Source organism: Heliconius melpomene, chromosome 17 (genome assembly GCF_056956725.1).
Source record: "Heliconius melpomene rosina isolate 202511_hmr_F chromosome 17, ASM5695672v1, whole genome shotgun sequence".
In the NCBI taxonomy this organism is placed as follows: Eukaryota; Metazoa; Arthropoda; class Insecta; order Lepidoptera; family Nymphalidae; genus Heliconius; species Heliconius melpomene.
In genome coordinates, this window is record NC_140405.1 from 10710617 (window position 1) to 10782705 (window position 72089).

Sequence of the window (72089 nt, forward strand, 5' to 3'; positions counted from 1 at the left end):
TTTAATACAATTTTAACACTATTCGTTAAATTTCATGATTGATTCGTACACATTATATTAGACATGGACATTTCATTAATTTTAGGTAAAGTTATAAAATTAATTATACATTAAAGACTAAGGCTTCTACAATATAATTTAAAAAAAAAATAAGATATACTGTTAATATGGCTTTAGCGATTTTTACACAATATTATAAATGAAATTAATATCGAGACTAATCGCAATTAATGTGGTTAATATTGTATTAATTGTATTTAATTCGATTAATATTTAAAATTTGCATTTTTCGAATATGTACGAACAGAACTTTACGTTATAACTTTTTCAATTATAATTTTTAAAATTAATATAAAGAATCTTTGAAACGAATGACGCACGAATGATTTAAAAAGAATATTGGAATAGATTTTCTTAAGCAGGTATGTAGTTTAGTACACATGTCTATTTTTATTTTGTTGTTATTTCTCTTACCCAAAGATTTTTACTTCCATTGACTATCGAAAAAATGTTTTTTTCTGATTACAATGCTACAATAGGACTAGAAAATAATCAGGAACTTCATGTAGGTAGGTACACACTTCATATTACACTGTAGGCTCTAGGCTTATTTCACCGGAAAAAAAAGAAAAAATAATTAAAAAAGTAAAAATAAAAGAAATCATATGGTTATGAATTCCATGAAAATTATTTCTAAGGTAAAAACAATAAATAAAAAATATAAAATGAAAAGTGCAGCGGAAACCGCCACTTTGTTCTTTGATTACTTTGAAAAATTCGAAAAAAATATCAACCACTACTAGATTTTATTGTCTTAGAATGATCTCGATTTCATGCAGAAAGCGGAGAAAGGAGTGTCGTAACACTGGCTTACATAAATATACAAAAAAATATATAATTGACAGTTCTAACATAACGTGTACGAATCTCATTTCTTTTATTTTAATATTCTACATTACAGTAAATGGTCAGTACAATTCAGTTATTCTAAAAACTTCGATGATCACATGGTGATGAGCCCACACTCGCGCACCACCTGCTCTGTTGACACGGGGTTTAGAAACACTGAAAATAAAATATAAATATTGAAGATTTATTATTAGTAATATTAATATTTCTAATATGACAATTTAATGGAAGGCTACTGGTGCAAATCTTGTATAAGCGGCATGTATGATCCTGTTTTATATTTTGCTTTAACTGCCAGCTGTTTTTCGATCATATTAAAAATGATATTATAAATGACGTCACAATTGTAAAGATTTTAATTAGTTTATTCATTTAACTATTACTTATTATATTCTATTAATTTCATTCTCAATTTTACCAAAAACATCAGTTTTGAACTAAAATCTATTAAGCTTTTTGATAACCACGTAACTACATTCACACAATATACGTACTTGTGTGACCTGTAAATAAGTCCTGATCGGGCAAGATGCTGGCAGCGGCGATGGCGGCCTCGTCCAAAACAATTACCTGAAATATCAAAATCACTATGAATTGGTGATTATTTTTAAAGTTAAAAGCATATAGAAGGGCAGGTAGAGGAAGCCTAGTGTTAAGATACTCCGTTTTCCACTTTCCGCCGAAATTTTCGAGGCATTTCGTGTTGCGTGCACTACATTCGAATTTTTATACGTTTTCCTAAATGTCAAACTTTCAAAAAATATATATTTTACAGCAAAAAATAAAGACTATAGTAATAATAAAAATTGTAAAAAAAACACGGTACGCCAGTACAATGACAACAGTTGTTACAAGCCTGTCAAAACATCAGTTAAAGAAAATCCATAAATCGCGATCTAGAAATGTATTTAACTACAAAATCATTATTCTGGAGGCTGTCGTAGCACAGAGGGGCAGAGTGTGGCTATAAACGCCGTGGGTTCAATGCCAACTTAGGGGAATGTTAATATCTATTTTTTTTTTAGTTTTACTTTCTAGTAAACAAAGGGCGACGTTAAGTTCCGCCACTCGTCGGACCTAAAGCTGGGAACGGAGTGTCTTAATGCTACGTTCCCTCTACTCTACGATAAAAATATGAAGCTATAAATAAAAACTAATAATCTTCCACTATTTCACAAGGAAACAGAGAGAAAATCTATTTATTATATTTATTAAAGTTTCCAAAACAACTGTAGACAAAGTTCTTAATTGACCCGGTTCGGTTAACGAAATTGGGCCGCAGTACGTACAGTTAGTTAGTTAGTTAGCAGCTTTCTTAGAATAATACTTGTTAGTGTTTGTTTAGGTGACTTGTTTTACATTTCCGCTTGTAATTCTATGGGACACAAAGTAGTTGGATGCAAAGTGAGTAAAATAATTAGTCCTTTTTAAATATTAGCGGATATTATAAAAGATTCTCGGTGTTCGCCACATAACAGGATAGGCAGATGAAACTTAGTGTTAAAACACTCTTTTCCCTTCTCATCAGCTTGTTTTCGAGATATTGCATGTTGGGTGGCGGAGCAGTAGGGGACGGAGTGTCTTGGCACTATGTTCTCTCTGCTTACTCTACTATATACAGGATACAGCGTAAGCTTAGAACAAAAACATTGATTTCAATATTAACACTGATATCTTATATATAAAAAAAATCAACATTAACACATTGAATAAAATATACAAACAAACTCCATACAAAACAGCTTATCTACCCTTTTTTATACGGAACAGACCTCACTAATATCCTAAAGGATTCTAAATCAACTTCCTCGTTTCATTATTTATCCAACACAGTGCAACTGGCGAACCTTTTTATTTATTTGCGATATGACCCCCCGAAAGAGGGTTGCCGTACGATTCTCTGGAGGAAATTCTCACGTAATATTCATTATTTTAAATTGAAGTGTTATATTATTCATATACTACATTAGTCAGGCGCCTTTATACAGTAAAACTAAAAAAAAGTATAATTATTTATATACGCCGGCACCCTTATCTTCCAAAAAATTGGAACACGCAGCACTGTTCACATAAGAAATATTATAAATAATTCCGTTAAAAATCGTAGAAAAATTGTACTAGAAAAATGAATTACAAGAGCAAAGTGCACTCTGAGGCTAATGAAAAATATGGAAGCGATTTTCATTAAATTTATATGAGACCACACTGTGAGAGCAACTCTTTCCCGGTAATATAATGGTAGTGTACGCGCATCACGTACCAACGGGCACATTTTGATAAAATTTTATTATATATATTATACTAAAAGTTAAAATTTTATAAAATGTTTTAACCATATTAATAAAATAAAAGAAGTCGAATAGCGCCGGTCAATAGTTCTTGGCTGATATTATGTGACGATTTTTTTATAATAAAAAAAACAGTTTTACTTAAGACAAAAAATCTCACACATCAAGACAAACTATTCAACGTTTTCCACTCAAATACGAGATATTCATTTGTTAGTAGCGAAACTCAACGTCGCCCTCTATGTTGTCGTTTGGAACGGACGGACAAAGGGGCGGTTTTGGATTCAATTTCCATTCAGGAGATTGAATTATTTAATATTTTCACTTTTAATTTTTTTAATATTTTCATTGAGTGAGAACGGACTGTCTTAACCGTTATCGGGAAAGAGAAAGAGGCACAGACAGACAAACAGACAATAAAGTAAGGCTATAGATAAGGGTTCCTCATCCCTTAAAAGCTACGGAACATTATAGCATGTAAGTGGATAGTATTTTATATATAAATAAATTCTATCGATATGTATGATATTGAACAGAAGCTAATGCACATCCGTTACCAACTTACAACTGGGACTACGCTGAGCTCGCGATGATGTTAAAAGGCTTTTTTTCTATTTCCACACATATATTTATGTATCTCGCTTTAAAATTTCCTTCCGCTTATCCCAGAAACATTCTATAGCGTAACCCAACACAACATTTGTCTGTTGAAATGGAAGAAACTGTCCCGAGCAGTAATCGTACACACATCTAATGCATAGAGTGAAACAATTTTCTCTGTTCTATTTTTTGTAAGCAACATGGCAGAGTTATTATTATTTTTTTATATAGAAATATTCCCTCACAAACTTTCTGTTACCATTTAGACACTTCATAATTGGCAAAACTTATTTTACATATGACTAATGGTTTATAAATTCCATACTGCACCTTTGGACATTCAAGAATTTGGCTCTCCTGAACTTCTTCAGTCTTTTCTTCTACAAACGTCTGATTTCTCAAGGGCAGCAGATCTATGGCGTTAGCTGCGAGCGACCACAGATGACCTGCACCCTGGGAGGCTCTCGCTCCTTTACGGAAATGAGGATTGATTGACAGGTTGTGCCTGACAGAGTTCTTCCAGCGGTCATCGTTCGTTTTGTAGAAGGGGAAGCGATCGCTGAAAATTAGATTGAATATTGCTATTAATTACTTTTACAGTCTCCGAATTTCCAAAAATGCTTATTATATTGCATTTTGTCACTGACATATCTTAACGCTAACGTTATGTTAACCCGACGGTTGTGGGTTCGATTCCCGCGTGGACGATGAAAGATTTCTTTTTTCATTTGTTCGCCCTTACTACAAGAGAAAAATGGAATGTCTGGTCTGTTTACGCTGTTATATCTTGCTGTATGCGTAATGCATAATCCAAAAAACCCCATTTGATATAAGTACAGCAAATATATTTTTAATTATATGGACATTATCCTATGCGAGGCTCGCTGGGATAAAATGAGTTTTTTAGTCAAAAAAAACAAAATTGTTTGCCTCCACTAGTGAAATACAAAATCTATAAATCAGAAAACCATGATCATTTCACGAGTTAATGTGTCAAGACAGTTTGTACCAGGCACGAGCCACGAGTGGGGCAGGTCGATCGCGACCACCCCAAACTGAATGCATTAGCCATATCCGGTGTAGCAGAACGCACCTGCCTTCACCTGTATTATTTTAAATTCGTTGCGCTCGAATGGTTTCGTTAATAAAAAATCATATTATGAATTTAAAGATCTAAGCTTATTTATTATACCTACATATAGAATCGGAAAAAAAAATGTTGAACATGGTACGTCGTTACTTTGAGCCTTAGTAATTATATATTTTTTTCGAAACTGTCGTAGCGCAGGGGCACAAAGGTTTTACTGTAACGCGACGGTTGTAGGTTCGATCCCCACTCGGAGAAATGATTTATTATTTATTAATATTTTAATTACTTCGCTCTGACACCAAGGCAAAAAGCCCAGCGTTGAGTTCCGCCACTCAACACGCAATGCTCAAAAAATTGGTGGAAAGTGGGGAACGGACGAAGTGTCTTATCACTAGGTTCCATCTGTTTATCCTGCTGCATGCGGGATACAGCGTGAAGCAGACTTTTTTTAGCTTTACATTGTGCTTTATATTGTTGTAATTGGGCAGCCAGAGAAAACGGAACGCAAATCGTTACGTGCTTACGGTACACCTCGTCCACTGTCATCAATCTCTTTATACATGCCCTCCGGGGAGTCCTCATGCTTTTTATTTGATCTTTCTCCAGCATCATTTATACTCTATTTTTGAAGGTAGACCGAACCGGTGAAGTCTCTCCTACCTTTCTTATCGTTAACATTTCCTTTATAAATCTTTTTTTTATAAAAATTACTTAAAAATAACATCTAATCTATTAACATACACATATATTCATCACAATCGCCGCTATCACACCTATACTCTGTGGATATGGGCTCGTTTTTAGGGCTCCGCACCTTTTTTAATAAAAAAGGAACCCTTATAAGATCACATTGTCTTCCATTGGTTCTGTCTGTATGTCAATTAATATATTCATACTTTATAATATAAAAATAAACACACTATTTCACACCTCACTAACTATATATCTATATACCTACTAGACATACACAAAATCAATTAAACATCAAAATCCGAAAATCCCCTATAAAATATGTGTATGAAAATAACATAACATCAGTCACCAGTGTGTGTACACACATTGTACATATATTGGATACACAATAATAAAGTAATAAACATTATATGGAATCAGATTAAGCGAAACAATGGGCAATGTGCGGCCGTTATTTACACTTGATTACTGATAACTAGGCAATACAGGCTACAATGTTTCGCTTATGAGAGCTATAATAAAATATTGATTACTGGTGGTCGTCCGCGGCTTCGCCTGCGTGAAATATTAAACTTAACTAACTTATCTTTAGAGAAATCCTCACTTATTCCTCCCTAATACTTCCCAAGAAATCTAGGTTAAATTTAAAAGTTCTACGTCAATTATTTGAGGCTGTTCTGTGTCGGTCAGTTAATTCTGAACCCGAGTTTTACATATCGCTTATTTAGGGTAATAATGACTTTAAGAATCAATATAAAATAAGAATAATGTATGCGGAAAAAATATTTACAAATTTTAATTCCGTCTCTTGCAGATTAAAAAAGTTTTCACGCTATATCCCTCATGTAGCAGGTTAATGTTAAGACACTCCGCTCCCCACTTTCCGCTGAATTCTGGAGGTATTTTGTGATGAGTGGCGGAACTAAATTTCGTGCTTTACCTCAACACCAGAGCGAAGAAACCAAATTATTAAATATTTCATTTTCTCCTGAGGATTGGAACCCACCACCTATCGCGTTTACAATCACCCCCTTTGGACCCTGCGCCACAACTGGCTTCGATAATCAATTTTAATACATGTAAAGGATATCTTATTTGCTTTACGCTCTGATAAGCGCAATCCCGACGATAGTGTTGATACCGTTCTGATGACTTTGTAATTGGCGTGCGGGGAGATAATTGAATGGGGGATTTACCGTTTTGTCACTCGCTTACAAATTATGTATTTAATTATTAAAATCATTGTTTAAGGAATAAATTATTGAAATTGGAGAGAAATTGGAAAGAAACCACGTAGTGTCTTATCACTAGGTTCCCGTTGCCTACTCTGATATAAGCAAGATTCATCGTGAAGCTTAAAAAATATATATTCTAATCTTATTTCAATCTTCAAACGAAGCAATTTGAAGATAATGACAGTCGATTTTGACAAAACTCTTTGCTATTATTTGTTGACGTTAATAAAATCTAGTATTACGATATCTTACCAATTAGGTAAAAGGAATACTCCTTCACCTAATTGAGTAAGATAAAAAATAACGGAAATAATTTTTAATTATTTTTTTTTATATTCGCTTTAGAAAACTAAACAAAACGATTTTGAACAGCGGAACTCGAACCCACGCCTTGTAAACCTTCCAAGCCCTCTAACTATACGTTCTTATCAAGCTAAATAGAAGAACCTAAAAAAAACAAAATAGAAGTAAAACCATTACCAAGAAAAATAACACAAAAAAATACATACAACGTAAAAAGACTCACATATTATTATAACATAACAATTCTAAATAATACCCATTCCTTATATTATACACAGAGGTTCCTTACAAAATACCCGGGCACAACAAACGGGCAATTACTTACCATTAAAAAGGGAACCCAGTTCTATTAGAGGCAAGCTGATATTTCTTATTTCCGAGAGAAATTATTATGCATCAAAGTAAGATAGCGTGGAACGAGACAATACTACTTAGAGACGAGGCTTAGTTATTTTTCTTATATTGTTCTAAAAGTATGGCAGTTTTCATTTTATTTTAATATTTTATTCTTTGGCCTAATAGGTCGCGGTGCATAAGATGCGGATGATGCTTATCTGACAGTTAACAGGATCGGTCGTGGGTTCGATTTTTACTTGGGATAAAGATTAGCTTTCACCTGCGGCTTAGCGCTCCTGGTGAATTGGAAATAACTAAAGCCCGACTTTCACGGGGAAGAAGAAATGACCGGGTAATGGTTAGGTGGAACGAACACCTTTTAAATAAAATAGGTTTCTTGATATAACCATGCCATTGCCATGCGTGAAAAAGCGTGAAGCTAAAAAAATATGGATTTTTAACTTCATTAAGCATAATATGCTTACAATACAAGTATACGAGTATACTAGCAAAAACTCTATATCTATTGAAGTGCACACAAAAAAAAATATTTTCTTATTCTATGCTACTCTCAATGTCCTACAAAATCTTACTTCTCGCCTTCTCTATTGTTTTAATAGTTAATGACTACTATCACCTAAATTTACTAAACTATGGCACTATTGACAATACCCTTATACAGGAATCGAATATGCAATCTCACGCTACCCACCACCACTACCCTAACAGGCAAGACAAAAGAAACTAGAACAAAAACAGCCTATTTCCAGAACCGCATAATAACAAGAAAATGTACGAGTTTGAACACAAATTCTGTCACAAAAGGAACAAAGGCGGGGCCGAACAACGCGGCTAATGTAATATTACGATTCGCTTTGTAAATATAATTCGATATAAGCGATGACATGGTTACTTTTCTTCATGGAGAAAAGACTGCAAGAACTGGCAATAGGGGCTCAGGTGAGAGTTTTCTCATACAGTTTTGTTGCATTCGATTCCTACAAGGCGTAGTGTTTATATTTGTAATGAGCATATTAAATTAAAATTTAACGTAGAAATTTCTCTGCCTTCTAAATTATATGTTGGGAAAGCGTAAAGCCATAAAAAAATAGGTAAGATATAGTTATAAGTCTATAAGATATAGTTTGTTAGGTCCAACGCGCTCACATCAGGACCTGAAAGTTTAAATTTAAAATCTTTTTTTGCTCGAAAGTCCATACATTAGGGCGCTTAGTATGTATCAAATAATATACACAACTTTTAGCTATTTTCATTTGAAAAGACCAGTTACTCTGTATATATAAAAGGACTTGTCCTCACTGACTGAGGTAAGACGCACGCACAGCCGTAACCGCTGATAGTAGAAACGTGAAATTTGGACAGATGTTTACTTTCGTGATCTGAACATCCACTAAGAAGGGATTTTGAAAAATTTTAACCCTAAAGGGGTGAAATAGGGGTTCAAAGTTTGTATGGAAAAAAAATTAAATCGGCACCGATTTTTATAAAATTTGAAATTTAGATTTTTAAAAGTATTTAATTGAACACGTGTTTCATCGTTTTCTAGAATTCTTCCCCTAAGGGTGCAAATAAGGGGTTGAAAGTTTGTATGGAAAAATTCTTAAATCGCCACCGATTTTTATGAAATTTGAAATTTAGACTCTTAAAAATATTTCATTGAACACATGTTTCATGGGATATTAGAATTGACCCCTAAATACGCAAGCGAAGCTGCGCGCGTCCGCTAGTAAAATATAAAGAAAGAAATATTGCTTATATAATCTATTATAGTACAACATATATAATCTCAACTTGTTTCACCCACCAGCTGTGCTATATTTAAAATTATAGTAGGCTAATTTTTATCTCGATAAGTTATTCCGCCGGTACATTTCCCCGGGGCGAGGTAAAAGTGTCAACGTGAGCGCAACACAGTATGAAAACGAAATACAAATAATAAATCATTCCTATACAGTCGCGGCCAATGAATAGCTGGTAAATACATGTAGAGTTTTATATAAGCACTTTCCGCTTCACGTTGTATCCCTCATGTAGCAGGGTACGCAGAGGAAGTCTAATGTCAAGACACTTCGCTTTCTACTTCCCGCCTTCTGGAAGCACTGCGTGTTGAGTGGGAAAGCGAAAGAGAGAAAAAATAATAATATTAAATATTTCATTTCCACGACTAGACTTCATTCCCCATTTTTCGCCTAATTTTCGTCTGGAGTTACGAAACTCACCGTTGCGCTTTGTCTTATTAGTAGGGCGAGGAAAATTAATATAATTAATTCTCCCTAATGGGTATCAAACTCACAACCATCGCGATTAGAGCCAGACGCTGTGCCACTCCGCCACGACGGTGTTCAAAGGCTATAGTTATTCGATTTGAATATATAAAATTAAGTATGTTATAACATAACACAATATTAACTGCAATATGACAAATATAGCGGTACTTTGGTCATATTTTATTCTCTTTCCTTCACGAGATGCCATTCATCATGTTAAAGGCAACGTACAGTCGAGGCAAGTTGAAGCCGGCGAAGAATTTAAGTTACAAACCTATTTTATTAGCTGCACTCGCTCTACTATACTGCAATGCAGAAAAACTGACAAAAAACTGATTGCGCGATCTACCAAACGTCAATTGTCATCACAAGAATTTAGCAATACGCAATACGATTTTTATATAAATGTATGTAAATATATATAAAATTAATAAAAAAACTTACGATATCCACTGGTATATAGCAGAAACAGTCAATTCCCCATTTTCTCTTAATGCTCTTTCTATTAATTCTGGATATGTATACGGTGGTTTCTTTGGACAACCTTCATCTCTTGGTTTAAGTTCTTCTTTGATGTCTTCTGGCACTTTGACGTTGACGAAATCGTCCAACCTAAAATTGAGGAGCCAGGTTAAGCTGGCGCAATCGTTGTCTTCATAATTTTTTGATTTTCGTCTCCTTGATTTACTTTTGTCATGTACTGTCCTGGTTGCCATGTTTGACGGACTGAGCCGACTAAACTGGGGTTTGCTATTCGAACGCGATGGTGCCAGGCGCCGCTATCTCCGTACTGATATTAACATATACCACCTCTGTAGTTTGGTTCTTAGTGGAGAATTGTTTTTACTTTTGTTAGTGAAGAATATTTTTTAAATTCCTCTTTATAATTGTTTCTTATATGAAAAATTGTAATTTAATTCGTAATAAGTTAAATTTTTTGTCCTATTCCTTCAATACTGTGAAATTGACAATTATAAGTTTTTAATTTTTTGACATGTCATTATTTTGGTATTAGAACACATTGTTTAAAAAGTTTGCATAAGTAAAAAAAACTTAATTATTTCTTTATATATGAAGTTAAAAGAAGAATTTTTGGCAATTCACTTACAATCTTTAAATGTCTATATGTTTTAAGAAACCGGGTATAAAAATTTGGTTTTAGGGTTCCATATTTCAATAGGGAAAATAAGAAACTCGTATAGGATCACTTTTTGCCCGTCTGTCAAGTACATTTATCTCGAAATCGCATGGAGCTATCAAGCTGAAATTAATATCAAATATTTAAGTATACGATCCCTTGGAGTGCAGAACAAATTAAGCTTATAAGTAATTACAATCAAAACATACGTCAATGTATTTATGCATCGTTATTGCTTCATTTTGCATAAAATTCTCAACCTAATAAAAATCTATAAGGTACTTTCGTACACTACTTTTCTAAGGTACTACGATCACGAAATTTGGCATTAAATAAGTATTTATAATATAAATAGAGAAATAGATGCGAAAAGTAATAATTCGTCAGTACCGATTCAAAAAAGTGCGCCATAGGGAATCTTAAGTCTTTCAACTATATTCGCCTAAACGAAACCTATAGGATAATACCTGTACTTCCCGTCTTCCTGTTCACGTGAGTCAATTACCTGATATATTTGACATAATTATTATTCATTAATATTAAAATATTCGCCATGTTAGAAACTTAAACAAAAACCTTTTTAGAAAACATTAAAATAAGAATGTAATTTTCTAATTGCGCATCTTGGAAACAGTCCAAGTGTACAGACATACGTAAAGAATAAAATAAGAATTTCGACGAAACTAACTAACTTAATGGTCATAGCTAAGGGCTCAAAACCCGATACATAAAAAAAATATATGAACATATAAAAAAAACCATTTTTCTTTCCTCTACATAGAATAAAACTTTTTTAAAATATATATGAAAAAAAAAACAATTTTTCCACACAATATGAAAATTAAATCGATGCACATATCGATTAAACAGTATCGATATTACATATTTATGCAGTCATAAAATCATATTGCTATGAACGTGTTCGCGCGTCCCGCATAAAACAGCCATACAGTATTTATCGTGGAAATCCGCGGGATCCCTATCGGAGCTGCAAATTGAAAAAGTAATTGAATTTAACAGTACTCTAAATCCGCGGGCAAGGCCGTTGTGACCATTCGTTTTGGAGAGCTGATAGGTTTATTTAATAACTTGTGTTTGTTTATAATGCTTTTTGCTTTTTTGTTTTGCTTTAGGCTTTAAGCGGAGAGTTCTGTCACTCAACACAGAATATCTCGAAGAATGCTCGGAAATTGGAAAACTCAGGGTCTTCTAAATGGGTGCGCCCTGCCTACCGCCCTGCCTAAGCGAGAGAAGCGTGAAGTTTCTTTAGACTCTACTCTTGTGAACAGAAACTATAATAGCTCGACCAGTCGAGTTTGCCAAGAGATAGGCGTTTTGAAATTTCATTCGAGAAGAATATAATCAAAAATAATAAAAAAACTAAAATCGAATCTGTAGCCATCTACAGCTAATTTCAAGGTAGCCACGACTCGTTTATATTATAGCGAATTCTATATTCGGATTGCCATACTTTAGTTACCAGAGTTATTAATTAGATCGAGGGAATGATTTATTCATTGTTTTAAGCTTATTGTTTTAATTTTTAAGCCCAAAACACTGACAGAAAGACATTCTTCTTGACATATTTCGAACCCAAACATACAATCGTCATAAATATTATGTATGTAGATAGATATTTTTGCACTGTACCACACTGTCCATAAATAAATAACTTACTTATTTTTTCCGAATATTACAGAGTTCAATCAAAAAAAATTGATGAAAAAAAAATAGATTTACCCTTCAGCTTTCTAACATGACAGATTGATTTTAGTTTTGATTGAACTCGTCAGCTAAGTAGATTAAAAGTTAAATTTCATATGTACTATGTTTTAGACTTCATAGGCCTTGTCCTTTTTTGTCTAAAAGTTTCATATTAATCTGTATTAAATAATGTAAAAGCAAGTAATAAAATATGAAGAAACATTTTATTGTACCTATTCTTTTTTAGGCTTGCGCTTTATCCCGCTCAAAGCGAGCAAAGGCAAAGGGAACCTAGTGTTAAAACACTCTGTTTCTAGAAATCAATTGTATTGGTCTAAAATACTCCATTCTCAAAGCATTGAAGTGTTGAGTGGAGGAACTTAACGCCGCCATTTGTCTTTACAAGTTCTCTTTTAACTTGTAAGGAAATTTATATTTAAACTAGCTTTTACATGAGACTTCACTCCCTCCCACTCAATTAAGTTGAGTTGACACTTCCTTGATAAACGGACTATCCAACATAAAACACATGCTTAATTCAAACCAGTAGTTTCTGAGATTAGCGCGTACAAACAAACACACGAATCGGCTTTACTATATACTAGGTATAGCTCATATACTCAATAATCTCAGGTAAATCTCACAATAACACATATCTAAATACCACCACGTAACCAAAGTATCCAAAGCAAACACAATATATGTCTATAAGGACTATTCAAACGCATCGGCAGGAATCCAAACATCGGCTGTCGTTGTTTTCCTAAATAACCATTTCCACCCAAATATATTTGCCGAGCTCTCGTACCACTGGTTTGTGCCGTTTGATTTTCAATTGTACTTCCGATGTATGGTGCATGGATAGGAAAATAATAGCTTTCTATTATATTATTACATATATTTTTTTTCATATTTTTAGGGTTCCGTAGTTCAAACGGTAAAAATGAAAGCCTTATAGAATCGCTTTGTTGCCTGTTTATCTATCTTGTCTATCGGTCTGTCAAGACCATTTATTTAGCTTAAATTGATATGGTCCCTTGAAGTACAGAAAAATGAAGTTTCTAATTCAAAATTCAATGCAATCCAAAATATGAGCCGTATGTATCAATTTCGCTACAGTTTGTATGAAATTCGGCGCGTAATCAAAACCTATTTTTATGAAATTTGAAAGAGAAAAATGTTAGACATGCCATAGAAAATAAATTAAAAACATATATTTGTTCATTTCATACAAAATGAGTGCATATATCACATCTTGACGCGTTAGGAGAATTGAAGTATTTTTAATTCCTTTAAAAAAATAGTAACAGAGTGTTCTAACACTAGTTTTTCGCGTGATACAGCGTGAAATTAAAAAAGGTCAACAAATAGCTCTCTAGTAATAATTATGACATGCGTTGAACAAAAACGCTTACAAATGCAATAAAACTTCCGAACTGTTCCATTCATCGCGACGATGAATCCGCAAATTGTAAATAATTGAATGTAGTGTGAGAATAAATTGTCATTTTCAATTTAATTGGAAACTTTTAGAAATCAATTGCATTGGTGTGCTGTTTCAATGCGATGCTCGAATAAAATTGGATTTTGTATTATTTTGCTCGAGCCCAGGTTTCGTTAGATTGTGGCTAAATAACTCAAAGTTTTTTTATTTGATTCGTGCTGTAGGGTAGTAGTGATGTATTGTAGGGTAGTTAAAGATAACCTTTTTTAAGACATTCAGTTGTCCATCAAGTTTGACGACATGTTTCTAACTTTCTATTAATTGTTGGTTCAAATTGGGAGTGGGAGTAATATTGTCGCTATATTATCTCTAAGATATGGAGACATCTGACTGACAGATAACACACAGAAAAACCACTGTACTTTAAAAGTTGAAATTTACATCTTAAAGTCTACGCGAACTAAGGCAAAGGGAACCTAGTGTTAAGATACTCCGTTCTCCATTTTATGCGAATTTCGGAGGCATTTCGTGTCGAATGGTGGAATTCAATGCCGCGTTTTACCTCTACACCAGAGCGAAGAAATGGAAATATAAATTTTAAAAAATCATTTTCTCGAGTGAGTATCGAACCCACAACCAGTTGCTTTACAGTCGTGCCCCTGCGCTACAATTGGCCTCAAACTTCCTGACTGACTTCCTTCATAGATTTCCTAAACTAGCATAGGACTTAGTAATTTGACCTTTCTCTAGAAAAGTATAAATTATGATTCCGAAAACACAACTTCTATGTACAGTAGGAGTTTACGAGACATTAATCTATATATATAAAAGGACTTGTCCTCACTGACTGAGGTAAGACGCACGCACAGCCGTAACCGCTGATGGTAGAAACGTTAAATTTGGACAAAAGTTTACTTTCATAATCTGGACATCCACTAAGAAGGGATTTTGAAAAATTATAACCCTAAAGAGGTGAAATAGGGGTTCAAAGTTTGTATGGAAAAAAATTTAAATCGGCACCGATTTTTATAAAATTTGAATTTTAGATTTTTAAAAGTATTTAATTGAATACGTGTTTCATCGTTTTCTAGAATTCTCTCCCTAAGGGTGCAAATAAGGGGTTGAAAGTTTGTGTAGGTTTTTTTTAAATCGTCACTGATTTTTATAAAATTTGATATTTAGACTCTTAAAAATATTTCATTGAACACATGTTTCATGGGTTATTAGAATTCACCCTTAAATACGCAAGCGAAGCAGCGCGCGTCCGCTAGTAATATATAAACAGAATTTATTGCGTCCATAAAATACAATGAAATGTACTAACATTCACTTATATTAGATTTCGCAGACCAAAACCCAAATATAGAGTAGTCTAATTATGTAATTTAGCCTTACCTTAAGTATATATATTAGTGCCGAAGTGCGTTTGTTGATCTTCCTAAATATGGCATGGAGGACTAATATATGAATATGAATTTAAATTATAATTAAATTATTCTCATTGTCCTATTCTGGTTGATATACGGCGTTGAGTTTCGCCATTCAGGTCTCGAAAAGGAAAGGTTATAGAAAGAAACCTGTAACCCTAGAATTAAGACAATTCCGTTCACCACTTTTCGCTGGATTCTGAAGGCTTGCGTGTTGGTACAACCCCACGCTTTGCCTCTTTACCAGAACAATGAAAATATTAAATACTAGCGGCCCGGTCGCGGTTTCACCCGCGTGTACTATGTTATTATTAATTTCTGTCTCCATGGCTACGTCCTAGTGACGTCTATGCAAAATTTGAGACTCCTAGCATTTGTAGAAACGAAGTTTCATACAAACTTTCTACCCCAAAAACAACCCCTTAACAGTCGAATATTGCAAATTCCCGTCTTAGCGAGCACCTACGTCCTATAAGTAACTCCTATGCAAAATTTGAGATTCCTAGCACTCGTAGTTTCTGAGATTTCGTAATGAGTGAGTGACCTTTCGATTTTATATATATAGATAGATAGATTTAATTAATTTCTCTCGAGTTGGAATTGAACCTGTTGCATTTACAGTCTCAGTCTTTTGCCCCTGCGCCACGAGTTACCTGTAAATAATAATCATTTTACATATAAATAAATAGTATAAACTAAACTTATTTTCCACACCTACGATTGGTCTATACAAGAGGCGATGGGACGATTAGATTCAAGTGGCGGTAGATACCAGGCATCCATTAGAAACAGATAGCTGTGCATTAACCTAACAGTAACTGGTTTTCAGATTTAATAATTACATTTCAACTGAAAATTTCTTTAAATAGTTATTTCAGGCTAATTAGTGTATATAGGATCGTGGGTTCGAATCTAAATAGGGGGAATGCTCAGAATGCAGAACGGAGAGATAACTTACTAGGAATATTCGTAACATTATCTTAGCAAGTGATAAAGCTATTTTTAATAAATTTAGTACGGCCTGTTATAGTTTAATGATATTTTAAACCTCATAAAATAAAATATTGTTGTAATACCATAAGGCTTCACAAACTTAATCTTAAAAATAATATGAAGAATAATCTACTAATTCATCGTGCACATTTGAAAAAAATAAAATTAAAATACCTTAGACGGATTTAGAGATGGATTTAAAAAAAAAAAAAAAATATTAATAATTTCACTTATTATTTTTTAATTTTCTTTACTAATAATTAATATATTATTTTCTTCAATTTAATTTTCGATTAAATTTTTGCATATAATTTTTTATTTTTTATTATTTCATTTAGCATTAAGTTCTAACACTTAAAATCCAAAAAAATAAATTCATACATAAAAATAAGAAAAAATATGAACCTACGATATTGCATATACTCGTATAATTTACCATACGTCCCTTCCACACAAGCACAGACAGTTAAGTGCATTCTGCATCTTACATTAGATCGTAATTGAATCTCTGATAGCCGGGAACTGCTCACGCCTATTCCACAAATGAAATGACTAACGAATATGATATCGACAGCCACTATTGAATTAGAGAACACTCAGGGTATTCTAGCTGTGCTGGAATAGACCTGAGAACCGTAGTGTATAATAAATAGTATGAAAATTAAATTTCTGTTGTTATATTTTTTTTTAATAATAGAATTGTATATAATAGAATTCTGTATATGGAGAATATATGAGAAAAGCTATTATTAGAGGCTTTTGAAATATAATGAGACAAGGTGTGGCTCAGGGACACAAAGTGTGCTGCAAAATCGACTAGTTGTGAGTTCGATCCCCACTCAAACAAAGGAAATACTTATATTTTCATTTCTTCTTCTGCCTACCCTTCTATAGAAAAAAGTCTATAATGACCAAGAGTAATTAATTTATTTTACATAATAAGTACTCCGAATATAATTGTTCCCTAATATTATATCTATAAGGCCAAAGTTAATTAGATGACTTAACTTTATATTTCCTAAGAAAAATAAATCTTATTTTACAAATTAGACGAAGTGAACCTACAGACTTAAATTACACATACGAGTATAATGAAAAATCCGGTTAAAACCATTTTTAACTGCTATAAACCGGTTCCAACTGGAAACGTTTTCGATGTAAGAGTAACACATACGTACAAACATACATATAAGTCTTGTTTTATCCAAATCTCTTTGGATTCACACTTTTCAACCGAGTGGGAGCCGCCGTAGTCTACTTCCGGTGGAGGTTCCGGATTGAAACGTGAGTGCGGCTCTGGATGACGATACATATACAAGTATGTTTTACGGGAATTCTGTACTGTATTTTATATAGATTTGTGCACTGGTTGAATAAAATAGTATTCTTATATATATTTTATGGCAAAAATAAAATTTGTTGACGTCCTACAATATTAAGTTAGGGACGCACAAAAATAAAGTTTAATGACGCTTTCGAATAGCAAAATTTTGAACCACTCTATACGGGTTAAAAATAAGTAGTTGAAAATAATCTCTTAAATCACCTGTTCCTATCAGTAAGTCTATCGCCATGTATACCATCTTTCATCTGTAGTTTCCCCCCGTGGCTATATGGAAATAAGTAAATATTTTGTATAACACATGGCACATTTTAAATGTCCAATAGCCTCTGATACCTCCAGAACAAGCTGTCTTAACACTAGGTTCTCAGGCTTCCTGAAGCTACGAAAAAAAGCCAAATCTGACAGCAACAGCGGTTACAGTGGCTTACATCAAAACTATAAATGTGATGCTATATCCTTTATATGCTATATCCGTTAAAAAGATTTTTTCTGAAATTTTTCTTTGGCTAGCTGTAGGTACACAAACGGAGGAGAGGCGTGAGTGACGGCTGGACAGACTCGCCGATGCCATCCATCTTCCTAAAGGTGTTTAATAATACATTTTCGTTACTACTGTTTTTACTATTTTTTTTTGTATATATTTTGTTAACTTCTGACGTCTCTTGTATTTTATGGAGTTGACGGAGAGAGACGGATTTTTTACTTAGTAAAAAATATACGTTCAGTTATGAAAAATAAAAAAGGAATATGTGGCGGATGACTTATTCAAATTACATTTTGTTTAAGAATGGAAAATCTATATGTCGAATGGAAATTTGGTCCACTGAATATAAAATTAAGTCCCACTGGGGGAATAAAATATATAATATTTTAATTCTTCGCTCTGGTAAACAGGCAACGCCTCAAGAATTTGACTGAAAATGAGGAACGGAAGTGTATAGATGAGGAACTCAGTGACTTAACACTAGGTTCCCTCTACCTACTCTGCCATATGCCAGATACCAGAGTGAAAAAACGGATAAAATAATCAGGACATTGAGCTCCACCACTAAACAAACATTAGGTAACATAGAAGTGTTTTAACACTACTAGGATATCTTCAACTATCTTGCTATAGGAAAGAGCTTGAAGCTGCAAAGTCAACGTTTTATAATTAAACATAACATATAAGTCTTAAGAGCAATACTAATAATAATTTACATACAAAACCAAACGACACTGTCCCTATCATGTTAAACAAAATAACACTAAAACCGAAGTTATCTACCGTGTTGGAATATCACTGTGTAATGATCCAGAAATATGGGCTTCGGGCGTGCAGATTCAGCAGTTGGCTGACCTAAGCGGAATGCTCCACGTTCAGAAGGGTTCAAACGGTTATGGTGGAGGCCTGTATTAGTCCCTATAGTGAAGTAACTGGTTGTAAAACTATATGCTGTTTGTGTAGTTTTTTTTTTTTCACGCTGTATCCCGTATGTAAGCTTTGGAAAAGAGTGTTAAAATATTTTGCTTATCTATATATATAAAATCGAAAGGTCACTCACTCATCACGCAATCTCAGAAACTACATGTGCTAGGAAACTGAAATTTTGCATAGGAGTTACTTATAGGACGTAGGTGGTCGCTAAGACGGCAATTTGAAATATTCGACTTCTAAAGGGTTGTTTTTGGGGTTGAAAGTTGGTATGAAACTTCGTTACTACAAATGCTAGGAGTCTCAAATTTTGCATGGACGTCACTTATAGGACGTAGGTATTCATGGAGATAGAAATTAATAATAACATGGTTCACGCAGGCGAAAAACATACAAAAAAACTCTTCTCTTTACAACACTAGTGTAGACACTGCAATTGACATCGCAAAGTGTCCTTTGATGCTAGCGTTGTACTTCTGCAGGTCTTTTGTTTCATGAACAAATTCTTAAAACGGTCTCTTGAGGACTGTAAATAGTTTTAGTACGAAGTGATTTTAAAATTATGTTACGTTTATAAAATTGTCAACATTAAAATTAAAAATGTATTATATTGTATTGTATTGTAATTAAAATATAATATGTAATATTTGAATAATTTTGACATCAACATGGTACGAGTGTTTAAAAAGCTGTTCTCTGCCTTCTATATAAGTGATTAAGCGTGAAACTGAAAAACAATGATGGCCAATATTCCCAACAAGCATTTAGCTTCCAAACTATCACTTACTACCATAACCGGTACTAGGCAAACAACATAAAACAATTTGTGAGCATATTCCTTGTGTTGTTATTCAAAGCCCCTATAAAGTACGGGCGTATATATTTTTTTCATGAGATGTGTACTTAGGACGGCGGAGACGGTAAAATTAGGATTTATTGTTATTGCAACTGTATGTATGTGTGAAACGTATACCGTACCCTTTGAACTGTTCTATTATTTTTATAAAATACTTCATAGGATTAAGGGCATCGTGGAGGGGTACTGTAAACGGTCGTGGGTTCGATTCCCTCTCGATGGAATGAAATATTTAATATTTTGTTTTCTTTGCTCTGATAACGATGCAAGCGCAGTTGATGTCCGCTACTCTACACGGAATGTCTCAAGAATTGAGTGGAAAGTGGGAAACGATAGTGTTTCATAGGAACGGAGTGCCTTATCAGGTTCCCAGGTTCCCTCAGCGTAAACCTAAAAACAAAACATATACATTATCCGAAACAGAATCAGTATCTACACTACGAAGCCACTCTAGAATATATTAATTTAAAATTCATCGAATTTAAACACATGCTTCTAGATCAAACAACGCCACCGATGTAAATATTCATCTCAATTAACTTAAGTTAGTTTATTCGTGTTTAATTTACTTTCCATCTTTACAAAGCCTGGAACGAAACGTTCAATTTTCGGGCAAAAGTAAATTGAAAAGTTACATATGTATGGGATTGACATAAGCGAGGTCACGTGACGTTTCAAAGAGCTGTCGTTTTTATGTTTTAAAGGCCTTTCATTGTTTGGGTTTGGGAAGTTATTTCATTTTTTTTTCAGCTTTCCGTTCTATTCAAGGTAAATAGAGAAAAAACTATGTTTAAGCAGGCTCTATCCTCCTGTATTCAAAATCCATGGTGGTCCACTTTCCACCGATTTCTCTAAGCATTGCGTGTTGAGTGGCGGAACACAACGCCGCACTTTTGCTCGTTATCAGAAATGGAAATTAAAATATTAAATATTTCATTCCGCCGAAATCGTAATCGAACCGTGGGAATCGAACCCATAGCAACCAAATTTACAATCGCTACCTTGCGCCTTTGCGCGACGAAAACAAAATATAATACACGAAATTATTATTAATCGTTCAATTTATGCAAAACTTATAGAAAATTTAATAGTAGATATCTATTATAATATTATGACAATAACTAGAAATTTCAAACAAGATAGTACCCTTAAATTAGTCTGGATAGTTCATATAGGTATCTAAAACTATTAACCAGGTGCGGTTGACATTGTACTATGTATAATAAGGTCATGTCGAGTTCATTTTCTTTTTAAATTAATTTAATATATTTTTTATTTATATTCTTATGCGAAAAAGAGGTCGTTGTGGCGCAGGGGCACAAGAGTGTAACGGTAACGCAACAGTTGTGGGTTCGATGCCCACTCGGGGGTGGTCAATTCATGAATTCATTGAATTCATTTCTTCGCCCTGGTACCAAGCGGCTCCCTTCTCGGCAAACATGAAGAGCGTCACTCAATGTAGACTGGTAGTTCCTGAGATTTGTGCGTCTTCTCTCTGTATAAATAAATATTTCAGTCCGAAAAGTCTGAAAAGTAAATATTTCAGTATGAAAAGTCTGAAAAGTAAATATTTCAGTCTGAAAAGTCAAGTCGTGTGACGGAATCATACAAATTATGTACATATATTTCTTTATCTTTAGCTTCTTAATTTTCGATAATAAAAAAAATATTTGACCATTTTTAATTGATATGCAACAATATTATTCGTATTTATCCTTCGTATCGTTTTGTTACTAGGTACTTCTACCACCGAAGCGAGTGGTGGTAGACGAGCGAAGCGAACAAAGGCCAGTCCCCTCCTATTATAATAAAGTACAATACATAAAAGTAAAAATGTAATTTTAATGTAAATAATCTTATAAAATAGAATATAATATTCCCCTACTATAAATTTTGCAAATTATCATTAAAATTTCCAGCCACAACTATGCGTTGAGAAGCTCGAACAGCTTTATGAGCTTCTTTAGTTACAAGCTTAACACTTAAACACTAATTAGATGATACTTATAAATTATAACAGCATTTTTTATTATATTTTATTGTTATAACTATAAAAGTAGCTTTATGTCTCATAGCAGGGTAGATAGCGAAGGTTTACTATTAAGAAACTCCGCTTTCCGCCCAAATACAAGATATTATGTATTATGTAGCGTAACTCAACGCTGCGTACTGTCTCATTACTAGTTTTAATTTCTTTGCTTAAGCAAGCAAAACGCGTTTTCTATCTAATTAATTTGAAAAGTGGAGAACGAAGTGTCACGACCCAAATTTTCATCCTACCCCGCTATAATAGAAAAAAATACAAAGAAAAATAAACAACTTTGAAAACACCATAAAAGCCCATAACGCGTAATGGACGCCATAAAAACGTTTAAATAAATTCTCAATATAAATACACCATACATTAAGATGCAAACAAAATGTGAACTAAATTATTAATTTAGGGCAGTAAGCCCTAGATCCTATGTAATGAATGTCTGTTAACCAACTTTGGTGCCACCTGAACCGTTGTTATTAAATTAATTTGAGTGTATTTAACCTTTACTTTGTTACCTGTATACGTTACAAGTAATCAGCTTCACCCAGGGTGTACAGAGAAAGTTTAGTGTCAAAACACTCCGTTCCCATTCTTATTTTTAAAACATTAAGTGTTGAGCAGCGCAACCAAATTTTCACAATTTACTTATTCTATTCTTAGTGGAATAACGCTTTAAAAGGCAAAGTATAAGTAATACTAACGTTGATTCCTTAAAATATTGGAAAGAAAATAATAAAAACAAACTGAAATTCTCTGCCTCTTTACTTAATAGAGACTTACTCTACATTAATCCTATATCAGTAGTGAACCACTCCTTAGACTCCTTAGACTCTCTACACTCCTTATCCTATCTACTCGTATGTGTCAAATTTTAAATTTCTAAATAGAATAGTTTCATCTGTACGTTATATATCAATTTTCAACGATTTTTTTTATATATAGATAAAGATAACTATCAGCTTCACGCAGTATCCCAGTACACAGCAGGGTTCCTTATTTTCCGTCAATATCTGGAGGCATTGCATGATGAGCGGCGGAACTTAGAGCGAAGAAATGAAAATATAAATTTAAATAAAAATAAATTAATGTGGTGTCGTGGGACACCAGGTAGGAACCAAGTTCCTTCGGCTAATGTAGAATCAACACAAATTGCAAAAAAAGTCGTGCTCAATTTTATGTAGGTTTTCTCGATTTTTCTCTTAAATTTTGCTGATTAGTTTTTATTTAAGTACAAGAAAGTATTTAGGAAATTCAATATTTTAGGAAATAATAAATTACTTAAAATAAAAAAAACATCGTAATTCAAATTATCAACTAAAAAAAGAAAGAGGGAGAAAGAGAAAGGTATTATACACTACTCGTCTGTGTATGCTACTGTCGCGCCTGCGCACGTCTCATGTAACGGTTTTATTCCACGCATTTTTCTTACGGTTTTACTATCACATTTTTTTCAGTTCGGTCACGCAGCGAAATCCCTATCCCTTCCAAGCCTGCCGTAAGGAACTTCGTTCCAATATATAATTTCCCCGAGTGGGGTTCGAACTCACAACCAGGCGCACACTTGTGCCCTTGTGCAACTCAATTATATACATAATTCCTACAAACAAGTTTTAAACTTACAAATTAGAGATAGTTTCTCATAACTTCCAACTCATTTAGCTTAGAACTTGGTCTAGTTTAAAAGCACAGCATAACCGATAATTCTGTATAACAAAGCACTTCGGCGGTCTCACACGATAAACCTAAATATAAACTCGTTATCCTAACTTGCAGCTGACTTAAGAAAATTTCATTATATTCTTGTTCATTTAAAACTAAATTAATAAACTTTACTTAAGAGGCCTTCGTTTCTTAAACATTGTGACTATAAACGCGGCGGTTCTGGGTTCGATTCCCATTCGAGGGAATGTAATATTTTCATTTCTTCGCTTTGGTGCCAAGGTAAAGTGCAGCGTTCAGTTCCGCCACTCAACATGTAATACCCTGAGAATTCGGGGTAACGTGGGGAACGGAAGTGTCTTAATGGGAACGGAGTGTCTTAATACTAGGTCCAAGTTCCTTCTGCCTACCCTGCTTCGTATTGGATACAGCGTTGGGTTTAAATATTAATAATAAAATATGTTTTATTTTATAGATAATAGGGGAATGATCCATTTTCATTTCTTATCTCTAGAAAAAAAGCTAGATCAGCGTTGAGTTATGCCACTCAAGATGCAAGTTCACGAAAATTTCCTGTGCATATATGCGGGGTGCAGCCTGAAGCTAAAATAATCCAAACGTCCCGCTACCCTAAGAAAATTTCATTATATTCTTGTTCATTTAAAACAAAATTAATAAACTTTACGCTCATACGTTGTGATCTTCTTAGAACTATGTCAAGATACGTTTTAAGATCAATCTACTACGACGGCGTTTGCGTTTTTTTTTATTTATACGAGTTCTTGTATATTATGTAGATAATGGACCATCTGACTTGCATCGCGACTGTTGCGGGTTTGATTCTAGCACCGGGAAATACAAAAAAGGTATAAACTGTATCTATAGGTACAAATTTAAAAAAAAATAAAAAGAAGGAATTAATATTTTAAGGGGAATTAATTCAAGACAATATTATATCCTGCTTATTTTTGAAGTCGGTTAAATATAAGCAATCCGTACAACTAAAGTCGTAGTCATAGAATAAATATTCCTACGAATCGTACGTAATCGTTCCTACTAATTTAGGGACAAAATTCAATTCAAAATCCAATTTGAATCTCAAGAATTACTTAAAACCCTGAACTCTATTCATATATTAATAATAATAATAATTTCAGCGATGACAAGTAGATTAATGTATCCAATTATATGCGTGGGGCTGTCACCGTTTGTCAAGTGCACTTTGACCCTTGGATTTACACTAGTATTAAACTGACTGACACAATTTACGGACCTAATATAGCACTGGAGTATTTGGGTTATGAATAATAGCAACCAATGAGACTTTGATTGTTTTAGATAGATTTATTTGAAGATAGTTATATGGCTTCACGCTTTAACCCGCATTTAACAGAGTCTTACCGTAGCTAGTTTCCCGTCTACTTAAATAATTTAAAATTCTTAAGCTGTACTTTGGTTTATTATGCGTGTAGTATTTACAATAGCTTATGAAAGCATTTTAAAGATTTAAAGATAACGGTGTTATTTTTTTCATAAAAAGACACCAGAAGATGATATTAAGATATATAGAGAAAAATATATAACTAAAGTCTTCGAAGAACTAAACTTTTCAGTAAATGGATCCAAAGCTCATCCAAAGAAAATGCATAGAGGGTGTCTTATATATCTGTTAATTATAAGTATCAATTGAATTGAAGATAATACACGCCGTTACTACACTGTAAATTTCCAACCAGGTTGTGATTTTCCCGTCATTCATTACTCCCTGGAATATCGGTATATCGGTATGAATACAACGGTATAGCTAACAACTTTTGATTTAGTGCCATTAAATAAATATAATTAATTATCGCCTACCCAATGGAAATATTAAAAATAATAAAAATATATACCAGACAGCCTAAAATCCTCACCTAGTTATACAAATAATTAAAGATACTATTAGATATATTTTTTTATTGTTTCAACATGTATCATTCATTAAGCGGGGTACGCAGAAAAAACCTAGTGTTGAGACACTCCTGCCCAATTTTAGAAACACTTGAAACGTCACTCGTGTCTTTTTGACCAGAGAGAAGAAATGAGAATTATTTTTATGATTTCAAATGGGAAACGAACCCACAACCGTCATGCTTACAGAAAGACACTGTCCCACTGCACATCAGTTTCATAATTTATTAGAATTAGAAGTCATAATGATAAAAATAATTAAAAAATATAATGATAATAAAAAAAAAAGTTCATAAAAGTAAGCAATACATTACATCTCAAACAAAATTAACAATAATTAAACAAGAAACCCAAACATAACCTAAGTAAGTATTAATAATGAAAAATTATTATGCTCCAGTAATATTATGAAAATGAATCGCCTTATTTTTCTCGTTCCAAGCGAACTGATCCCCGACGATATTGTCACAGAGTAATGAAAATAGATCTTTTTCCTCTCCATTTTAATTACTCTATAGTTGAGCGAAAGGCAATTTTGAATCTTGTTGGAATAAATAGCGACGTTGAAGTAAAGCTAACTTATGACTATATCATTAAATTGTGATATGAATTTTAATTAACATTATTGAGGCCTTTATGGCACAGTGGTACAAGCTTGTGATTGTAAGCGCGATGGTTATAGGTTCCCCATGTTGTTACGTCCCTGTAGGTCATTCTCTGATAACAAATTCTCTGATGACAAATTGACGGATATTGGGGAATATACTGTCTTAACACTAGGCTACTTTTGCCTACCAAAAATAAAAATATTTTTTTTTTTATTCAAGGCCATCTTTGGGATAGCGTGAAGTATGTTTATGTCTGAGAATTTAGTGTTAAGATATTTCGTCTCCTTAAGGTACTTCAGCTCCTCACTTTCCGCTGAATTCTGGTGGTGGATTGCGTGATGAGTGGCGGAAGTCAACTGCTCGCCTTGCCTTGCCACAACAGCGAAGAAATGAAAATATGAAATATTTCATTTCCTCGAATGGGAATCGAACTCACAACCTGTCGCGCTTAAACCACGAGTGGCCTCAAAAATAATTTAAAATATTATTAATTTAAATTTCATACATTATAATAATAATAATATAAAATACAGGAGATGTAAATAGTGCAATATTAGCGTACACTTATTCCGACTGCAATTTCCGGGTACGAGTGTTTGCCTACAGTTTGATTGTTCGGGACCGTTTGTCTTGTCACTACTTGTGAGTTGGAGGTAGTTTAGAAACTCGGTGGAGGTTGGGATTTTTAAATTATATTTATATTTTTATATTATTTTAGCTGGAGGACGGAGATTTGAATCTCGGCAAGTGCATTTTTTTCACGCTCTATCCCGCGTATTAGTAGGCAGAAAGAACTTAATGTAAAGTCAGTTTTTTCTTCACTTTCTATCAACATTTTATATATTTATAATTAACCGATGGCATCTAATGCCAAGTTGCATGACAAATAATGAAAATAATCCCCTAGAGTGTCAGAACCCCTATCCCCTCTCTTTAATATTTCTTATGTTTAGACTTTACGGGGTCTTGCATAAGGGCATCATTATCATCTAATCAGCTCTTACGTTTTGAATACCACTATTAAAAACATAAAAGCTGATTTTAATTATATTCCATTAACATATTAATTAAATTGAGTTCTGTGAAATAAGATTATGTTCCATAACTCAACGCCAGCTTACTAAATCGAACAATTGCAAAAAAGTCGGTTTCAACCCACTACCGTTGTGTCAGTCAGTCAGATACTGTCAGTCAATCAGTTTTTTTTGTTTGTGCTCTTTAAATAATTAAACGTTTTATTTAAAGAAAAAAGTAGAAAAATCTAATAAAATATGATAATCTATCCATATTTTTATCGCTAATCACGTTTTTATGGTACTCGTGGTTAGATAAATAGCAGTAGTAAATTTTATGACTTTGGTAACTGATAACAACAAAATCAATAACAAGTAATAAATATATGAGACAAACCGAACAACGGGTACAGTGTAAACGCGACAGTTATCGGTTCAATTCCCGCAAAAAATATTTTTTATTTTCTCTTTCTGGTAACAAGTCATAAGGCGATGTCGAACTAAGCACGCTCGGTCTTGAAAATTGGGAACCCACGGGGAACCCCGTTGTCTTGACATTAGGTTCCCTTTATCTAAAAAGAAAATATATGTTACACAATTTATTCTCCGATTTCTCTCCCAATGGACGTTTAATGTAGCTAATTTTTCGTCACTAATTAAGTAATTATCAGAGCGCCATTGGAAATAATATCTGTAATAGAAATACTCGCCGCTCTCAGTGGCTAATGGTGTGTGAAATTAATGCTTTCCAGTTTTTGACATTTTTCTATTAACTCGAATGTTATTAATAACGTCGTTTCTATTTCCTTGATTTGTAACGAGTTCGATTTATTAATGTATCTACACTGTTAGTATTTCGTTAAAATATATATATAGACCGTATAATCATTGATTTCGTCGTAGTAAAGAAACTTTAACGCAATGGTTGCGAGTTCTATTCTTATTTGCGAAAAAATATTTAAGGCAGTTGAATGGCATATGACATAGAGACGGTAGTTGTGGGTTCGATTCCACTTCGAACAAATGAATTACTTTCATTTCCACGTATGAGTAGACGAAATGCGACGTAATGTTCCGCTTCAAACTCTACTCTCTCAACTCTCTCAACTCTAGCTTAGGAAACACAATAAAAACAACAAAAGAGTTATATTCATCTTCATCAAAACCCACCAAAAGAACGTTATCTCGTAGCGTAAAACAATTAAAATAAAAAAAAAAGGAAGCGTTCAAAAGTAAACGTAATTAATATAACAGTTAGTCGCTACCATTAATTCAGTTTTTGTGCCGTCATAATATTTTATAAAACCGTCCGCTCTTGACGGTTCTGGAAACGTCTGGATAAAAGACCGACGACGAGTCATTCATCTTCTGGGACTTACGTTACGTTCAGTTTTCATATTTCCATTGCTCGTTGTGTGAAAATTTTGAATGCGTTGCTTTGTTTATGTGTGGTTCCAGGTTCGGATCATGTTTGAGATATTTTTATTTTTTTTTAATTTTCGTCTGCCAAAAATGATAATCAGAAGTAAAATTAAGGCAGCCGTGGTGCAGTAGATCTGTGGGTTTTTTTTTTCATGAAACACTGCAACGATAAATTAAAAAGAACGAAAGCTTTAATTCATCAAAACACTGCCCGTTTATGGAATCCAAGCCATATGTTGTCGCAGCAGACAGAAGAAATAATATTTTTGGAGCTATGAAAAGTGGGGCCGAAATGGAATCCACAACCATGGTATACTAGGCAATTTTCGAAACGGGAACTTTTATCTATGGAATAATTATTATATGTAGAGAAAAATGAGCGTATAACCATAATAAACTTTTTGCGTTACTTTAAAAAAGCTAAAAAAGAATAGACTCCCTCTATCCTGCACATAAAAGAGCATAAGGTTAAGGGGAACCTAGTGTTAAGTCAGGTTCTTTTCCCAGTTTAATAATCGATTATTTTAATCAAAATTCAATTACAGTTATCAAACGAAGTTATCAAAAAAATATTGATAACATATAAATATCAAAGGCTCATTGTGTATATTGCATAAGCGGCTCGTTGGTCTAGGGGTATGATTTTCGCTTAGGGTGCGAGAGGTCCCGGGTTCAAATCCCGGACGAGCCCAGTTTTTTTTCGTCACCATATTATTTAAATGAACAGTTCGTAAAATTCTTAGTGCTAGCAAATGTAAATTAATTATTTTTAGTATTATTTTTTTATAATATGCAAAAATAAATGATGCTAAATTAAATGTGACTTTCATTTTGTATCTTATATGAAACCCTAGAGATAAAAGAATTAATCTGAATTATCACTCCTTTCTTCTCCTTTCAATTTGACAAGACAGATTAGAAACAACTCGTAATGAAACAGTATAGTAAAAGAAGAAAAAGATTTTTTTACTAAAATCGAACCCGCAACCATGAGGGTATATAGGAGCCAAGTACAAGAACATTTTTCCCTAAGCAAAAACAAATTCATTATTGTCCATTTTATTATTGACACAATTGTAAGTCCTGTCGTTAAGTATTAATAGAGACGTCGTTATCTTACAGCGTAATGGAGGGTATTTGAATTTTGTTTATTGTGACTTAGAGATTGCCGTTACAATATAAATTAGCTTTGTTCCCCTACTTTATTAACTGTTACCGTTACTGTTGTTTTCATTTTATTTTAGAAATATATTAAACTAAACGTCAATCGATAATATTGAAATAATTAAAATATTCTTCAGAATACTCCCAACTAAAATTGTTTCGATTTATTTGTTTAAATTTAATTTTATATAGTAAATTTGAAATAATATCGTTGTTATTGTGGTTTTGAGATGAAGGTGATTATGGGGTTGAATTAATTTCAAGGGTTGCACTTAAGTCCATAATATTTTTGTTCTCTCAGTCTCATTCTGAAAAGTTGGTTTCCTGGTTTTTTTGGCCGGCAGAATAACCAAACAGAACCTAGTGCTAAGATACTTCGTTTCTGACACTGTCTAGATTCAAGATTATCAGAGTTTTCCTCACCAGAGCAAGGAAACAAAAATTATTTATATCCTCTAATGACAATCAAAACTGGGACCAATGCGCTTACAGTCGGATTCTACCCCATACATGTATAAGTATTAAATATGTGTATAAATATTCTATGTTTGTAGAAATAAGACAAGAGAGTGGTTCCGTAGATTTTTTCTGTGTATATAATATTTTGCGAGATACATGTAAAAATAAAAAAATACCTAATTGAATAACCTTCATATTTATCAAATATGAATTATTATAAATTTGTATACTAACGATTTAAGTCCTACTGAAATATAATTACCTGTTGTACGTCCCGCCACCGTGTCTCAAGTGGGGATTATATTATACAAATCCTATTTGAATGAGTGATGTCTAAATCCGACTGTCTTATCCGTTTTACGCCCATTCTTTTAAAAAAACATTCATTCACAAAAAGTGTTTTCTTATACATTTTTTTTTAATTTAAATATATTGTTTGATTGTACACTTAATAGTTGTACATTGGATCTCTTATCCTCCGATTGAATTAAATTATTTTTATATATTTATTAACTTCACCGCGCTATAGTTTGTTACTAAAGAGAGGAAATAAAATTATTTATTATTTAATTCCCCCGAGTGGGAATAGAACTCAATAGCCGTTGCTCTATAATCACATACTTATGCCCCTATGCCACGACAGCCTCACTCAAATATATTTGACTAATTTTTCATTTCTCAGCCCTATTAAGTTTAACGTCTCGCTTGGCTTACCAGAGCGGGGAAATGAAAAAAAATACAAAATCATTACCTCGAACGGGAATCAAACCCATAGCTATCGTATTTACAGTCATATTTTATCATTTTATATATAAATTTAATAGAGGTAATATTCAAATTAATCTCAAAGAGTTATTTATTAGGCACAAAAATACACATAAACACACAGGCCAAATACACTTAAACCAATATGTAATGTAATTTCTAATAAATTACATTAATAAATGAGCCCGTAATCTCGAAGGTGTAATTAATTATTTTGAATACTCTGTCTTTTCCGTTTTAATGGGAAAGATAGTCATTTAAAATTAATGGACGTCTCCGCTTTGATCAAAGCAAACCGTTAAATGTACGCAGGTACTTGTACCTATCTATTGTTCGTAGACAATAACGCGATGGTAGATTTATTAAGTCAAAATTTAATTTTTGTTGAGTGCGCTTTCGTTGTTGATTGTTTGTGTTTATTGTATTTATTTCTATTTAGTAATAATAATGGCTGTAGGTTCGTATTTTAGGTTATTAATTTTATATAAATACTAGCGGCCCGCTCGCGGCTTTGCATGCGTGAACTACGTTATTATTAATTTCTGTCTCCATGAGTGACGTCCATGCAAAATTTGAGACTCCTAGCATTTGTAGTAACGAAGTTTCATACAAACTTTCAACCCCAAAAACAACCCCTTAGAAGTCGAATATTGCAAATTCCACATCTTAGCAAGCACCTACGTCCTATAAATAACTCCTATGCAAAATTTGAGATTCCTAGCACATGTAGTTTCTGAGATTTCGTGATGAGTGAGTGACCTTTCGATTTTATATATATAGATTTCCTTAATCTAGTAGAGATAGCAGTTTTACGCTATTTTCGCATAGCAAAGAAAGACAAAAGAATTTAGTGTTGAAATACTCTATTCTCCAAGCATCGCTAATTTTTTTGACATTGCATGTTGAGTGATGGAACTGTTTGCTGGGAAATAAATATAAATTAAATATATAGTTCTAATGCTAGTTGGAAAAAAGTTTACATATATAGTTTTCCAAATATAAACATAATATAAAGAGTAAACCTGGTAGGGTATACCTATTTATAACGGGAGTGTATTTTTACATAGATAAACAAAACATTCACCAAATAGACAAGCCAAGGATATCAAGTATATTTTTTTCATTACAATAAAAACCCTGAATTTTAGTAATTTGTCACCCATCTAATACAAGGAAATAAAACGATAATAATAAAACGTACCCAAAAAATTTTTATTAACACAATTTCAAATAAAGACAAATGTCTAACTCTCTTCATTTTCCTTTCCCGTTACTTTGACAGAGAGATGATTAATTCCTATACTTTCAGCTTGCTGCACGTTATCAGGGAGCGGTTCATTTGCTAAATCCGGTACTAATAGAGTTGTAAGACCGGCCGCTATGGATATACTGCCGAAAAGCAGTGTTGGTAGACTTTCCATGTACTGTGTCTGAAATTAAAACAGTAAAGAGTTAAAGCTGGCGATGGCGCAGGGGCACAAGCGTATGACGGTATGCGCGATAAGTTGTAGGTTCGATTCCCATTTGAGGGAATAAAATATTTATTATTTTCATTTGACTTTGGTGTCTTACTTCCGCTACTCAACGCACAAAGCCTCCAAAATTTGATGGAAAGTGGGGAGCGGGCGGCACTAGGTTTCCTCTACCTACCCTGCTACATGCGAAATACGCCATGAAGCTTAAAAAAGGCTTACATAATTAACATTAAGGTAATACATGAATAAAGGCCACTAATTTGCAATAATTAAAATTATTTTAAAAAAAAGTTTATTTAAAAGGCAAAAAATAAATAAAAATTATAGGACAACCTAATATATTTTTGACATAAATTTACATTTTTACCGGATAACAAAGATAACCTAATGAACACTCGAACAAAAATTCCATGTTTTGTCTTGTAAAAGCGGAGAAATACTTTATTCCCGCCAAGGGGCACTGAACTCGTAACCATCGCGATTACAATTAGAGGCTGTTCTACTAAGCCAATTCGAAATAAACGCTTATAAATTAATATAATTATGTAAGTATTAAATTCACAAGAAACTCATTATTACCAGCAATGGCGTCATTGGTGCCAATATAGAACCAATCCTTCCTATAGCAGAGCACAGAGCGTGCATCGAATTCCTAGAATACGTTGGAAACAGTTCCGAGGTATAAATATATACTGTGGCAAATGTGAAGGTAGATACGAATCTACCCATGAAGTACACTCCAGTGGACATCCATACATATTCTGAAATATAATGATAAAAAATTATAATGAGGAGTTTTTTTTTTGGTAGCGGAACCCAACACTACGCTTTGCCTTGTTACCAGAGTATAAATATATTATATTTAATTTCCTCTAGAGGGAGTCGAACCCATAACCTATGTCACTATTACAGTCGCATTGCTCCTGCACCGCTAATAACTTAAATTTCAATGAAATACGTATTAAGTATTTTATAATGTTCCCTCCGTTACCCGTTAAAAAAATTCACCACGTTCCCAATAACAAAGATGTTATTGGGAACGTGGTGAATTTTTTACTACAGTAATGAGTTCAAATCCCAGGATGAATTGATCGAATTAATAATTATCGCTATTGATTAACGTAGATATATTTTTTTTCTATCTTTAAAGTCAGTCGAGTTTTATTTTCGAAGAACATATTTACCTAAAATATTATAATTATTTTAACATATTAAAATGCTTACCTTTTGGCACAAATGGCTGCACCAAACATAACAATCCAGCTGATATGAAAGATATAAGCAATGGCTTCTTCCTTTTAAATCGTTGCAATACAAACACCATAGCGATACTCGCGGGTATATCAGACAAGGACATTATACCGAAATTCAAATATTTATTCCCAGCCAAAGAACCCACGTTCACAACCAAACCAAAAGAGATAAACGTGCAAGAAGTCCACCAAATGAGGCAAATTAGAAATCTCTTTATAACAATCTTCGAATGAAACGTTTCATTCAATGCTGAATTCTTCGGTCCATTTTTTTCACATTGTATATTAAGTAACATTTTGTTGTCCAATTTAATTTTGTTTATTCTAGCCATTTTTAGTAGGAGTTTCATCGCTTCATCCTTTCTGCCTTTACTTAGCAACCATCGCACGCTCTCGTCCATGACGAAGTAGAATAATATGAAAAGTAGAGACGGTGTATAAATCACACGGACGAAGTGTCGCCAGTAAGGCACGAAGTATGCGGCTATGGAAAAAGAGACGCCGCCCAGAGCCGCTATCACGCAAAAGAATATTTGCTGATGGAGCCTGTAGTCGCTGTGTACTAGCTCTACACCTGAAACAAGGAAAATAATATTTATTTTATATTTTAAATGGATTAGGGTCCCTGTTCGTGACAGTGTTACCTCCTGCACTTAGAAAATGTTATATAGTACATACACAATTCTAAACAAGTAAACACGGAACGGAAATCACTAAATTTCTGTTACCACGGAAAAGAAGTGGCGAGTAGTATTTCAAAATCTAGCAAAAATATAAAGCTACTTAATAATACGAAAATATCTTACTAAAACGATCCAACGCAACCCAAATAAGTGCCTACTAAAATTTTGGTCCCTCATTCATTACTCAAAATTCCCGTACTCTAGGAGTTTATAAGAACGGAATCTTTAAAAAAAAGTCCTTTTACTTACCTAATATAAAGGCTGGTGAACAATTGTCCCCGAAAGTGGCTTCTAGCCACTCGAGTACAACAAAAGCTAAATATGTACTTGCGAAACTCTTTGCAATACCAAATAATGCGGCCGCCACACCGGCGATTATGATGGCCGCCTTGCGTCCTATTCTGTAAAGGATATTTTATACAGGGTGGAATTGTCAGCGCCACTTTAAATGAAACCACAGTTTTAACTACTCTATAAAAGCTTAATATAATTCGGAAAAAAAATAATTCTCAAAAATGAAAAAGTTTTTTTTTCAAACAAAATAAATAATAAAATTATCGTTTTAAAATAAAACGCCATTTGTAAAGTATAATATAGGCACGCACACACTTACCTGTCAAAGCGGCAACGTCGCATACGTATGTGTGCGTGACACGAAATACAGGTATGGATAAAAATCGTGAAATGTAAAAAAAATCCTACGTCCAAACCGTTGAGGTACCTTGATTATTTTTTTTAATTTTGGGTTTGAAATATTTTACCCTATATGCAGTTTCAGTAAAAGAAGCGCTGCCTCTTCCACCCTGTATATTTGAATACTAGCGACCTACTTGCGGCTTCGCCTGCTTAAACCTATTGTTAAATTGTGGCCAAATATTATAAAATCTTTACGTAAATGGTATTGTATGTATCATTTTGATGTAAAAGCTATATTACTATAAAGTTTATATCTATAATATTAATAGGAGTTGGGTTTTATTTACTTTTACTCTTTGGCCGTCGTAGAGTAGTGTGACTGTAAACGCGAAAGGTGTAGGTTTGATTCTGGCTCGAACACGCAATGTCTCGAAAACTAAGTGGAAAATGGGGAACGGAGTGTCTTAATCGTAATATAAGAAAAAATAGATATAATTAAAACCGAAAAACAAACATAATTAAAACAGAAAAGTAATTTCAACTAACTTGTCAGAGAGTTGTCCTTGGAAAAATAGCCCACACATTAGCCCTATGCTGTGTACGGTGCCAACGAATGTGCGCCTCCAATCTTGGCATGCTAGCTGAAACTAACAGTACAAATAACGGTTAAAAAGTTTTAATGAAAATGTTTCACAATAAAGTAATCTATACTAATATAATAAAGCGGAAGAGTTTGTTTGTTTGTTTGTTTGTTTGTTTGTTTGTTTGTTTGTTTGAACGCTAAGATCTCTGGATCTACTGGTCCGATTTACTATGTTTTTGTTTTGTATGAAAGCTGCATTCTTCAGAAGTGCTATAGGCTATATAACATTACGTTACACATATATACTAATATATTAAAATACTTTCTAATTTGACATGCAATTTATTCTGCCATGTTAATAACAACTGTCGTTGCCAAGCACCGGTTTGCAAAGTTTCTTTGCTGTTTTAAGAAAACGTCACCCAAAATGAACTTGTATTTTGATATTCATCCTTATAAAAATAAATATATTATATAATATTTAATAAATATTCTTATAGTTCAAGCAGGCGTAGCCGCGTCCGGGTCCACTAGTTAGATATATGTACAATGATTGTATTGTGACAAGAACTTGAATATACTTTTATTAAATTAGTGAATCATTTTACATTTTTAAATATAAATTATAATAAAAATATAAAAAATCCACTCTTCCGAGGGCGGGACAAGGGTCCAAGCCATCGGTGGCTAGGGCTCCAGAGAGAGGAACCTCCGCACAATACGCGCCGTCTCAAGTAACACTGCCTTCTGTATCCGGTATTATTAGAGGCCTGTTCCGCCATTCAGCAGACAACGTCTGGAATTAGGTGAACAGTGAAAAATCTTGTCAATAGGACCATAGGACCAGAAGGAGGTCTACTTTACTTATGCGGGATACAGCGTGAAGCTAAAAAAATATTGTTATTTTAAACAAAAGATACCTCAGCAACAAAACTGTCTTCCTTTTGATACACCCATTGATCACACGATTCAACAATTGAACTATTGAAGCTGGCTTCGGAACAGTCCTCACCATGCGAGTGATATCTATAGCAGCCCCTCGAATTTGGCGGTGCGGTGAAATTGTATGGGGATTCAAATACAGTGGTTTGTTCGCATGGCTCGATTTTGCATCTACAATAATAATAAGGATTATAATTTTGACGGCTTCCAAGAGGCACGGGTTCAAATACCGTTACGTTAAAAGTTTTATAAATAAAAGTGAAATTATAATATTTTTGTTTTGATAAATAGTAGTTTACGCACTTTATAAAATATATATTAAAAACCTCTCAACACGCAATGCCAAAGTACAAAGTAAAAAATGGAATATCTTATCACTATCACTGAGTTCTGTCTGCCTAGTAAAAAATTCTGTTTTTTATCTCCTTCCTGATAAAAAGACAAATTGTAGTATGAAGTTCCGTCACGTAATATCTCGAAAACTTAGCGGTAGGTGGGGAACGGAATGTTTTAACACTAAGATCTCCCTCTTCATACACTGGATGTACGCGACGCTAAATAGAGGAAATTATAGCTATATACGTCACCTTCGTAATTAATTTTGCAAAATATTGACCCAAAATATTACAAATTCATTAACTTTACCTGTACAACGTCTCCTCAGCAACGATAACGTAATTAATACAGTGCATGCCATTATTGAAAAAGGCGAAGCTTATCAACAGTATCGCCTGTATATGATAACGACTGAACGCACCAAAAACTTTCAACACTTCGTCCAAATGCACGCTGTTCTCCTCAGAGAAGACCATCTCAATTCACCAATTATTTAAAACTATTTGAATCAATTTTACTTCTTTTTTAATTTAGATTTACTATCATCTTAGAAATATTTTTTTTCTGGTTAAGATGTCCAAGTTTATAGTCCACTCCATTTGATCCACGAAGTAAAGTAACGGTATCTCAAGTCGAGATCCCGTTACGCGTAATAAAACAATCGATTGCTTCCGTTAGATACTTAAACGTTAACAAGATAAGTGCTGAATGATGAGCTGCGTCCTTTGAATATTGAGGTACAAAGCTATTAGGTTTGGGAAAAAACGGAACACTGATGTCTTTTCTGTTACTTTTGTTTTGATAATTTAAAAGTTGGTATGTAACCAAAGTACATCATTGAATCCTGCTATTCAATACATAATGACAAAAGAACATACAAATTTAAAACAGTTCTGTTTCTGGTTCTATTTATAATCATCATCTTTTTTTTCTGCCTAAAATAAACGCATCGTTAGGTTCCACGCTGACTTTTCCATCATTTGCTGTCTTTAAAAAGACGAAAGAGAGAGCTGTGTTGAATACGGCAGACAAATAAAAGAAAACAAGATATAATCATTATTATATTTTATTACACTCTTTTTTTCTCTGCAGTTTCTTCTAGCAGAGGCAACCTAGTGTTAAAAAAATCCGATTATATCTATATATCCGATTATAATTACCACCCAATTTTCGAGACATTACATATTGTGTGGAGGAACTCAAAAAACCTCAAGCTGCCATTTTTCTTTTTACCAAAGCGTACAAAATTAAATTATTCCCCCAAGTATAAATCGAACCCATAACCTTCGCGCTTACAATCAAATGCAGCCTTAGAGACACGACGGTCTCGTTTAAAGTTTCATATTTTATTTTACGGTACATAAGTGTAAACATTCCAGCTATAACATACATCTCTCATTAAAGTTTTACTGTTACTTTTTTTGTGGACATTTTCCTGTTTTCCTTTGAACGTTTAAAAGCACATACATGTCTCTTTGTAGCTTCTCATTTTTAGTCTAGAACTACTAGCTTTTTGGTGTCTTTGCAAACTGATTTACATTTTATAAGCGCATTATATTATTTTCTAGTTCGTTAAGTCTTTTTATTGTTTTTGATTTTATATTTTACTAGCGGCCCGCCCGCGGCTTCGCCTGCGTGAACTACGTTATTATTAATTTCTGTCTCCATGAAGAGCTACGTCCTATAAATGACGTCTATGCAAAATATGAAATTCCTAGCTTTTCATATAAACTTTCAACCCCAAAAACAACCCCTTAGAAGTCGAATATTACAAATTCCCGTCTTAGCGAGCCCCTACGTCCTATAAATAATTCCTATGCAAAATTTCAGATTCCTAGCACATGTAGTTCTGAGATTTCGTGATGAGTGAGTGACCTTTCGATTTTATATATATAGATTTATTTTTAGCTTCATGCTGTATCTAGTTTATGGCAAGGAAGGCATGGGAACCTAATATTAATACATTCCGTTCTTCACTTTCCATCAACTTTTCGAGACATTGCGTGTAGAGCAAACTCAACGCTACGATTTATCTTGTTACCATTAAAGCAAACGGAAAATAGAGAGCAAATTGGATTTGCAAGGGGATTTCCCTTATCCCAGCCGTCGATTTTTACGAAAAATAAAAAATACATAATTTTACATAATCTTTGTTTCTATGCTTAAAATTATAAAGTCGAAGAGTTTTTTTGATTGGACATAGCTCGTCCATCTCAGGAACTATTGGCTCGAATTGAAATTAATTTTTGTGTTGGACATTCCCTTTATCGAGAGGGTACAGTTAATTCGGACACTATGAATTAATGTCGAACACAAATCTTAAATTATTTCCATATAAGATAAAACTGAATTTCCACCGTTTTATTGTGTAATGAAATAGAATTAATAAAATAGATTCATAAGCAATTAGTCACACTAGTTCTACAATATTTGATGTATGTGACAACTGATACCATATTCAGCCTGCAATAGACTTTATTTGTATACATACAGACTGAAAGAATATTTTCCTTGAATTTTAGAGATTTTACTAGCCAAGTCTGATACAAAATTATTGTTCTAAATTACATTTTTAAAAAAAAATATGTTATCTTCATGTCTCCCTCTGTACAGTGCTTATAAAGAGGTAAATAGAGGGAACCTAGGAACCTAGTGTTAAGATATTCCTTTCCCATTATGTGTATCCTGCAGTTATTCTTATTGTTGTGACACCCCATATCCCACTCTCCATCCAGTCATCCAAGACATTTCGTGTTGAGTTTTCGTTTTGTCTATCATAACGGGGAAATAAAAATTGAAATTAGTATTAACGGTGTCAGAACTTATATTATTTTTATTTATAAGCTGTATGTATCAACACTGAGTCGAGTAGGTAATTAGGTGAATCTAGACAGAGGCACCATCCCACCCATCCCCTAACAATGCCTTTGATTAGTAGATTACTAGCCGCTTTCAGGAACTACTCGCATCTACCTCACGTTTCATTCATTCTTAGGCTATTGTACATCTGTACGAATTTAGCCACCATTGTTCTTGTAATTGGACTTTGTGGGTGTACGAGTGTAGCTGAAATTGTATCGGTTTGTTTCGATGTGGAAGTGAAATTTGTAGGTAAATTGTACTTATTGATATCGAAAGAAGGAGCATAATTAATATGTTATATTAGATAACAGAATTGTAGTAATTATAGATTATGATTATAGATGTAAGATCTAATTAAGGAACGTAAAGTAAGAAAATAATAATATTTAGAAAAATGTACAAAATTCTTTTTTTTGAGGAACACATACCTACGCCAGATATCGAATTCAAAATCGTAGGTTAAGCGCTAATTTAATTGTAAAATTTATGAATTATTTCATTTATAAAATTATTTACAGTGTTTGAAAACTTTATTTCAATGGAACAAAATAAAAGGTTTAGGTTTAAACTTTTACATAAATAAATCAAATGAAATTATCTAATATATTTTTTAACATTTTTAAACTGTTACTCCACATTTAAGCTTCTGCTGACCAACCAGAGGAAACAGAGTTAAGACATCTAATTCCTCATATTACATCAAATTTTTAAAATATACTTATAATATTATTCCTAAGTAGTGGATCCCACCCCCACTTGCAAAAATTGGGGAACTAATCAAAAGACTTCCTTGATTTACTAATCGCTTAAAAACGCTTATAACTGACTCTTTAAACAGCTTTAAACACCAAAACAAAAAAATCCAGAACACTCTTGAAAACCCAATAACAAAATACAGACTCAATAACAAAAATACTGACTCAATAACAAAAATTTTTCCACCAAGTGACAATCCCCTTTACTGAGTATCCAACGCGAGAGGTGGACAAATATTTGTGCAACGTTAATTAAACCGATATTGCTCAGTGGTCGACGGAAAAATACTTTAAGATTGGACCTGGAGTGCAAAAATACTCTTGTTTTATTACTCTGTTGTATTTATCCGGTGGCTGTAATAAGAAGGTACTTTAGGAGTTATTTTAGAAGATGTTTGTTTGTTCTTTTCTAATAAATAAGCGAAAGAGCTTACATAAGTGATTCTTTTTTTTACAAAAATAATGAACAAACCTTAATTGTCGGTTCAAATGTAAGTTGATTAATATTTATGTTTTCATAAGTTTAACATTATTCCGATTACATGAGGATAACATAGTGTTTAGAGTCACCGTTCCACTCGAGACATTACGTGCTTAGAGGCAGGGTTCAATGCTTTACATATTTCCTTTGTGCTGTGAGAGCAGAGCAATGAAAATGCCAGGCAAATGAAAACCATCATGTTTACAGTCAAACGCTGTGATGGTGCGCGACGACTGTGTACATATAGTACATATATGTATATATGTAGCCAGTATATGTGGCCAGGTTGTGGGTTCGATTCCCAATCGAGGAAATTAAATATTTCATATTTTCATTTTTTCACTCTGGTTCCCGAGGCGAGGTGCGGCGTTGAGTTCCGCCAATGCCACAACGCCACCACGGAAAAAGAGAACCGGAGTGTCTTAACACTAGATTCCTGCTTATCCTGATGTATATAGCGTGAAGCTGAAAAAATGTATATATACAAGTATTTGTACTTTTCTCGTCATATACATAAAATAAGCCCTAAAAGTAAGCAGCTTTCGTAGCATCATAACCGGTGTAGAGTTGGTACCCTCGCTGTACACAACCTGAAATTGCATCGAGTTTCATAGTCACCTATTTCCTCAATTTACGCTTTCTTTTCTCATTCTCTTGTAATTTCAACGTGCAGAGTGAATTCAGTTACGTAACAAAATAGTAGAATTTTTGGATGAAATCCGTAAAGTTACGTGATGTAATAAGAAAATACTGAATGAAATATAGCTGAATTATTTTTATATCAGCTTCACACACATCGTTTTCCATATTCCGCTGGTGTTTTTTTTACTATCTTGAAATTGTTGTTTATAATTAAGAAATATTTTTTAATCTACCTTCATTCGGTAGGGAATCTTTTCAATATATACATACAATAGGTATAAATGTGTATATATATGTAGTATACCCTAGGACCCATTCAATGGACTTTATGAAAAAAATATATATTTCTAAATCACATCCACATAGCACGAATAAATTCAGGCATTTTCTAAATTCTACGCCAATAATTCTGAATGTAGCGGCCGTATAAATTCGTTGTGTTGTTCCACCGTCGTAATTTACAACTGGGGTATGTTTTTACACATATGCAAAAATAAAAATTTGAAATTCAATATAGCTTCTGTTAGGCGCCATCTGGTGGTGCGCGATACGTACATAAACTAGCCTATGCACGTTCTCTATTATTTAGGTGTACCTACCAACAATTTTTTAAAGTGGTTCTTGTAAAAAAATTGGTAAAAATTCTGTAATACATTTTAAGGTTTCGATTAAAATTAAAAATTGCATCATTATAGAAGCATTGCATGTAGTAAGTTCTCTGTTTTTAACCGACTTCTGTAAGAAAAGGAGGTTATCAATTCGACTATTTTTTTTTTTTTTTGTTTTTTTTTTTTTTTTTATACTTGTTACCTCATAACTTTTAACTGGGTGAACCGATTTTGAATTTTTTTTTTTTATTTGAAAGGTATAGCTTCCCGAATGGTGTCATGTCTGACAATGCTATCCATGAGAAAATCACATAAGTCTTAAATTTGCATTAGGCATGTGCGGGACTAATAGCCGAATAACTCAATGCTGCGCCAACCGATTTTGATGATTTTGAAAGGATACACTTCAAGGATAATTTGGTGAAAGTTTGGTTAGGTTTCGATTATGGAATCCGGAGAAAATTGAGAAAGTTTGTCTTTTTTGGTAAAAAATTGATTATACTGTAATAGTTACAAGCAAAAACTTTTTAAATTGATGTCAGAAATGAGATTCCTGATGGTTACATTTCTTTTCAACCAATCTCAAAGAAGGGAGATTCCTAATTCTCCCGAATACTTTTTATGTATATTCTTGTTAATACACCAAAATGTAACTTTGCACAAAAATAATACCTAATTAAAAAAAAGTTTTACATAGGACAATCACAGCCACTCGTTGAGAACCACTACCACCACCATCACCACTCGTTTAAGAAGCATCATTTTAAGATCTACCCATCACTTAAAATCATAAGATAAATTAATTTTTAACAAAAAGAAAAACCGACTTCCAACAACGAACTAAAAAGTGAAAAATAATTTTACAAAGTTTTTATAATTTTGAAGTCGGTGTCAAACTAATGCTACAACACCTTTACTACAATATCTAATTACTAAGCCTGTTTGTTTTACTTGGCACCGACTTCAAAATTATAAAATCTTTGTAAAATTATTTTTCACTTTTTAGTTCGTTGTTGGAAGTCGGTTTTTCTTTTTGTTAAAAATTAATTTATCTTACACTTATAAAATTGAATTACTTGTCAATTTCTATATCGAAGTAAAACCATAACTTAGTGTTATGGTTTTTCCTTCACCATAACACTAAGTTATGGTTTTTTCTTCGATATAGAAATATTTCTAGTTAATTTTGTACAAAATGAATGTACTCGTACCTACGAAAATTTAAATATCATTATTGTCACATACTGAATTAAAATGTTGCAATAGGAATTAGGACGATTCTACACTATGCGAGTATTATTTTTAATACACAATGTAATAAAGAATATGAATTATTTCCTCATTCAAAATTTAGGGTAATATTTTTAGGGTTACGTACTTACTAAGAAATATAAAACCCTATATGAGATCATTATGTTGTCTGTTATTAAGACCATTTTTTTCTAATTTCGTTGATACATCAAGCTTAAAATAATGTTAAAGCTCCAGGTACGGTCCAATATTCCAGGTCCAGGTATTCTTTTGTAATTCTTTTCTATTAATCAACATCATGATAAGATTCCAGCTCTATTGCCGCATATTGTAAAATTGTATGAAATTCGTTAAAACCATAACATATACTATATTAACAACATACTTTTAGTATTTATTGCTAAACTATGTCAAAGCCTTAAAACATAAAAGTACAACATAAAAGTACAATGTATAAGAATCTATGTTCAATAAAAACTTATCTTAAAGAAACACGTAAATTGTCTTTAGTTATATTTGTAATATTTTTTTTTATTTATCACAGCTGTATCGAGTATATTGATTTAAGCATGTTCCCAAACTTCCCAATACTTTTGAAGAAAATCAAACGAGGAGCAGTTCTCTGGAGACGTCAATACATGAAGCAAGTCCCAAAACAATATGTTAACTTCTGATTTTGTTGTCGCTCAATGAATATAAATTTTACATTGAAATTATTTATTCCACACAGGACAAAAAAATGTAGTTCATTTTACTTTATATAATTTTAGATTTTTTTGGTGATATTCCACACTTAGGAAAGAAAAAGACTTCTTTAGAAAAATTGAACGTAGCGGAATTTGAACCCTCTCCTCTTAGAAAACGTCCAACCCCTCTGACCAATGAGCCATACGTTCTCATCAAGCGTCAAAATTCTTATAGGGCTGTTGCAACTTATTTATGTTGTTAACAAGTCTGTAGGGAGAAAATTGAATTAAGTTGTCATAAGCGTGTAAGAATTTCGGAGTACGTCGACGATGGCATCTCACATACATTTTATATATTTCAAAATATCTATCAAATATCTCATTTAAATAATTAAAATGCTAAAAGAATTTGCATCAACAAAAATGCAATACAGATCTGGCGGCTCTCTAATAGTAATAAAGTGGTTTAATTCAAATTTATAGCACACATTACGTTGTGGCCCGCGGCCGGACAGTACTGACGTTTAAATAATGAAAAATAGTTTTTATATTTTATACTATCAACAATTTTAATTGTTAATTTTCAAAATATTTAACGCAAAGATCAGTAGTTGAGAAGTAGTTCAGGCTTTCGTGGCGGTACAGTATCTGACTGTAAGCGCGACGGTTAAGCGTTCGAATCCCATTCGTAGGAATGAATTATTTAATATTTTATTTCATCGATCTACTAACGACCCAAAGCATAGCTTTGAATTCCACAGCTCAACACTAAAAGCCTCAAAATTCTTATTAGGCAACCAAGTGTATTTTAACAGTAGGTTCCCAGGTTCCCTCTGCCAACCCTACTATCTGCGGAATACAGCGTGTAGCTAAAAAAAGCCAAAATCATAATTACGTCTTATTTTCGTCATTTACTTAAAGAATGTGCGTATTATTTGCAATTACGATATACCGATAATAGAATTCGACAGAAACATCTGAACCAGTTCAAACATCTCCTGTTATCTCCTGTTATTAATAAAAATATTTCAATGAACGTCAAACGAGAACGCGGCTATATTAAATTCCTTTGATCGGCTTTTAAAAATTATTTCCGCACCTCAAAATTTTAATTAAACAAAATTATTTGTACCCTTTGAAATTGATATCGTAAGGAATCCCAACAATTTTATTGGGGGTTGTAAAAAGTTGTCTTCGGTTTCACGAGTTCCGCATATTTCTGTTTTCGTGTTATTGATATTATAATTTTCAGGCGAACGCTATATAAAAGCTTTGTTTTATATATACAATTAATAGACATACTGACTTGGTTCAATTTATGTTTTACTTATTTTTTTAATACTTAGCGCTCGTGGAGCAGTGATATTTTTGGTGTCTATGATGGTGATGGTTTTTAAAGTAAATTCGATCCTGAAGTTTTCTGTTCTGATATAGCAACATACATTTATATAAACTTTAGGTGTTTTCTTATTTTAACTGACATCCAAGTGGAGTAGGTTTTCAGGCCTGATACGGACGGATAGGACACCAGAGCGAAATAATGAAAATATAAATTTAAATAAATATTTTATTTCATCACGTGGGAATCGAACCCACAATCAGTCGCGTTTACGGACACGCACTTGCGACCCCGCGCCACAACTAGCCTCAACATATAAATAATGGTATTTTCAGTTTTACAGATGTTTATAGCAGTATTGTATCTCATATATACAAAAAGATATATAAAATTAAAAATAACATTTTTAAAATTTCAAATAAACATAAAATCATCGAATCAAATAAATATAAATATCAATTACAGTACATTTCCCATACGAAGTATAAATAACGAAAACTAAAAAGTAATAGTAGTAGTACCGCCGCCCGGCTGGTGTATAACAGCGCCCAAACGTACTCTATGTTATGCTTAGTATAAAAATTTAACGAACTCCGAATGAAAATATGCGCCTTAGTTTTTCCTGGTGGTTTAATGACCTAATAAACATCGGTAGTTAAAAGTTTTTGGTTTTGCTTTTAATTTATTAATTCATTTGATATTTTTCTTATTATTATATAGAATGGAAAGTGGGAAACGTAAGTGTTTAATGGGTAGGTAGTGTCTTAACACTACGTTCTCACTTTCCCTCAGCAATGTGCAGGATAAAGCGTGAAGCTAAAAAAATATACATTGTATGCCGAGGGTAATTCAATCGACGGATCAACGATAGTATAAGAGTAGGGGATCTCAGTACCTTTCCATTTTCATATTTTACAATTTGTGATATTTTTTAACCGACTTCTGTAAGAAAAGGAGGTTATCAATTCGACTGTATTTTTTTTTTTTTTTTTTTTTATTTTTTTTTTTATTTTTTTTTTTTATGTTTGTTACCTCATAACTTTTAACTGGGTGGACCGATTTTGATATTTTTTTTTATTTGAAAGGTATAGCTTCCCGAATGGTCCCATTTTTTTTTGGTCCATGTCTGACAATGGTATCCATGAGAAAATCACATAAGTCTTAAATTTGCATTATGCATGTGCGCGACTAATAGCCGAATAACTCAATGTCGCGCCAACCGATTTTGATGATTCTTTTTTTATTTGAAAGGATACACTTCAAGGATAATTTGGTGAAAGTTTGGTTAGGTTTCGATTATGGAATCCGAAGAAAATTGAGAAAGTTTGTTTTTTTGGTCAAAAATTAATTATACTGTAATAGTTACAAGCAAAAACTTTTTAAATTGATGTCAGAAGTGAGATTCCTGATCGTTGCATTTCTTTTCAACCAATTTCAAAAAAGAGGATGTTCTCATTTTCAACCAACTTCAAAAAAGGGAGATTCCGAATTCACCCGAATACTTTTTATGTTTGTTCTTGTCAATATACCAAAATGTAACTTTGCACAAAAATAATAGCTAATTAAATGAAGTTTTACATAGAACAATCACAACCACTCGTTGACAACCACTACCACCACCATCACCACTCGTTCAAGAAGCATCATTTTAAGATCTACCCACCACTAAAAATCCTAAAATAAATTAATTTTTAACAAAAACAAAAACCGACTTCTAACAACGAACTAAAAAGTGAAAAATAATTATATAGAGATTTTATAATTTTGAAGTCGGTGTCAAACTAATGCTACAACACCTTTACTACATCGCATTGTTGAAGAAAACTAGCAATGTAGAAAGAAGGATTTGCCAATTTTCTTAAAGAATCCTGAAAGTATCCTGAATAATGTATGAATAAATTAAAAACAAAACAAAAAACTTTCAACCATCAATAAATTTGTTCATTACATTAACAAATTTATTGATGCAACATAAAAACATTTTTTTTTTAGAATTATCATTTGGCAACAGAGAATGTTATTTAATTAATATTTTTTTACATTTTTAAAGAAAAATATTTATTTAGAAAACGTTTAAAAAATTGGACGTAACGGGATTTGAATCTGCGCTCTCGGACACCGTCCAAGCGCGGTTTTCGTAAATGACATTTGCGAAAAGTATACAAATTTGATAGCATCAATTAACAACCATATTAAAAATATTATTCAGTTCCAAAAATAACACAGCATACATAACATATTAAATTGACAACCTCCTTTTTTTGAAATCGGTTCACAATACGTAAAACAATTAGTGTAAGTCAGCACAAAAAGATAAAATCAACTTGAGAACACATTTCACGAGCGCGATAGTAATTCAATTAGGGACTTGGAGTTGCAGGAACTTTGGGAAGGACGCATACCCTCCATCCGATAGAAGTAAGATAGGGGGCAGAGTAAATTACATTTATTTGCTGTCTTCTTTGCATAATACTAGTTGAGGGGACCCCGTTTGTTAACATGTCCTACATAACTTGATATTGTTATAGGGACCTTTTGGATTTACTTAATAAAACTGCTTAAGGGTCCCGTATTGTAGGGAGTTTCTCTCTTGGTATGCGATTGTTCAGGTTATTTTACTGATTCAGAAGAAGTCGTGACGTCCTGGATTTGGCATATAGATTATATACTATTGTTGCTAAATCTAGATTGATATTATTTTTTTGTTAGAGTGACAGAACTATGTAATCCTAAAAAATATACACACTAACTTAAGTTTGTGTGTTTCTTCTCGTACTAAAAACATACAATTGCTACGGAACCCCGGATTGATGAATCAAGCTCAAACTTTACGTTTTATTTATTTGGTTCAATTAACTTTTATTTTAATTAATTCATTTTAAATAAGATCCAACAATTTCGTTTTTTTGTCTTTAAAGTTTATTTCTGTCTGTACCACATATTTTTTGAGTAACGGTCAAGCCTATGAGTTTCAACTGCACATAAATGATGAAAATAATGAGCCATTCACACACGTAGTACGCCAAATGCAAATCTTGTATCACATTACAAATGAATACAATACGATCATTAAATTTATAATTAATTATACATTGTTCCCAAATTAAAGCAGGTAGTTTCGCTATAAAAAATATTTATAATATTTGTTTTTTCTCTTCACTCTATATCTCGGATCTCGCATCGCACCAGTGGAGAGCGGCCGGCAATAGGTCTTCTCTGTAGTAGTATCCGGTATCTTTGGTGAGAGCTCAAGTATAGGATAGCTCATGGGGATTTCTTGCTCGTTTGCGATATTTGAGCTTCAGCGTGCTCTCTTTCACATCCATCCACATCCCTGACTATAATTGTTAACTATAGTTTGTCCTTTAACTGGATACAAGGTCAATAACTTCTCTTGTATCGCAGCGGAAGATTACCTTTTGGTTACTACCATTCTGTATTTAGTCAACTTTAGCACCGGTCAATTTGGTGTCAAGAGGTTGTCACGACTTCTTGATCTCTTTGTCCCCAGTAGGTTAGTAGATTATATTATCCAGTTATACCTCCGCAGCCGCAAACGAAGATTTCTCTTACCTTATCATATCAACTTAAGATCATATTTAATCGAATCTCTTAGTTATTGACTAAACTAATTAAGAAAAAAATAACTTCAACGATTATAGTCTTGGTAACACCTTGAAGTTTTGTGTTATTTGTCCTAATGATGTGTGAGTGCCGTGAATTGCAGCTGCTCCTGGTCGAGTTTCCAATGACTCCCAAATTCCAATGATCCAAAACCAGTTCTATTTTGTGTAATTTATTCATAGAAATGAACGTAGATCGAGAAAATGTGTGACATCGCGGCTTTGACCTTGTTCTTCCTTGACCTTATTGTTTATATTATTCGATGCCATGTAATTAAATTTCTAGGTCATAAGGGTGAGTATTAACTACTATTGCGTCTTTGTTATATAAATTTCATTTATATGAAATGTGTCTCTTATTGCATTAAATAAATCTAATCACGCTGTATCCCGCACCCAGCAGAATAAGTAAAGTGTTAAAACCCTCCGTTCAACACTATCCGCCGAATTTTTGAGCCATTGCGCCGGTCTTATGCCTTGGTGTCAGAACGAAGAAATGAAAATATTATCTAGTAAATAATAATTAATTATTTCGAGTGGGAATCGAACCCACAACCCGAGTTATAGTCACTTGTGCACCACGACGCCTATTTATTTTTAATTATTAACTATTATACAAGCAAAGTTAATTACATAAAGATATTATTTACTAACCTCTATAGAGAAACTACATTTAAAACTATTGTTTCAACTAATGTTTTATCTTGCAAAGAATATTCTGTTTACAAAACCCAACGGGAGAATACCTTCTGGCACGTACTTAAGTATGTTACTACAGACAGATTATGCACGAACAGCTTACATATTTTGTTATAATAAATATAATGTTTGTGATATTTATTTGCTTATTCTCTCTTTACTTTTATATTTCCTTTTTTCTACGTTTTTTTCAGGAGATTGGTGTTTTTCAATAGAAAATAATATTTTTTTTCAGCTTCACAGAAAATGAAAATAATCCTTTTCCCCGAGTAGGAATCGAACTTACAATGTAGTATGTACGTACACAGTCTCTACTTCTGTGCTACGACGGTTTCAGTAATTTAATACACATTCTTTATATGTTTTAGTTACTAATAACACTCTGGTGGTTTCTCTACAAAAATAATATAATAGAAATTGAATCCACGACCGTCACAAAACCCCTGAGCTAATAAGGCAAACTTAATATTTTTAACGCAAAACGGAAGCTATGCATTACGAAGGTCAATTTAAGGAAGTGCCTTTGATGCGTAGACGTTTATAGAATTGAACAATACATCACACGTATTCCTAATTACCTTCGAGCCATATTGGAAGTACCTAGAAAGATTGCATTTGATTTGTACTTTGGTAGGTGCAGGTTCATAATTTTTAATAACAGCTTCACGCTTTTTCCCGCGTAAGAGGGAAAAAAGAGTATTGTTAACACTCTCCGTTTACGTCTTATTTCGAGACATTGCGAGTCACAGCCGGTAAATTAACATAAATTTAATATAATGTCTCTCATCTAATTTCTTTTAATAACAATAATCTTTTTATGATATTGTATAAATATCTTCTAATAATTCCTTGATATTATCAAATATCCTCTTATATGTATAATGCTTAATAATTTTATATAATTATAAATAATCAGCTTCCCGCTGTATCCCGCGCACAGCAAAAAAATATTAATTCCTCCAATTTATTTCTAGTTTAAGTTTGTGCATAGATAATTTTAAAATTTGTCTTATATTATTATACCGTATATAGAATCTGCTATCAAGATACTATGTTCTCTATTTTCTGTTACTTATCGTAGTTTATAATTTTCTCGCTCTAGTAGACATAGCCCGGCGTTGAGCTTCGTAATTCCTTTGAATTACGCAATATCTTTAAAATTGGACGAAAAGTGAGAAAGTATCGTAACACTAGGTTCCCTCTACCTACCCTTGAGAGGTTCTTCTGTGTATGGGGAACGCTTAAACTCCATTAAAAAAATATTTTGCAAAGAGCTTCTTAATAATCAACAAATTAAAAAAAATGCTTGAATAACTACTAATTGCAATAACCAGTTTAAATTTAATGGTATTTTATTTGGAATTTTTAAAATAATCGGCATAGTTGTTTTAAGTTAATTAAAATTTTTCATTCGTTAATTAAAATTAATGTGGACAATTAAAATAAAATAACGAGCTCTTCTGCAGGGTAACTGGCTTATTTCAAGAATAGATCCTTTTACAGAAACTAATATCTAAATATAGAGCAAAACTACTTTTGATTTTTTCTTTAAAATCGAAAGTAGTTGTTTAACATCTCCGAATATTTTTTTTTAATTAAATATTATTTATTAATTTTCTCTCCCTCTAATTATTAAATGTCAATCAGTATAGTCAATATCATCAATTATATCTCAAAATAATAAGTATTTTGTGTAATTTATTAGTTGCTATAATAGAGTTAAAAAATGAGCTTAACGCTGCATCCTGCACACAGCAGGGTAGGCAGAGGGAACCTTTTGTTGAGGCACTCCGTTCCCCACTTTCTGTCGAATTCTGAAGGCATTGCGTGGTAGAACTCAACGCCGCGCTTTACGTCGACACCAGAGCGAAGAAAAGAAAATATAAATGTAGATAAATATTTCCTCGGGTGGAAATCGAACCCACAACCGTCACGTTACAATCACAACCTTGCGCCATGAATTAGTTAAATTTATAGTAAACAAAATCCATATAATATTTTATTTCATATTTATTTATCGGCCCTGAAAATCAAATAAGAATGTTACTAAACGAATTTCGAGTCATTTGCTGTGCAATAAACCACATTGAACGTCGTTTTTCTTGTTATCTTATAAATAGTACCTATTTAACTGCGTTTTGATTTGATTGTTTAAAATAAACATCTTAAGTTGAGTTAAAGAAATATTAACTTAAATTCTACATAAACAGTGATTTAAAATGAGTGTAAATAAAACGGAGAGTGTAAAGAAAGTGGACTTAGACGATGTTTTGGATAAATATGGAATATTCAGTCGATATCACGTTGAAATTATTTGTTTAGTGTTTTTTGCCTTCTTCACAAATTCTTGGTACTGTTCTAATTTTGTGTTCGCCGCTGAGGAGGTTACGTATAGGTAATTTCTCATATTTTTTAACTTCACGGTGTATTCCTCATATAGAAGGTTGAGCAGAAGGCATCTAGTGTTAAGACACTCCATCCCCCTTTCAAAACTCACCGCCAACTCCGCTCTCCATCTTCTAACCAGAGCAAGGTAATAAAAAAATTAAGCCAGAGTAGAAATCGAACCCACATTCGCCGCTGATATATGCCACTTTGCCACGACGGTCTCGTTATAGGTAAACAAGTATTTTTATTTAATGTGTAATATTAGTGGGTTTTATATCGACTTTAGGTAAAATTATATATTTCTATTGAAAAATATTTTTTCAATCAACTTTAGACAAAGATTGAAGTCGTGTTACATATATATGCAATAGCTTTTCTTTATCTAGGCTGTAATATCTGCAAAATGTAGAATAGAACATAAAGATATGAACTCAGCCTTAGTATGGTGACAAAAACAATATATTCGTTATAATTTGGGCATCATCTAATCACCGAGGCCCATGTGACGCAGTGCCTCAGGGTCTGATTGTGTAAACGAGAAGGTTGTAAATTCAACCAAAACCTACCTGGCTATCGTTTCTGTTTGCAATTTGTTAGTTAAAATAACATTCCTAAGGAAAGAACTCAGGAAAATTCATTATTTAATAATTTTATTTTTTCGTTTTGACGCGTTAGCTTCCGCAGGTTCCAGGTGCCTGTCACTCTGGGTTCCCCCTGCCTACTCTTGCTAATATTCTTGTGACCAATACCATATCTATATATATAAAATCGAAAGGTCACTCACTCATCACGAAATCTCAGAAACTACAAGTGCTAGGAATCTGAAATTTTGCATAGGAGTTACTTATAGGACGTAGGTGCTCGCTAAGACGGGAATTTCCAATATTCGACTTCTAAGGGGTTGTTTTTGGGGTCAAAAGTTTGTATGAAACTTCGTTACTACAAATGCTAAGTCTCAAATTTTGCATAGCGTCACTAGGACGTAGTCATGGAAACAGAAATTAATAATAACATAGTTCACGCGGGTGAAACTGCGAGCGGGCTGCTTGTAGTATATATTATTACTAGTGGACCCGGACGCGGCTACGCCTGCTTTAACTATAAGAATATTTATTAAATATATTCATGAAATTATTTTCAATTCTCAATAGAATAAGTAAGAAAATATAAGCTCAAATAATCAAAAAGAATAATAAGTAGATACACATTATTAGAAAAAATTATCTGAGTTATTGAAATGAACTAACAAAAGGATTAAAAGTAACTAAAGGATAGGTATTCTTAATATTAGGAAAAGTACCTAAAGTTTTCCGTACGTGCGTACATAGATATCGACTCTACGAAATAACTAAACATTTCTCTCTATTAAGTAGGATAATTAGCGGGCAATATCAAATAAAATAAGAAGAGAATCAAAGTGTATTTTAAATTAATTATAAACAACAAATAAAGTTCGAAAATGTATGAAAATTTATAAAACCGTCAACGTCATCTGCCCGTTCGCGTCGGTCATACTGTGCCGCCCGCTAGGTGGCTAGGTCATTTGGAATCAGTGACATCTCCTTAATTATTTATTAGAATGTTATACAGTAAACTATAATTTCAATCTAGATAAAATGCTAAAAGTGACTATTATATTTATTTTCATAAGGATGAATATCAAAACGTCGCGGTAGCGGTCGCGTAGCAACGACGGTTGTTATTAACATGGCAGAATAAATTGCACGTCAAATTAGAATGTACTTTAAAATATATTAATCTATATGTGTAATGTAATGTTATATAGCCTATAGCACTTCTGAAGAATGCAGCTTTCATACAAAACAAAAGCAATGAAAATCGGACCAGTAGATCCAGAGATCTTAGCGTTCAAACAAACAAACAAACAAACAAACAAACAAACAAACTCTTCCGCTTTATTATATTAGTATAGATTGTGTATATTTCTTTTAGGTGTAGAGATGATGGAGAAGGGACTCATGAATGTGCAGCTAATACTACCCATTCGTGCACCGAGTGGATCTATGACGAGCCAGATAGTTTCGTCGCTTACGTATGCCATGTTTTATGATCACATCTTTTTTTTTCTTCCCGCACATAGCAGGTTAGACAAAGGCAACCTGGGAACTTAGTGTTAACACACTCCGTTCATATTAAAACACTTTCGCTCCCCACATTCCACCGGCTTCTGAAGGCATTGTGTATTGAGCGGCGGAATTCAACGCTTTGCCTAATTACAAGAGCTATGAAGTTAATATTTTAAATATTTAATTTCCTCATATGGGATTCGAACTCACAACCTATCGTGCTTATAGACGCACGGTAGTGCTCCTGCGTCGCGACTGACCTCAATTTCACATATCTTAGGTATAATTTTTATTAGGTTCCAATAACTGTTCTAGTTCTTTCACCTTCCGAGCATCATCCAGTCGCATCGTTAGATCCTTATCACTAACAAAAATTTGGGATGGGGCATATCAGTTTTCTGCCACCATATTATTTGTTAATTATTAAAATTTTAAACAACGAATTTGATAATAAACATGACTAAAGAGGTCATTCAATTCAGAAATTCTGATAATAATAATTTTATTGATATTTTATTTTCAGTTCGATTTAGCATGTCAAGAATGGAAACGTACTTTAGTGGGGACAGTACACAGCTTTGGATATATGTGTGGACTACTCCTAGTCGGGCCAATGTCTGACAGGTAAATAGTTATAAGATATTTTTTTTATAATATATTCAGCTTCACGCTGTATCCCGCACATATCAGGGTAGGCACATGGAACCTAGTGTTAGGACATTCCGTTTCCCGTCTTCCACCGAAATCTGACACGGAACAGAACTCAAAGCTGCCCTTTACCTCGACACCAGAGCAAGAAAACTATTACATATTTAATTTCATCGAGTAGGGCGCCACGTGGTAAATTCTTTGTGGTATAATAATTGTACTAATATTTTAATTTGTTTATTTATTGATATGTATTTTATTGTAGACCACAAATAGAAATAAAAATTTAATCTTATATAAAAAAAACATTTTGTGAAGCACGAAAGGCAGTGTTATCGCTAATTTGCAATTTCTTCCAGACAACCTTGAGTTTGGAATGAACGAACGCTATAATTACGAATAAATGCATTAAATAAATTGATATCTTCATATAAAACAAGTCCTAAAATTTAATAGATTTTTTAAATATACAAAATGATTTTGAGCGTCTAATAGGAAGTGGTCAATTACGACGACGATACGAGTTCTCACAGAACTTACTCGAGTATGTATTCTTGAAGGGAGATGCACAGAGGATTTAAACATCTTCCTTAAATAAAAAGTTCCAGAAGTGGTAGTAGATTCCTAAAATTTTGCAGATAATTCTTTTTTTTCAGAGTCGGTAGAAAGAACACCGCAGTTGTTCTTGGTGTTCTGGGAGGAATATTTGGGGTATTAAGAAGTTTCTCCGTGTGGTATTGGTTTTATATTACAATGGAATTCTTAGAGGCTGCTATAGGGGACGTGTGCTCACCATTATTTGTTTTAGGTGAGGCTTAAAAGTAAATGATGATATTGGCTACCATGACAATTTAAATGTATATATTTTTTATATTTTTTTTATTGTTTGACTTCTTACCAGAGTGAAGAAATGAAAATATTTAATATTTAATTTCCTCCATTGGAACTCGAACTCACAATCTGTCGCGTTTACTATCGCACGCTTGTGTCCCCGTATTACAACTAGCCTTAATGGATAGTTATTACTATATTCCGAAATTAAAGATGAAATATTTGATCAAAATACAATAAATATAGGTTAACATTTGGTTAAAATCTGAAAAAGTCATTTAATAAAATATTTTTACAGCATTAGAAATCGTATCAACCAAGAAGAGACTAAAGTTCTACATGATGTGCTGCTTCGGCTACGTGTTTGGTGGTGTAACCGTATCTATTATAGCTTGGCTCGTCCCAAATTGGAGATGGTTCCTACGAGCCTTATACGTTCCAGCATTTCTCTTTATTTCCTACAAATATCTACTAGACGAGAGCCCAAGATGGCTTCTAACGAAGGGTAGAAAAGAAGAAGCGATAACCATTTTGGAGAATGCCGCCAAAAAGAACAAAATGGAAATTGACAAGAACATTGTAGATAAATTAACTTGTGAAGTCAGTCCAGATGTAAAGTTCAGTCAATTAATAAAAGACACGTTTTCTTCAAAACAATTGAGGCGGCGTTTCTTCGTCTGCCTGTCTTGGTGGGTGACTTCCACATTTGTGAATTATGGACTTTTGATAAATTCTGTTACGTTGCAAGGCAATAAGTATATTAATTTTGGATTAACAGCTCTGGTTGATTTGCCAGGCAACTTACTTATAACGTACATTTTAATTTACTTCAAAAGGAAACTGCCTTTGATGCTGTCATTTTTTGCTGGTGCCTTATTATGTATATCGCAACCATTTTTACCAACAAGTAAGTATTTCCTTCTAATTATTACTATTATTAATTATTTATTTATTAAATAAGCATTAATATTGACTGTAGACGTTATGGGTGCGAGTTCAAATCCTAGTGGGGTATTTTTTAATGATCACAATGCCTCATATTCGTGCGGAAATTTACATTTTTTGTAATAATATTGTCATTATCAATACTACTACTTCAATAGAAGACATCGAAATTATGCAACCAGTTTTTAAATACAAGCATACCTTTCAGATCTTCCATGGCTATCAATAGCATTCTACATGGCAAGCAAGTTGATGTGCTGTTTCTTCTTCTCCATAACCTATATCTACACATCAGAATTGTTTCCCACGTACACGCGGAACTCAATGCACGCGCTGTGCTCGTCGCTTGGTCGCATTGGTTCGATTTTGGCGCCGCAAACGCCTTTACTGGTAATGTTATGTGAATTATATTTTTTAATATCATCGTAGTTCAGAAGGCCAGAGTGTTACTATGACAATGATTGTGGGTTCAATTCTCATTCGGAAGAATATTAAAACTTACATTATTTCCATTATTCTGATCTAATAAGCAGCGATCAGACAAGGTCGTTTGAAATAGGAAGCAGGACGAAGTGGAGAACGAAGTGTATTTATAGTAATATCTCAAATCAACTCTGGTAAATACGGTAAATGCGTGAAATTAAAAAATACCTTTACACAACGTAAGTCAATGCTCTAGCCAACTCGGTATTTTTTTTAGTTTTTGTTTAATTAATAAATTACTTAATTATTTATCATTCTACATTGCAGATAGCCTACGGATCTGGCCTACCATCATTAGTATTCGGTTTAGCAGCATTAATAGCAGGATTCACCACTTTTTTAGTGCCTGATATATCGGATGACAGCCTCCCCGACACGGTACACCAGGCCGAGACTCTTGGGAAATCAAAAAAGTCCGTGGAGATGCATAACGAAGACATCCGATCGAATCCCCAGCTGTGAACAAATTGATTGATTCGTTATATTTTTATCTAATTTTGGATTTATGATATATTTATTACTTTGAAGTACAAAATACGGTTATCATTATAGTTTGTTCCTGTTATTTTATGTAATAGATAAATTAGATAGATAGATATATATTACAATTTTACATATACGTGTACCTATAAACAGGAAGAAAATTGAAGCCCTCGTGTCAAAGTATCTGACTGTAAACGCGATGGTTGTAGGTTCAATTCCCACTTGATACAAACAAATATTTTCATGAACTCGCCCTGAAGTCAAGACAAAACGCGGCGTTGAGTTACGCCACTCAACATTGTCTCCAAAATTGGGCGATAAAGAATAATGTATCAATAATATTTCTAATAACTTAAAAGCAACTTACCAAAGAACCTGCCTTTAAAATAGCATTATTAAGTCTTTTATTTTTTGTATTGTTTGTGTTCGCGTTATTAATGCTATTGAAGGTTAACCTATTCAGAATAGAGGTATAGTACTTCAAGAACACAAACCCTGTCTAATGTGAGAGGAATGACCTAGCGTTTATAATTGGCGTTGTATATTCTTTGTTATTGAAGCTATTATTATTCTAAATTATATTATTTAGACAATAACTACATTGTTTTTGTCAATAAACAATACAGTTGTTTTTAATTTTTCACTAAACATATTGTTAAGTAATATAAAAAACTATCCTTGACCTGTGGGTTAGCTCGTGTGGTCAAATGGAAATAAAATAACATAAGAGTTGTGTACGTATGACACATTTTAAGTGCCCCAGATATTTCTAGTACTCAAAGTCAAAATAAAATAATTTCAAAACTTTGGTTTGAAAAAAAAATGAAGCATGTAACTTCCTATTTTGATAAGAAGTTACATGCTTCATTTTTTTAACATCAAATAATTTACCACCATTTCACTAAAGTTAATGCGTCAAACTTGAAAAGAAACGGCGCAAGGAACTCAGCAGGATTTTTTTAAAATAAATTTTATACAAATTCATATTTAATTATTTGTTATAATGATACCTTTGAAACAGACAAGAGCATTTTATTCCCAAGGCGTGTTATTCTTAGAATACATCAGGTACAAATATAGTTAAGTTGGCTACTTAAAACAATGATTGGACTCTCTTAAGGACATATTATATAAATATAGAAAATGTATCTATATCCATACCTATATTATAAATTCGAAAGTAACTCTGCCTGTCTGTCTTTTACGCAATCAGGGCCAAACCGCTAATGTAATTGTGATAAAATACTCATATAGAGATACTTGAGGGTCGCGCGATGGACATAGGATACTTTTTTTTCTCATATTTGTAATATTATCGATATGTACCAATATATTAAAATACTTATTAATTTGACATGCAATTTATTCTGCCATGTTAATAACAATCGTCGCTAAGCGACCGTTGCTAAGCAACGATTTGCAAAGTTTTTTTGTTAGAAAACGTCACCCAAAATGAGCTTGCTTAACGCATCTCTCTATTGAAAACTGAAAATAGTTTCATAAATATATTTAATAAATATTCGTATAGTTCATGCGGGCGTAGCCGCGTTCGGGTCCACTAGTAATAATATAAGTCTAGTTTTAAAAAATAATATCTAAAGATAAATAAATAATGAAACAAGAACAGACTCTTTGGTTCGTACCATTTCTTCGTTTGTAGACGAAGCGTGGCGTTGAGTTTCGCCAATCAAAACGTTATGTCTCTAAAGGTGGGAAATAAAGTGTCCTTAGTACTAGTTCCTTCTGCTTCTCTCCTGCTCTATACTTTATTTTTAATCTCAATTTTAATAAAGTAATAACATGGGTGATAGCTAGTAAATAACTTCTATCTCATCTTTAACACTCGATGCGGATGTGTTATTGCGACAGTGTTGCAACCGAGGAAGCCTTGTTTAGATACTAAAGATATTTTGACGACGATACTAAAAATATTTATTTTTATTTCTTTTTTTATTAAATTAATATATTTAGTGTTCAATGATATGTGATATGACCATAGAAGGCCTTTGCCTTTGCCTTTTATAAAGCTTGTAGTTGAATTTACAAATACCTGTAGAATAATTTACGACAGCACTGAGAGACTGAGACTGTATACATTTTTTTTTTCCAAAAAGTATGAGCATATAGCCCACGTTTAAGTAAAATACAATACTCGATATAAACCTTAATATTTATAATGCATATGAAAAGTAAAATTTGAATGCTTATTTTCAATTTAATATTACAATTTTCAATGTATGTTTTTTAAAAATAATGAAATTGTAAAATTAAATGTAATCTCCTTTCGATTTTACATTTCATTTTAAACGTATCGTATCCGTTATGTGTAAACAATGGTATCGTAAGCTATTTTCAATTTCGCCTCGTTTGCACCTGCGGGTCCGCTTGCAATATTAATCTACACAGTATCCGCAATGCATATATTATGAAATATTGTAACATTTTTTCCACGTACTGTGTAAAAATGTTTTTTTTTTTTCAATTTTTACACATTTTAAATTGAATTCTTAAATGGTTTGGATTTTCAAAAAATGATAATACTTAATCGAAGTTAAGTTGTTATGGGTATAATATTACAAATAATTATATTTATTTTTGTATTGGATACACAAAAAACATATAATTTGAGGCGTTGGCTCCATAATTACGTCGGAGAGTCGGGAACGAAAGTGTCTTATTGGGAACGGAATGTCTTAACACCTGGTTATCTCTCCTTTCCTCGCTAAGTGCGGGATAAAGCGTGAAGCTGAATTTGTATAAACCCAATAATAACGGCTTACGTAATACGTATCATTTTAATATACATGCTGTGCAATATTTTGTAAACTTTAATTATAACATAGATAGAAGAGTTGTAAAAAATTTTATGCGATATAAAATCCGAAGGGTTCTTGGGAACTATCACACCTGTTACACTTTCCTTCATTGTTCATTCAACAACGCTATAAGTATCTATCGACCATAGACTTTAACTAAATATTGCACAATAAAGTAAGTTGCCTTTGTTTTCAAGAGATTTCAACCGATAAGGGCACAACTCAACGCTGCACTTTATCTTATAATAATAATAATAAATTCTAAAGTGGGATTCGAACCCAAAACCATCACATTTATAGCATGACCACCTAAGGTATATAATAAAAATCCTAGATAAAAAGGAAGTTCTGTTACATTTCCTTTATACATTCCAGGATCGCGATCAGAAAGCAGGATGTGGGTGTAGGCTAGTTGTAATTATCATCACGTCCCGACCGTTCAGCAGGTATGCACTCCACGGGTACGTTTAAACATTTTTGCTGTGTCATTCCAGTTATTTTGCGGTTCTACCTTTGGAATTTGAACAAAATTAGATATAGGTTTCTATAATTTATCATTTAGCGGTAGAATTCTGGGAAAAGTTTTGTTTCTAAAAAGATATTAAAACATATTTTTGTTGAAGACATGATTTAATTAAATTGTGACATTTTCATAATCGTCAAAACTTATTCGAAATTTGGTAAAGTGCTTCTTAGAAAACACGTTCAAAGGCACAAGAAAAATATTTAAAGAGCTCAAATTGTTATATAGAATTACAATTTATTCCCAATCGAATAATACAATATGTAATAATATAATAATAAGTATTGTTATTCTTCATGAGGCCGTCTTGGCGCAGTGGGACCCCCTTTGTCTGATCGCTCCATTCGCAGGAAAGAATTATTTTCATTTGTCCGCTCAGAGAAAATGAAGCTATTTCACTCGTTAATAGCAATGTCTCGAATTCTGATGGAATGCGAAGTGTCTCTTCATTCTGTCCTCTCTGCCTGTTTTGATAAGAATTAATAAAAATAAGATTTTTTTTATGAATCATGGTATAGACCTCGTCAGTGTTCAATATTTGTTCAAATACCTGTCATAAAAAATAAAATTTAAGTACAATTTTTTAAATCAAATGCTAACCAAGTAGAGCAGACGTTCCCCAAATAGGTAAAATGTACCAAATAGGTACTTTCCCATAGAATTTCTTACTACAATGCGCAGGCAGCCGATTGTGGGAGACTGTTCACACTTTAAACATTACTGTATGTGTTTAAAATATATCAATATTTTTAAGAAAGTACAGCCGTTATATTTATTTAATGTAATAGCACACAGCAGGCACCCACTTCCTGCCGAATTTTGGAGGCATTGCGTGTTGAGTGGCAGAACTCAACTATTATAATAATGTAATATTAATATAAGGAAATAATTAATATAAGAAGTCGTGTGCGCTATCATAGAATTTAAGTCCTAAATTTGACTTAGCAATTTTTTATATAAAGTAAGTAAGTTATCCCAAGTGAACACAGAACTCAGCACTCATATGGATTTCTCATTCTTTTGTCGACTTATTACTTAACACATCATTTCACATTTGTGTTTTTCTAGAACTAATTACAGTTAGAGTCTATATTAAAGTGTGTAAACAGTTTCGGGAGTATTTTTCTTTTCTAAACATCTTAAAAAATTACAATTAAAAATATTAAGAAAAATATAATAATTTTGTCCCAAATTACTCTTCCATTCCAATTAATCAGCGATGTCGCAGGTGTCCTTTTGCATCACTGTTCTACTGAAGACACAGATTTATTAGCTGTCCGACAAAGGTTAAAAACTTATTGCAATCTGTAAATCTTCTAATACATTTATTAAACTAAAGTAAATACGCTTCCTTGTTTACTTCTATAAACAGATGTTAACTCTTTGGTACTAATAAGTTCATTTTTATTTTAAATTTAACCTTTACGCTGTATCCTACACATTTCCGGGTAGACAGAGGGAACCTGGGAACCTAGTGTTTAGACATTCCGTTCATTATTAAGACACATCCGTTCCCCATTTTCCAGTGAATTCTTGAACCATTGTGTTGAGGTGCGAAACTAAAAATCATGCTTTGCTTCGTTACGAGAGCTAGGAAATGAAAATACTGAATATTTTATTCCCTCGAATGGGAACTGAACCTACAACCTTCGTTTTTATAGTCGAACGCTTATGCCCCTACACCACAACGACTACTTGGTGGTTGGGTTCCACCACCCACCCCTAAATATCTAAAAATCGTGCAAAAAACAAACAAAACACGATTTCGAACGGACAAATGTAGATTGTCCCACAGAGTCCATAAAAGAGCATCGCAGGAGAGCCGGTACGCTCAGTATTATGTTTAATATTTTATTAAAACATTTTCAGGGTTAGCTTTTTATTATTCTCCTGGATATCCTTTTTTCCCGGACACCGACCTGGCTGGGGTAATGTTGATATTACATAGACCCGGAGTTTAACGAGGGGGCGGTGTTCTGTTGGTATATTGTTGAATAATTTGTACGTTATTACACTGTGTGTTCGAGTACAATGCTTGCATTGTTAATGCAATCTGATAGGCTCGCTAATTAATTACCTATTGCTGTCAATTTTGTCTGTGTTTCTATGGTATATGGTATCTTTTTGAAATTAATCGAGAAATTAATAAACAATAAGAAAAGGAAGAAGATCACTCACTGAAGGTTCTGTACCAATTTCAGGACTTTAGATCAAGGGGAAGTACAATTTATAATAGTTGATAAATTATTTTTATTTGGCTATCCTGTAAGTTTTTATTTAGTGTTAAATTTCATATAAAATGCAGCGTAATCGATGCGTAAATGTGCAATGCAAATGCAAAGCGATTGCGTTAAATTAGAAAATTGAAATTCTTTCTGTGCTCCAAGAAACTATAGGCTTGGAAATTTGATATTAATTTCAGATTGTGTTTTTACCTTTTGAGGTAGGGAACCCTAATAAACAAAATAATTGTATAAACAAAACCATATATTAAATCAAACTATACGTTGTTAAAAGTTTTAGGTGAAACATGTACCTATAAACATTTATTTTATTTCTATACTAATCATCACTCGCCGCTTGGTTTGTGGGAACTTTATAATATAAAATGGAAAATCTAGATTTTTCCGTTGCCGTAGAAATTTTTAGAAACGTATTTCTAGCTCTAATTGGGTGCCCCTCTCCACTCCTTAATTCATCTACATACCAGATTTCAACATTTTAATCATTAATTAATACTACGCGAAACTAGTTCAAAACTCAAACTGCACTAATTCTCCGTGGAAATTCTCAATTTTAGCTCATTCTCACTCTTCTCTCCCAATTTCATTTTGCAGTAGAAATCAAAAAACAAAACGCCTTGCTGGTGGAAATGTAAATTTATTTTATTTAAAAGGACGCTATTCCACCTGAACATTACTCACTCATTTCTCTTTCGCAATGGAAATCAGGCTTGAGTTCAAATATTCAGTCTGTCAGTCACTTAGTAACGGAAGAAAATTTATTATATTAACCTATAGATATATTTACCACGATCATTTACTTAGCGATATCCACCCGCTCTTTGAAGCAAATAAAAAAAGTAAAAAAAAAATTTTAAGTTAAACGGTTTTATATTGCAGATAAATGTACTAAAAGCTAAAAAATAATTTCATAGAAATTATGATTACTAAAATTTAATCGTGGGGCACGTCCAATATCTACAATTGAAAGACATAGCGTGAGACTTCACCCACCTAGTGGTAAGTAGCAAGTGTCCCCACGATTTTATTTTAGTAATCATAATTTCTATGAAATTATTTTTTAGCTTTTAGTACATTTATCTGCAATATAAAACCGTTTAACTTAAAATTTTTTTTTTACTTTTTTATTTTTAAGTTTTTAGTTTTTATTTCTCATGCTATTCAATTCGTTGAAATGAGGCTCGATGTCTCATTATTGCAAGGTTAATGGAGAATGTTACGAACGACCCCCCCAGAGGTCCAATAGAGGGACAAGGCTATGTACAACAAGATGTGCCTGAATCTTGAGGGGAAAACGCTAACGACATATCATTTTTATCCACCTAGTGCCATACAGTTCTCGGCGCGCTTTTACCTTTTACCTTGGGTGGTACCCCTAGCGACGTATCATTTTTAGGCACCCTATAGCCACACAGTCCTCGACAGGATACCAGATTTTGACTTAGGTGGGAGATTCATATTGTAATTGTGTATAGTATACTGTATTATACTTACCAAGCCCTTTATTTTGATACCCATATTGATGGGATTGAAAACTACATTATCCGCCATTTTGTAGCAGTGGCCATCTTTGATTTTGATTTTGTATAGTGCACTGAATTCTACTTGACAAGCCCTTTCATTTGATACCCATATTGATGGGATCGAAAAAACTAACTTGTACGCCATCTTGTAGCGGCGGCCATCTTGGATTTTGATTTTGTATAGTCCACTGAATTCTGCTTGACAAGCCCTTTCATTTGATACCCGTATTGATAGGATTGAAAAAAACTAACTTGTCCGCCATCTTATAGTGGCGGCCATCTTGGATTTTGATTTTATATAGTCCACTGAATTCTACTTGACAAGCCCTTTCATTTGATATCCATATTGATGGGATTGAAAAAAACTAAGTTGTCCGCCATCTTGTAGCGGCGGCCATCTTGGATTCACAATAATATTGAATATGGATAATTGTATTGTCACCAGAATCAAAGGCGTATACCAAATTTCAGATCAATCGGTTAACGGGAAGAGGGTTAAATTTCAATTACTAAATTTGACCCAAACAAACAAACGGGGTGAGCTAAATAAAACCGTTTAAAAACATCACTTGTTCTGTCAACAAAAATTATCTATTCCAAAGGATGCCTCGAACTTGTTTTAAAGGCATCCTAATGTACGCCATTAAAATTCAAGGGCCGTGACCCGACATAAAAATTCAGAGGTTGTATACAGTTCCCCTCTCTACAGTCTCTGGATCTGTTGATATCTGACCGTTTTACCCTGATTTTTATCTTTATGATTAATTTCTTTAAAATGACCAGGCTGTTAGCTGACCCTGTAGGCTGACCCTGACAGCCTTTTTTGTAATTTAACGCACGTTTATCAGAGGGTTATGAGTTCGATTTGTTTGTGGGGAGTACCTATAGTTATATCATACATACCCAATTTTTTGTTGTTTTTCTATTCATTTTTTTTTTGTTATTTCGTTATTTCTTTAACGTAAATAGCATAATTATTATTTGTATTATAACATCTCTGTACCTATTAGAATTACTTGATGATTTTCTGGAGTTGGGCGTCATTGGTTACAACACAATTCGAAATTTAAAATTTTTCGAACTAAAGATTTTAATCGTTATTGTAGGTTGAGGGAACTTGGGAGCCCAGTGTGTATAAACACGTTCCCATTAGGGTACTTCCTTTTCCTACGTTCCACTGAGTTATTAGCCAGCAATTTCATTTCCTCGAGTGGGAGTCGAACCCCTGCGATATGACCGATCCCCAATAAATTTAAATCTTATACATAAAAGAAAGTTTCCAAAAGATCATTATACAAAAATTATAGGTTAACCGAACACTTACCGCTTCACCTCAAAGGATTTTTCTTTTAAGCTACACTCATCCGGATCAAATGGGGATCCGTTATAATGGAGGGAAACGATAATCTACAGATTTCTGTAATCCACCTACTGCGGCCGACTTGCTCACCTGAATCTACAATTTTATATGAAGTAAGATTTTGTTAAAAAATTTTAGTCTCTTCTTACTTTCTCTAGCATTTTTTTTTTATAATAATCTGTAAAATGTTGTGGATTCTATTCTCTGAAAGTAACATGTAATATTTTCATTTCTTCGCTGGTGTCGAGGCAAAACGCGGCGTTAAGTCCCGCCAATCAACACGCAATGCCTACAGAACTTGGCGGAAAATGGGGAGCGGAACGAGTTAGCACTAGATTCCTTATACGATACAGGTGAAGTTAAAAAAACTAAAGTTAATACATTCATAGATACTCGAAAAAAATTATTAAATTATAACCGTTCCAGAGCTAATTGCATTACATAATTCATCCATTAAACTTTAATTTGGAAGATGACAATGATTTTCCTCGAAAGAAATCGAGAACCGTCCAAACTTTGACCGAAGTTTGACAAGATGACAACCGTCAGATTGACATTGTGACAGCTGACGGAAGTTCGTATTGCAATTAGTTTTACACCGACAATACCCACGGGGGTTAGGTAGCTGGACGCGCCCTTGCGCGGCTTCGCCCGATTGGAGTTTATGAATATATATTTAATATTATTTATGTGTATTTAGAAAAATAAATATTTTATTATAGTTACCTATCTATACTGTTATATACTTAAAAAATATATAATTTAAAACGTTTGATTTTTTTTTATTTATAACTTGCAACACCCAGACATAGTCACGGATAAAAGTTAGTAAAATAAACATATTTACTGAATATAAACAAAATACGAACAACCATTGGGTATTGGACTGTCATCAGCGGTATAAATAATGAGACCGAATTGAATATGTAATCAATTAATAATGTATTGTAATTTCGTATAGTAAAAACAAATTGTCCAGCTTTCGTAATGAAAGGAACGCTCGGCCGGATGTTTGTAATATTTATAATTATCTGTTTATCGTCATGGCTATTGCATGCCCCAGTATTTATGGCTCTGGCTATTTCTCTGGAGGCTATATATACTCTGGAGTTTCATAAGCTTCAGAGTAAATTTATATATATAGGGGCCATCATTGTCCAGTGGCAAACAAAACTTTTTTTTCGGTTTTGAGGTTAATGCTGTTAGTCCTATTGGCTTTTACAGCGATACCGGTTGGGTAGGGAAGGGGGTACTCTGTCCCTGATGAAAAGCAAGTACTATGTGGCTGCCTGTGAGGAAGTCGACGAATGTAAGGACGCCCCCTACGGGGAACAAAACTGTTGCGAGTTTCGTCCCTATTTGGGGAAATACATAATTTTTATTTTCTGGCTCTGGTAGCAAGACTATGCCGCTATATAAGGGATATTACATAAGTTTGTATATTACAATTTTATTTCTTAATTATTCTTCAATTGAATAAGATTAAACAATAATTTATATACGATGTTGAAGCTATGGACTATTTCACGTATTTTTTTGTTAGCTTTTATATGTAGATTCACTGTTTTAATAGATCACTTAAATACATCTATTTAATAAATATAACAGACAATGTATTTTATGCAACAAATCGAATCACCCATTGCTCCAAACCGAAACTGAATTTATTACCTCCTCTAAAGATTTTTGATATTTGTCCACATAATAACATATTTAAAGGGAACCTTTTTAATACTATTTACTGAAAATACTCGGGCGGAATATATCCGTAGCGGAAGTGACCGACCGGATGCCGCCCGCTACATCTGCCCAGTGACGTCGCTACCGGAAATACCGCTCTTCGCTTTCGACATTGCCATTGCCTTCTGTTATTTTGTGCGAAATTTGCGGTTCACGTTTTTTTAATTTTTATGAACTGCTTTACATGTTTATATGGAATAGTTGAGCTGTTTTTGTTTGGTGCTTTTAAGTAGAACTCTTTATAATCATTCACGCACTAAATACAGATTAAACAAATTATAGCGGCTTCACACTTCTTCCCGCAAAGCAGGATAAGTAAAAGGAAACTGCTGTTGAAGTGGCAAGGCTCTCAACTGGCAAACATAGTCATAAGTGGTCTCATTCTGGTACAAAGAAAAACGTAATGTCTCAAAACGAATAAATTACTTACATTTCGTCGCTCTGATAGCAAGACCTATTAAGTTCCTCCGAGTTCCACCTATTAAGCAATATCTCGAAAATTGGGCGGAAAATGTGGAACGGAGTGTTTTAATATTAAGTTCCTTCTACTTACCCTTTAAGTCCCAATTGCAGCATAATTGCAGAAAATTAATTTTCATTCAAAATATAAAATAAGCAAAATATTCCTAAATTGAAAAGTCCATATGTATGTCATCTATACCTGGAGTATGTCTTTTTCCTGCATATAAAATTTTTGCTGCATATAAAATTTTCTTATTGATAAAATAAATAGCCTTTTATTTGAAACCCATAACAAAAAAAGCTAAATTTTATTACAACATATGAAGAAACTCATATCTTAACAACGTTACGTGTCGCCTATAAATGACGGGTAGTGAAATTTTACGAGAATTAGGTAAAATTGTCTTTTGTTTTGATCTCGCGACGTACTCGTACAGTACATATATAATGTTTTTTTTTTAACATTTATAAAGTGTTATTCCAGATATTATATTGAAGAAATTACTTTTTTAGAAAACGTATAAATATTTGAGCGTAGTAGGATTTGAACCAGCGTCTCTTGGAAACCACCCGTGAAGAGATGGTAAACGGCAACTCAAACCATCTTGAAAACTTAAACTAATTTCGGAAACACTCGATAACTCGAAAACTTAAATGTATGTAATTTCGACGTATTTGGACAAGAACATATGGCTTAGTGGTCAGGGCGCTTGGACCATTACCAACGAATACTGGTTCACATCATGCTACGTTACCAAAAAAATATTTTATAATATATGGTATTGGTTCTTCCAGAAGATCATATTCTGGTGGAGGACATTATCGCGATCAATATCATACGAGATTCCCATCACGTAGCGAGTTGGAGATCAAACGCCGTGATTTCCTTCCAATGTGCCGCTTCTTTAGCGTTATTACTCCACCAGGGAGTACTATTTCTTCTTAACCGACTTTTAAGACTTTTGATACTCACCTTAATAAGTTCTTATGTGACGGCTGTAAAATGTGATATATTGGTCAGTCTTACGAGTTTTCTAGGTTAGCTTTTACTGTGTAGGTACTTTGAGGCGAAATCTGTCATTAATTCGTATATTTCTATTGTTTTAATATGGGTTAAGCGCTAATTAACTTTAACGTTCTTGGTGAGACTGTTATTTTTTTTACAGGTTCACGCTGTATCCCGTATAGTATGGTGGATAGAGGGAACTATTAATGTTAGGACACTTTGTTCCCCATTTTTCGCGGAACTTTCGAGACATTTGAGTTGAGTGGCGAAACTTAACGCCGCGCTGTTTGCATTGGTAGTAGAGTGAGGAACTGAAAATATAAATAATAATTTAATCCTCCGAGTGGGGTTTGAACCCACGACCGTCGTGTTATAGTCACACGCTTGTGCCACTGCACTAATACGGCCTCACACGACTATTAATAATGTTCAGAAATTATACTACATTTTCCTCCTTGAATTCCTTGTGAGGAAGGTGATGGAAAAAAAGGAAGGAAAGAAAAGAAGGAAGGTGCTTGGAAAAAATATATTTTTGCTAGACATATTACATAAGGCTTTTACATTGTTTCCTAATTACGCTGAACACATATTTTTAGATAATACGGTATTTTTTTATAAAAAAATATATTTTTCCTATAGCTATAAAAAAAATCTTAAACGAGAAAATCCGCATTATATTCTCTAGTAACAAATGAAATATCCTAAAAGACAATATCTATCTAATATCGAGACATATCACAGAACACAGTAAGCAAACCTCCTCAATCAAAAAAGCTGAACCGGCGTGTTATGATTAGCCATCGCTCGTTCCTCTGCCGTGGTCGAGATTCCCCTCGCGTGGTGATAATCAAGAAACTTGGCCCCGACGTGAGGCAGACGTGACGGCCATCCAATGTGGCACGTGACTGCGGCTATACTAAATATTTACAGATGCTCTGGAAAACTTTTAGTACATATTTGGAGTTGAGTATTTGTGAATGTTTTGTGGTTTTATGGTAATGTTCGCGTTTAGTTGGGTAAGCAGAGAGTTTTTAGTGTTAAGACACTACGTTTACCATTTCGTGTGAATTTTGTATTTTTTTTTTATTGTCTAGCATAACTGGGAAATCGATATAATTAAAATATGATCATTCCTCAAAATATTCCATATTTTTTCCCCGCAGTGTAAATATTTAATATTTTCATTTCTTCGCTCTGGGAAACGGATTGTCTTAATGGTTCCCTCTACATATCCTGCTATGAGTGGAGTCACACTGTAGCGTGAAGCTAAGACAAAAATATTCTCTATAACTGATAAAGATCGAACCCACAACCATCACGTTTACAGCCAAATGCTGTTTTGAATATCATTTGTCATAATTAAAATAAAGTATTTTCTGATGTATATTAAAGTCTTATAGTCTCTATATGTTTAGGTAGGTATACATTAATTCGAACGGGGATGAAAAAAAAACGGGAAACAAAATTACAAGCGTCAAAAACTCCGTTCCCATTAAGACACCTCCGTTCCCAACCTTCCATCAAAATCTGTAGACATTGCGTATGTAGCGGCGAAACTCAACGCCGTCAATTAGCGATCATGTAAAGTTATAAAACACAAATTAACCAAACCTACCTATCATCAAATTAAGTCAAATATTTCATATAAGTTTATTAGCATTCACACTCCCGAAAGAACACTTAAAAGTTTTTATCTCCGTTTAAAGCGGGCACTGTCGCTTACACCCCGCTAAGTAAGCGCTACGCCCCGTTGTAAATCAAAAAGTAGATATTTGTGGAGTAATTCGACTTTGTAATGCTTTAGAGTAAAATTTGAATACAGAATAATAATTATTTACTTTTTTTCGCTTTATTCTCAATTAAGGCCGTCGTTACGCAGCGGCTAAACGGTGTGACTGTAACGCGACGATTGTGGGTTCGATTCCCACTCGAGGTAGTGAAATGTTTATATACGTTTATGTTTCCATTTTTCGCTCTGGTGTCGAGGCAAAGCGCGGCGTTGAGTTCTGCCCCTCAACACGCAATGCCTTTAGAATTCGGCAGAAAGTGGGGAAACTGAGTGTCTTAACAGTAGGTTCCCTCTGCCTATCCTGCTGCGTGCGGGATACAGCGTGAAGCTGTTTTTTTTTTTTAAGTTTTGTATTAGGCATAGACAAAGAAACTTTTTAAGATATTCCGTTCCAAACCATTGATTTTTTAAGTATAGCACTAGTGTAGTATCAGCATAAAAAATGTAATAATTAACTGATGAATATTATAGAAGTAATTGATATGTTAGTACTCGACAATTAGTACGTACGTGTAACAATTAGTAGAAAAAAGAACAAAAAAATTTTTTTTACATATTTTTTATACATTTAAAGTACATACGAGTACATACCGTATATTAATATCAGCCAAAGAATATTGACTATAGGAAAGGGGCAAGGGGATGTGGAACTAATTCAATTTATTATATTCTCGAATAACTTTGTGGGCAAGAGAGTTTATATCGAGCTATGAACTTAGACAAAATTATAAAGGTCAAAGCAAGACCTGTCTCAAAGGCAGTCGTTT

At 33.3% G+C, this 72089-nt stretch overlaps 3 protein-coding genes and 1 non-coding gene across 4 annotated transcripts; 2 read left to right on the forward strand and 2 right to left on the reverse strand.

The window, feature by feature from the left end:
• Positions 1–305: 305 nt before the first annotated feature.
• On the reverse strand, positions 306–10556 carry LOC146530243 (hepatocyte nuclear factor 3-beta-like). Its single transcript, XM_085200590.1, has 4 exons — positions 10187–10556; positions 4128–4356; positions 1404–1479; positions 306–1065 (listed from the first exon to the last, which is right to left on the reverse strand). The coding sequence occupies exons 1-4, from the start codon at positions 10456–10458 to the stop codon at positions 1004–1006; spliced, it is 639 nt and encodes a 212-aa protein (XP_085056716.1). The 5' UTR covers positions 10459–10556; the 3' UTR covers positions 306–1003.
• An 18816-nt stretch (positions 10557–29372) lies between these two features.
• On the forward strand, positions 29373–29444 carry TRNAP-AGG (transfer RNA proline (anticodon AGG)). The gene has a single exon. It is a non-coding gene; the product is annotated as a tRNA-Pro (tRNA).
• Positions 29445–32332: 2888 nt separating this feature from the next.
• On the reverse strand, positions 32333–37668 carry LOC146530245 (organic cation transporter protein-like). The gene is made up of 7 exons (XM_085201280.1): positions 37359–37668; positions 36692–36884; positions 35735–35835; positions 34802–34953; positions 33841–34443; positions 33196–33377; positions 32333–32571 (listed from the first exon to the last, which is right to left on the reverse strand). Exons 1-7 carry the CDS (start codon positions 37523–37525, stop codon positions 32386–32388), a joined length of 1584 nt encoding a protein of 527 aa, XP_085057406.1. The 5' UTR covers positions 37526–37668; the 3' UTR covers positions 32333–32385.
• Positions 37669–52051: 14383 nt separating this feature from the next.
• Positions 52052–58491, forward strand: LOC146530246 (organic cation transporter protein-like). The gene is made up of 7 exons (XM_085200613.1): positions 52052–52390; positions 54337–54436; positions 54994–55094; positions 55775–55926; positions 56248–56856; positions 57103–57284; positions 57645–58491. Exons 1-7 carry the CDS (start codon positions 52215–52217, stop codon positions 57837–57839), a joined length of 1515 nt encoding a protein of 504 aa, XP_085056739.1. The 5' UTR covers positions 52052–52214; the 3' UTR covers positions 57840–58491.
• The last annotated feature ends 13598 nt before the right edge of the window (positions 58492–72089 follow it).

Coding starts and splice junctions, on each gene's coding strand:
- LOC146530243 (XM_085200590.1), bottom strand. CDS start 10,458: ATGGCAACCAGGACAGTACATGACAAAAGTAAATCAAGGAGACGAAAA. Junction 4,357..10,186: donor GCTATATACCAGTGGATATC/GTAAGTTTTTTT, acceptor TCTAATTTTCAG/CGATCGCTTCCCCTTCTACA. Junction 1,480..4,127: donor AAATTCTTGAATGTCCAAAG/GTGCAGTATGGA, acceptor TTGATATTTCAG/GTAATTGTTTTGGACGAGGC.
- LOC146530245 (XM_085201280.1), bottom strand. CDS start 37,525: ATGGTCTTCTCTGAGGAGAACAGCGTGCATTTGGACGAAGTGTTGAAA. Junction 36,885..37,358: donor GCTGAGGAGACGTTGTACAG/GTAAAGTTAATG, acceptor TTATTATTGTAG/ATGCAAAATCGAGCCATGCG. Junction 34,954..35,734: donor CAAGGACAACTCTCTGACAA/GTTAGTTGAAAT, acceptor TATCCTTTACAG/AATAGGACGCAAGGCGGCCA.
- LOC146530246 (XM_085200613.1), top strand. CDS start 52,215: ATGAGTGTAAATAAAACGGAGAGTGTAAAGAAAGTGGACTTAGACGAT. Junction 52,391..54,336: donor GCTGAGGAGGTTACGTATAG/GTAATTTCTCAT, acceptor TATTTCTTTTAG/GTGTAGAGATGATGGAGAAG. Junction 54,437..54,993: donor CAGATAGTTTCGTCGCTTAC/GTATGCCATGTT, acceptor TTTTATTTTCAG/TTCGATTTAGCATGTCAAGA.